Consider the following 71,579-nt stretch of genomic DNA (forward strand, 5'->3'; position numbering starts at 1 on the left):
ATTATAAAAATACTATTAAAGTGTTGTGAAAACTTAGAAACTTTATTAATCACTGGAATGTATATATAGAGTACATAGGGAATCTAGGTTAAGTACAATGCCCTGATGGGCCTAATGGGCCGGTATAAGAGTCCATATATGATATGTGTTATAACACTCCCCCTTGGACGAGTGAACCGGGTCAGCTACTCAATCGGGATCTCGATAATGCGCTGGGGAATGTTGCCTCATTAAAACCTTACCAGGAAAAACCCAGTGGGACAAAACCATGGTGAAGGAAAAAGAGTACAACACGCATTACTCCCCCTGATTGTAGCATCACTGCAGATCTCTAAGTCTATACATTCCTATCTGTTTGACGAGCTTCCGGTGTGTTGAAGTAGGCAATGATTTGGTGAAGAGGTCAGCTGAATTCTCACTGGATCGGACCTGCTGAACGCTGAGAGTGCCGTCCTTCTGCCAGTCTGAGGTTGAGAAGAACTTCGGTAGAATGTGCTTCGTCCGATCTCCTTTGATATATCCTTCCTTGAGCTGAGCTATGCATGCCGCGTTGTCTTCATACATCACCGTGGGCTGTGTGTCTTCGTCCATACCACAATCTCTGCGGATGTGCTGAGTTATGGAGCGCAGCCAGACGCATTCCCTACTAGCCTCATGAATGGCTAGGATTTCAGCATGGTTTGATGAAGTGGCAGTGAGTGTCTGCTTCATTGATCTCCAAGAGATGGCTGTTCCTCCATGCGTAAAAACGTAGCCAGTTTGAGACTTGGCAGTGTGCGGATCTGATAGATATCCTGCATCGGCGAAGCCGACTAACCCATCTTTATTTTGGTTAATATAGAAGAGTCCTAAGTCTTGAGTACTTCGAAGGTATCTTAGGAGATGTTTTATACCGTTCCAGTGCCTCTGAGTTGGAGATGAACTATATCGAGCGAGGAGGTTCACGGCGAAACATATGTCTGGTCTAGTGTGACTAGCCAGGTACATTAACGCTCCTACAGCACTGAGGTATGGCTTTTCAGGACCAAGGATTTCTTCATCATCCTTTTTGGGACCAAGAGGGTCATCACTTAAGCTTCTAACTACCATTGGGCTGGTCAATGGGTGAGCTTGGTCCATATTAAATCGCTTGAGTACCTTTTCGATATAAGCCGATTGATGCACAAGGATTCCTCCTTTGATGTACTCAAGTTGTAATCCCAAACAGTACTTTGTTTTGCCTAGGTCTTTCATTTCGAATTCTGCTTTTAAGCAGTCGACTGTTTGGGAGATCTCACCAGATGTTCCGAGGATGTTTAGATCATCCACGTATACTGCTATGATTACAAATCCTTTGTTTGAGTACTTCTTGATGAAGATGCATGGACTGATGGGGTCATTTTTGTAGCCTTCTTTGATGAGGTAATCGCTGAGGCGGTTGTACCACATACGCCCACTTTGTTTCAGTCCATACAAGGATTTGTTCAGCCTGATGCAGTATTGATCTCGAGATGCATTTTTGTCTTTTTGCCATCTGGGAGTCTCATATATATTTCGTTTTCCAGGGGCCCATAGAGATATGCGGTTACAACATCCATTAACCGCAGATCAAGATTTTCTCTTATGGCCAGACTTATGAGGAATCGGAATGTTGTTGCATCCACCACTGGAGAATAAGTCTCCTCATAATCGATTCCGGGTCTCTGTGAGAATCCTTGTGCTACAAGCCGTGCTTTGTATCGAACGACTTCACCGAGTTCGTTCCTTTTGCGCACAAAGACCCATTTGTGGCCCACTGGCTTGATGTGTGATGGGGTCCGGATGATCGGACCGAACACGTTTCTGAGTTTGAGACTCTTTAACTCCACGTTTATGGCTTCTTTCCATTTTAGCCAATCTGTTCGATGTGTACACTGTGTTATTGACGTGGGTTCTAGATCCTCTTGCGTGAACGCAACATCAAGTGCTACTTTGTATGCAAAGAGTGCATTTAAGTCGACTTCTTTTCGATTCCATTGTATTCCGGACATATTGTAATTGATGGAGATCTCATTGTTATCTTCTGAACCTGGAGATTCGGCGTCCCGAACTTCCATTGAGGGTTCATTAGATTGAGTCTCAGCCGCGGCTATGTCTGATATTGCAGGAATCCCGGTTTCGGTTATTGCACCTTTCTTTGATTTCCGGGGATTCTTATCTTTGGAACCGAGAGGTCTGCCCCGTTTGAGACGTGGTGCAGACTCTGTAGCAACTTGGGTCTGTCCCGTTGGGACAGCTATTCGTACTGGTGCATTACAAGCTGGGATGTACGATTTGGTTATTTTGGTCGGGTCAGCAAAGGAATCTGGCAATTGATTAGCTAGCTTTTGATAATGAATAATCTTTTGGATCTCTGAATCACATTCTAGAGTCCGAGGATCTTGCCAATTTAATGATGTTTGATTCCATGAAAGATCTTTGACCAGCTTGTTTGTCTCACCACCTAAAGAGGGATATACCGATTCATCGAATTGGCAATCCGCATATCTGGCCTTGAAGAGATCTCCAGTGGTTGGCTCGAGATATCTTATGATGGTGGGAGAGTCAAAACCAACATATATTCCCATCCTTCTTTGAGGTCCCATTTTGGTTCGATGTGGTGGAGCAATGGGTACATATACTGAACACCCAAATGTTTTGAGATGGGAGATGTCTGGCTCATGACCCGAGAGTAGTTGGGATGGGGAATATTTGTGTTCACTAGATGGCCGGATGCGTATGAGTTCAGCAGCATGTAATACTGCATGTCCCCATGCTGAGACCGGGAGCTTTGATCTCATGAGTAATGGTCGGGCTATCCATTGAATGCGTTTAATGAATGATTCAGCCAATCCATTTTGAGTATGGACATGTGCTACAGGATGTTCCACGGTTACCCCCATGGCCATACAGTAGTCATTAAACGCTTGTGAGGTAAATTCACCAGCATTGTCAAGGCGGATAGACTTTAGTGGGAAGTCAGGGAAATGGGCCCGCAATTTTATGATTTGGGCCAAGAACCTAGCGAAGGCTTGGTTCCGAGAGGACAAGAGACAAACATATGACCAACGGGTCGATGCGTCTATAAGGACCATGAAGTACCGGAATGGTCCGGAAGATGGATGTATAGGTCCACAGATATCGCCCTGGATTCTTTCTAGGAAATGAAGTGTTTGTTTAGAGATTTTAACTGGTGAAGGCCGAGTGATCAATTTGCCTTGAGAACAAGCTGTGCACATGAGGTGTTGAGGATAAGCTCGGTTTTCTTTGAGGGTATGCCCTTGAGAGTTTTGAATTAGTTTACGCATCATATTTGCACCGGGATGACCGAGCCGGTCGTGCCAAATAGTATAATCAGTAAACCGGGCTTTGAGAGTGGTATTAGCTTCAATCATACTGACTTTAGCATGGTAAAGTCCAGTAGAGAGCGCGGGTATGGTTTCGAGGATTTGTTTATGGCCGTCTACGGTTTTAGTGACTAGGAGGGATTCTTTGTTCCCTTGACCTTGGGTTTCTATGTGGAAACCATTCTGTCTTATATCCTTGAAGCTCAGAAGATTTCTCTTCGAACTAGGAGAATATAGAGCATCTGGTATTTCAAGTTGTGTGCCATTTGATAGCAACACATAGGCATGGCCATATCCTTCGATAAGGTTTGAGGGACCCGCGATGGTGCTAATATTTGCGGTTTGATAGGTTAGGTTTATGAAGTAACTTTTGTTTCTTAAGATAGTGTGGCTGGATCCACTATCTACGACTATGGTTTCCATTTGCTGGTGTGCTTCATTATGAATAGAAGATAGAATTCAGTATTGAGGAATTCAGAAAATGTGATAAATCATAAAGTAAAGCAGTGTCTGAGAATAAAGGCAAATGGAAAAAAAAAATGAAACAAATCCCAAAATGAAAAAAATAAAAGACAAAATCAAATTGTATCAGAGTTTCAGATGATTGAATTAATCGAGGAGATCAGCTGTTTCATAGTCCATGGGGTCGGTCTGCTCGTTTGTGGTGTTCTCATCATCAAGGAGGTCGTCACCTTCCAGGTTAGCAGCATCGACTGGCTGAGTCATGTTGGCTTCAGCAGGAGCTTTTCCGTACTTCTGGTATAGATCGCAGTGGATCTTGGGGGTGCGACATTGCTTTGTTGGGTGGTTGAACATCCCACATCTGGTACAAGCAGAGTGATCGGGGTTGGTGTAGCGGGTCCGCTTGGTGATGCCTCGACCACGACCAGGACCATAACTGAGGTTAGGTCGGTTGCCACGACCATGTCCGCGTCCACGTCTTCCACGTCCATGTCCTCGGCCATTACCACGTCCATTACCACGTCCACGGCGGTGATCTGAGGATCTATCGGGTTGAACATGGTAGGACTCTTGACGAGAAGCTGGGACAGGAGCCGATCCCGGGGGCCTCATAGCGCTGTTCCTCATAAGCAGCTGGTTATTCTTCTCAGCGAGGAGAAGACAGGACAACAAGTCTTCGTACAATGTGTGTTTCATTGCACGGTATTGTTGTTGGAGCACAACATTCTCTGTGCTGAATGTGGATAATGTTTTCTCGAGGAGATCATTATCTGTCACATCCTCGCCACAGAGTTTCCGGATGGCAACAATACGAAAGAGTTCGTTGTTGTAATCATCTACGGATTTGTAGTCCTGGAACCGAAGGTTCTTCCAGTCGAAATCTGCCTGAGGCAACTGGACCATTTTCTGATGGTCATATCGCTTTTTCAGCGCTTGCCACAATTCAAGTGGATTCTCAAGAGTGAGATATTGCTGCTTAAGGCTCGGGGCTAGATGATGGCGTATGTGACATATCGCCTGAGACTGTCCCTTACGGGATGCGGTGTTACCGTCGGTAATACACGCATCGAGTTCTTTCGATGCAAGGAACAGGCGCATGTCTAGGGCCCACTCGAGGTAGTTATCCCCGGAGACGTGAAGGGCCTCGAATTCACATTTCTGAATGTTTGACATCTGAAACATGAGATTGATTTTGTTAGGGATTGTTTTGAGAAAATTTTGAATGCTGATGATGAAACTTTCTATTTTGAGAATATTTCTATTTTAGGAAAGTTTCTAAATTTGGAAAGTTTCTAATTTGGGTAATTTTCTAAATGAGGAAAGTTTCTATGTCGGGAAAATTTCTATATGAGGAAAGTTTTTATATGAGGAAACTTTCTATTAGAGGGAACTTTCTTGGAAATAGTAAATTTTAAAGGGTATGGTTTTAGTTACCCCCAACATGATGTCGGTTTAATAGCTGTGATTTAATCGGTTAAAGCCGAATATAATTTCGGTTAATGAGAACCAGGTTTAGCCGGTTTTAGGCGGTTTAGGAGGAACCCTAGGGGAGCCGAATATGATTAGGGTTTTATCTAGGGTTTTAACGGTTTGGAAAACATATTTTGGATGTGATTTCGAGATCTATAGGATCTGTGGTCGATGGTTTTAATAATTTCACAAGGACAACAAAGAAATCACGTGAAAAGGACTAGGGTTTAAGCATTATGACTTACGATTTTGAAGATTACAAAATTGTGAATCAAGCTTAGGATTTAGGGTTTATTTTCTTAGTTTATTCAATCAAGTGTTTCAAGCAAGAGAATCAACAATCAAATAAGCTGCAACAAGCTTATTAAACATGAAGAAAATCGAATAGGTTTATGCCATAAACATGGCCAAAAACGGTTGTTAGGTTTTTGTAGATTAGGGTTTTATAAAACGAGTTTAAAACCTTTGAACATGCATAAACTTGTAATTTAAACAATCAATCAACAAGTTATCAATCAATCATCAGAGTATCAAACACTTTCAATCAATTAGAGATCGATTTTTTTTTTATAGGGTTTTGAAGTGTTTAAACAACAGGTTCTATGGCTCTCAGTTTTAGAAGATACCTTTTCCACCTTTGGATTTCTGACAGGCTAATGAAACTGGGAGCTAATAGACCTCAGTTAGCCGCTACAAATTCCAAGGATTGATCACCAAAACTGGAGAAGCTGCTGGTTGAAGAAGGAAAAACTCGGATCTGGTTTTTTTTTTTTTTTTCTCGGTTGATCGTCGTGTACTGTAAGTGTGCGTGAGGGCGCGTACGACGTTGGATCGACAAACGGTTTTCACCAGTAGATTCGTCTCGTCGAGGGCTTCGATTTGATATGTAGATCGTCTTCTGGTTCCTCACGGTTTGGAAGATATGCGTCTTTTAAGTTTCGACTTGCTTTTAGGGTTTTGGTGGTGGCCGGATTTATTAGGGTTTTTCGCTCAGAGAGTCTTATCGTGCTGATAACGTGTTGTGAAAACTTAGAAACTTTATTAATCACTGGAATGTATATATAGAGTACATAGGGAATCTAGGTTAAGTACAATGCCCTGATGGGCCTAATGGGCCGGTATAAGAGTCCATATATGATATGTGTTATAACATAAAGTTAATTATAGAACCAATTATCATCTAGTGATTTTATTACAAAATAAATGTAATTATAACCATTATTTGTAATTGCGTAATCAACGCATAAATTTATAATTATAAATATTAGTTAATATTTTTAGTTTTATATATATATATATATTGTATCCAATAAAAAATTTTGAATTAATATTTACTCCGCACAGGGGTGCGGGTAATCACCTAGTGTCACAATTATTTGATATAAATAATAGTTTTCCTTTAACTAAAAGTCTAGAACACACAAATTGGTCCTTTTTTTTATGTTCATACAAAATATAGTACATTTCTATTTCACTTTGCTCAAAAAAATTTGTGTAAGTTCAAATTTGTGAGGTTAGAGATGATAGCAAGTCAAGTCTTATAGGTAAATGAAAATTTTACTTATTAAAAATTCTTTTTTAATTTGTGCAATATTTCTTTTTTTTTTAACATTATTCTTCCAATTTGTTTACAGAGAACATATGCAGACTAAAATTGGTTTTTTCACATATAGAACTTGCAAAAGCGTATATGGTTTTCAAAATATCTTAGTCTTATGTTGAACCGGTTAGAGAGAACGTATTAATCCAATTTAGTATATTCAAATGTGTAATTTCATTCATATAAAAAATACTATTAAAGTTAATTATAAAAATACTATTAAACTTAATTATAGAACCAATTATTATCTAGTGATTTTATTACAAAATAAATGTAATTATAACCATTATTTTAATTGCATAATCAACGCATAAATTTACAATTATAAATATTAGTTAATATTTTTTAGTTTTATTTATATATATTGTATCAAATAAAAAATTTTGAATTAATATTTACTTCGCACAGGGGTGCGGGTAATCACCTAGTGTCACAATTATTTGATATAAATAATAGTTTTCCTTTTACTAAAAGTCTAGAACACACAAATTGGTCCTTTTTTTTATGTTCATACAAAATAGAATAAATTCCTATTTCACTTTGCCCAAAAAAAATTGTGTAAGTTCAAATTTGTGAGGTTAGAGATGATAGCAAGTCAAGTCTTATAGGTAAATGAAAATTTTACTTATTAAAAATTCTTTTTTAATTTGTGCAATATTTGTTTTTTAAAAAATGCTTTTGCAAGTTCTATATGTGAAAAAACCAATTTTAGTCTGCATATGTTGAACCAGTTAGATAGAACGTATTAATCCAATTTAGTATATTCAAATGTGTAATTTCATTCATATAAAAAATACTATTAAAGTTAATTATAAAAATACTATTAAACTTAATTATAGAACCAATTATTAGCTAGTGATTTTATTACAAAATAATGTAATTATAACCCATTATTTTTAATTGCATAATCAACGCATAAATTTACAATTATAAATATTAATTAATATTTGTTAGTTTTATTATATATATTGTATCAAATAAAAAATTTTGAATTAATATTTACCCCACACAGGGGTGCGGGTAATCACCTAGTGTCACAATTATTATATAAATAATAGTTTTCCTTTTACTAAAAGTCTAGAACACACAAATTGGTCCTTTTTTTTATGTTCATACAAAATAGAGTAAACTCCTATTTCACTTTGCCCAAAAAAATTTGTGTAAGTTCAAATTTGTGAGGTTAGAGATGATAGCAAGTCAAGTCTTATAGGTAAATGAAAATTTTACTTATTAAAAATTCTTTTTTAATATGTGCAATATTTCTTTTTTTTTAAAATGCTTTTGCAAGTTTTATATGTGAAAAAACCAATTTTAGTCTGCATATGTTGAACCAGTTAGATAGAACGTATTAATCCAATTTAGTATATTCAAATGTGTAGTTTCATTCATATAAAAAATACTATTAAAGTTAATTATAAAAATACTATTAAACTTAATTATAGAACCAATTATTAGCTAGTGATTTTATTACAAAATAAATGTAATTATAACCATTATTTTTAATTGCATAATCAACGCATAAATTTACAATTATAAATATTAGTTAATATTTTTTAGTTTTATTTATATATATTGTATCAAATAAAATTTTGAATTAATAATTACCCCGCACAGGGGTGCGGGTAATCACCTAGTGTCACAATTATTATATAAATAATAGTTTTCCTTTTACTAAAAGTCTAGAACACACAAATTGGTTCTTTTTTTTTATGTTCATACAAAATAGAGTAAATTCCTATTTCACTTTGCCCAAAAAAATTTGTGTAAGTTCAAATTTGTGAGGTTAGAGATGATAGCAAGTCAAGTCTTATAGGTAAATGAAAATTTTACTTATTAAAAATTCTTTTTTAATTGTGCAATATTTCTTTTATTTTTCTTAACATTATTCTTCCAATTTGTTTAGAGAGATCAACATATGCAGACTAAAATTGGTTTTTTCACATATAGAACTTGCCAAAGCGTATATGGTTTGCAAGATTTTTATTAAAAGCAAAAGAGATTGTTTCTATGGGATATGTTTGAAGTGGAATCATCAATTGTATGTTGGAATCATATGAGAAATGATGTTCTATATATACTCTAATTCTGAGTGTTTAATTTTATTCTTATATGATTCTTTCTTATTTGATTTTTTTTTATTATTATTATGTGATCATATGAATTGTTTGTCTCTGATAATATGAATTTTCATCTACCGATAATTCAGAAATTTTATGTTTAAATATTATTTCTCCATTTTCTTCAGGAGTATGAGTGGAAATGTAAATTGTTATTTTTGCTTCTACTATAAAATATTTTATATATTATGTGTAATGTAACCATTACCTTAAATCTAAATTACAAAACAGTCTACAGTACAAGTATATTTAATCATTATGAATTGCTGTTTTTAATGATATATGAATTTTAATCTACCATTAATTTATACCATCTATATATCTTATTTAATTTTCTCTTATCATATCAAATATATCAAATATGTATTTAGGAAAATATAAATTGGCCACTTTGATATACAATGGCGAAGAAATATAACGCAAGTAAGGAGGAAATTGATAATTTTTTTTAGATAATGACAAGAGTTACAGTTTTTAAAATCAGCTTTGAGGATTTTTTGTTTACATTTAATATTCCTTTAATGCGTATGCAATGTTTCTAAGTATAACAAAAATCATATGATCTTAAGATCTTCGCCAATGATCTTTAAATTATACACGTGTATTAGAAATCCATTAACTTATCATGCTCATCTAAGCAGGATATATAATCTTAAGATCAGTTGTAAAGTACCAGTTTTAATACACGTGTTTTACTATAGACATACACAATTATTACAGTTATAACAATTATTTCTAATCAAAAAAATATTTCTAATCACAAATCCAGTTATGTAAAAAATAATTCAAGTAAATTGGAGGGTTTTTTGGTATACAAAAACTCTTCAATTGGAAAAATAGATTTTTGAAAAAGTTAAAAAAATGTATAAAGTTCTATACTTGATCTTGATATAAATCAAAGCCCTTTATCAACTCCATCGAATTTTGCTCGTATTACATATATATCAACAATCCATCATCTAATGTGCATATATAATTTAATGTAACTGAAATTAAATGCAGAAAATACTGTAAATGGTAAAGTCTATGAATTCTAGATATAGTGAAACTACATTGTATTCTACTACAAACTAATCAAATACAAAGTAATACAAAATCACATAATACACAATTCACGCATCGTGTGGACAATCATCTAGACATCTATTATATAAAAACTCAGTTGAGCCTCACAAGCTTGACACATCAGTACTCATTTTTATGACACATCAGCTCACTTATTTATTATTAAAAAAACTAAATTAAAACTAATTATTTTTATAGTCATTTTCCCTATAATTTGATTATTTATTATGATGGCTTTTTGACTTCAGCTTTTGATGTCTCCTATTCTTAATGACGCTTCAAACATTGTTAATATGAAGATTTTTTTCTTCTAAATGTTTCAACGCATATATGTAGGAGAAAAAAAGAAGAAAAGAAGTAAAGATTATCTCTACTTTACAGCTTTAAATTGAAACTTATGCAGGTTTCTATGTAGAAGCCTACGACAATAAACGTTGTCCACAGATCCACAGTTTTAGATCTATTTCTTGGTTACGGTCAGAGACATTGATGGTAACACTCAATTGTGTTCGTTTAAAGGAGAAGAAGAACTCTCCTTTTTTTTACTTTACTGTTTGAATGTTAATTTGCTACATACATTTCTCAATTATGGTGACAATGAACTTATGAAAGATGATTAGCTACTATGAGAATTACTGATAATTTTTTTTACCTTGCTTATTTGGGTTCTCAAAAGAGAAATTTGCAACTAATTTAATTTTTTGTTACTAAACATTTTTTGACTTTATGATCATTAAAAAAGAAAAAAATTCTTACTATGACTTTTCATATTCGGTTATTAGGGAATCTATAGGGGTTCGCTTAATGGAGGGAAGATGATCAATTATATTGGCAAATGCTTAGCGTTATATTTCCAAGTTGATGATGCAGTGATCTTCCTAACATGCATGGAAATCAAAGTAAACAAGCGCTGGAAACAAGCAAGGAAAAAATGAAACATTTGTTTAGGTAAGTTAACGATAATTAACACGCACTGAATTTAGTAAACTTGAGTAAGCTTTACAAAAAAGTAAAAATTCGCTAATGGTTTGTTCTTCTAGGTTGAATTTAATTCACATAACAGAAAAAGAAGAAGTCTCTACCATAAGATGGGTGGTATAATGATCATGTAAACTACTCTGATTTGAAGAACTATTTGATGCCGCAAATTTCTTTGTGTTTGAATAATCATGAGAATTATCTTACTACTTTTGATACCAGTAAAAAAAATTATAGATTACATATCTAGATTTGATGGATTCTCATATCTAGATTTGTTTATGATGTTCTTAAAAAAAAACTGATGTAGTCTTAAAAGAAGAAATTAACGGTTTTTAGTAGAAGAAAGTTTAATAAGCTTTTTGAAGACAAAAGAAAAAACCAGTATAAAAACCAACCAAAATAAAAACACCTTAAAAAAATATGTAAAAAACTAACAAAAAAACAATAAATTTATTAAAAAAAAGAGCCAGTAAAAAAGTTAACCAAAACCAGAACACCTTAAGAAAATAAGTAAAACTAATTTTTTCTACATGAATATCTAAAAACAACCAAAATCTAAATTTAATTAAGTTTTAAGCATTAAATAAATAATAATTAAAAAAGCAACCCACGCATTTGCGTGGGTAATTTTCTAATATATGTTGGGCCATTTGGCACTATCATTTTTCTTTAAAACAAAATTATTTCATTTAAACTACACAACTAAATTACATTAAATTTTTAAAAAAAAAAACCTACATTGAAGTCATTCAACTCATGCAAAAACAATTGAAGTCATTCAACTCATGCAAAAAACCATGTAACATCTGTGACATTTTTCTCTAGAAAAAAAAAGAAAAACACACACACAAATTAAAACCATATTTAAATTAATCAACCACATGTAATATATATATATATATATATATATATTGATCTTTTTTTCTTAACTATATATCATATATGAATAATTGGCTATTTAACTAAACTAATGATGTCAAATAAAACGTATGAAATTAAAACCACATGTAAATAACTAAATCACATATATAAAGGAATGTTGCATTGTCTCTCAATTATTTCACTGAACTTTAAAAACAAATCATATATAAAACTACATTTTCCATCTTAATGACCAAAATTAAAAATACCATAACTCATAAACAAACCCCTTGACAAAAGCAACGCAATTGTGGAAATAAGGTAATATATATCATTTAGCTTAATTGGTTATGAATTAATAATAGGCTTAAATATAATTTTATTTGTGGTTACGAAATTAGTTGATTTATCTTGAATGTTTTTGCATTAGTATGATTAGTTGTTCTTTCCACAACAGTTACAAAATCAGTTCTTAGATATTTCTTCTGAATTAATATGATTAATCGTCTTCAATTCCAGAAATTTAATTGTCTTCACTTTTGAGTTCTTCCCATGTAACGACAAAATTATATAGTCATTGAGAGTTTTTTTTGAATAATATTAATATTAATTGTCCAATTAAACCCTACATTAATTTCAGTGATTCTAACATATGTAACATTAGATTGACACTAAATTTGGTGCATTAAGCACACTAATAAATAAAATTAATAAAAAATTATCCTAATTAAACTTTTAAAGCTAAATATACCACTGTATATATATATATATGTATTGCAAGTTCATCATTTCTTTCACTACTCTCAAACCACATGCCATTTTAAAACAACAATGCATGGACAAGAGCTAAACTATTTACATTTTTTTTGTCTTTGCATTTTTATTATATTGTGTGTATATTTATATTAGTTTGTAATTTTGTAAGATCTTTGCACAATAGGATTTAGAGGCAATATCTTATATAAGAAATTAGAGGTAAAATTTCTTATTGTATTTCTCTGCATACTAACATATATTTTTTCTTCCAGATACTTGCAAGAATCTTAAGTCTATGTTCGTTTTATAGATCAATTTGCATAAACTAGATGTGTTTGAGAATGTTGAACCGAGAAGGTTGAACCAAGGTATAAGATATAATGAAAAAAATTAACAACTAACACATTATTTTTGACCAAACTAAACACAAATTTTTAAAATGATTTTTATTATTTCCTGTTGATATGTGAATATCGATAAGGGACAAAACAGTAATTTAGATCGGAAGCTCGGTTTTATTAGATTGAATCAAGTGAAATACAACTGAGTTCGGTTATTTCGATAGGCAATAACGAACTAGGACTTGATGCGACTAAGAAGCTGTCGTAACTAGTTCTCAGTCTTTAAGTCTTCTTGGGAATAGCTTATGTTCTCTGATGTCGATTCGTCTCCCTTTATATATATCTCATAAGTCGGTCTTCAAGCACGCCTTAGACGATATGGGACCGAGAGGAGTTTCCTTTTCTCTCGGTTCCTTTCCTTTTTTCTCCGAAGTTTCCTTTTTCCTTCAGGAAACTTTCCTGTTTCGGCCGAGCTCAAGGAAACCTTCTATTCCTTTGAGAGGTTTCCCACCGACCTCGGCCTAATGGGCTATCTTCGGCCCATCTTCGCTCGGCCCATCTTCTCTCGGTACATCCCTTCGTAAACCGGGCTTATGGTTCGCCGATCTCAGTTTGTACCGGAGAAAACCGGGGTGCAGTTTTCACCTCCAACAGTTAGCCCCCCCCTCAGTTCGGTGAAAGGAGGTGACTTTCAGTTGAACTCAATTCTTCGGTTATTGGATCACAAACTGAGCTCGGTAACTGTCGTCGTTTCGCATTTCCGGACGTTCCGCGCCTATCTTCAATGAGGCGCGTGAATTACGGGATTTTTCGCGAAAATCGAGGAACCCACGATTCCCACTGTGTATAAAGGGTAACTCTTCTTCTCGCATTCATTATTCCCGCCTCAAGCATATATAAGGTACGCCGCTCTCCCTTCTCTCTAGATTTTATTTCTCTCTCTAGTTTTTGTTCTTCGTTTTCTCTCGTTTCTTCAACTCTCGCCGCCGCGAACTCTTGATTTTTCCGATCAACCTTCAAACTTTCCGGTTGATCTTCAAATTGTTCCTTATTTCCTTCAAATCTTCTTTCCCAAACCCTAAAATGTCTTCCAGCTCTTCGATTAATTCTTCCTCGAATAAAATTCTTCCGGAAGACCACCGTGAGTCCTCGGAGCCGAGCTCCTCTTCTTCAAACCCTCAGCAGTCAAGTTCATCACGGGAAGAAAGCAATCTTCCCCAATTAGTTCGTAAGAACTCTAGATCTGCAGAAGCTAGCAGCAGCCGTGCTAGAGTTAGAATTGAAGCTACCGAAGATCTGACTGCAGACACTCGCGAAACGGAAGCTCGGGCTGGACCGAACGTTGATGCTAACACCCCCGAGATCAAGGAGATCGAGGAAGAATTTCAGGGGGAGAACGTTGTTGATACTGAAGTCGACAACATTGAGGCGGTTATTCATGCTTCGCCACCACTTCCGAGGCGGAAAGTAGTTCGTCCCAACAACGTGCCCTCTTGTTCCCTTTCTCCTGGTGCCGTTCGAGCCGTGCTCGAGGCAAACGGGCTTGCGGACAAGATTATTTTCATCATTCCGGAGGCTAGAGATCGGCCGTGGGATGCTCCCGAGGGCTTCCTTTGCGTCTATCTGACGTACTTCACTCAGTGCGGGCTTTCTTTCCCCATTCCCTCTCGCCTACTGGGATACTACAATCGGCGCGGCGTAGCTCTCACACAGGTGATGCCAGCCTCAATAACGAACTACGTTGGGTTCGTTTCCTTATGCGACGAGCTTGGCGAAGTACCATCGAGTCGAATTTTCGAAGACCTCTTCTCGGTCAATATCCATAAGTCCAAGGAGTGGTTCTTCGCCGCCAATGCCAAGCCGAAGAAGAATTTAGTTATGGGACCTAAGCCCAGTAAATTCAACGATTGGGAGTCCCAGTACTTCTATATCGAAATGAACGATCTCACCGTCAGCAATTCTGACATCGCAATTCAGTCGAATTGGAAGATTCCGATTGGTAGATTAGATGATTTCACACTTAGATAACTTTCGACTTTTACTGCTTGCTAACTCGACTTCGTCTTATTTTCGTAGGTCGTCATCTTCCGAGTCTCCTTCTCAACTCCGGACTCACCTCTGAGTTTGAAGTAGCATTCAGCGAAGCCGGTAAACGTCGTTGGCCGGAGGTTTGGGAAGAAATCCTACAACGCCGAGCTAAGAAAGCGGGTATGTTCATCGAATTCTATCTTTATTCACTTTATCTGGAATTGCTCCGAACTCCTCCTTAAACTTATTTTCATTTCAGGCTCCGTTCGAGAACCAAAACAACGCAAGCCGAGAGCTCGAGCTAGCAAGCCTCGAACCGCTCCCAAACGCCAATCACTGAAGTCGCGAACTCAACGCTCCCGAGCTGCCAGGATGCTTTCCATTGACGAAATCCCAACTCTCTTTGATGAAGAAGAAACGGAGGTGGCTGAGCCGACCCCAGTCCTTGCTGCTGAACAGAACGAAGTGCAGCCAGAAGAGTTGCCACCTGCTGCGGGCTCACCTGATCAGGTTGATCAGAGGAAGACGAAGAAGAAGAAGTCTTCGAAGAAGAGTAAGAAAGCAGAGGACTCTTCTCGGGTGCAAGATACTCCCGCCGAGCTCGATCCACCGGCAGCTGTGGCGTCGGGCCTCGCGCTCTCGCAAGATCGAGCTGAAGCTTCACACTCCCGAAAAAGGCAAACCAGAGATCATGTCGAGGGCTCTCAAGAGCACGGGCCGGCTAAGAGAGTCCGAGTTTGTTTTGACTACGACGAGGAGACTCCTTTTGAGGAGAACGTAGATGCCTGCGCCGAGCTCTATCATAAGATCTCCTCGGAGGTACCTAGCCTTCCCTCGGTCCCCGAGCTCCGGTTTCCCAACATGTACAAGGGAATCGCTCACTCGACCGCTGTGGTAATTTTACTTACCCCTTATAGACTTAGATATTATTCCAAGTATGAGTTCTAATTCCTGTTTCCTCTGTGCAGCTCGCCAGTCAGACCAATAACTTGGTCGCTGCATATGAAGTAGCCCTGTTCGACGAGCAAGTAAGGGTCTCCGAGCTCGAAGAAAGGATAGCCAAAGCAGAGGAGCGTCTCGCCACTGAGCTCCAAATCAACGAAACTCTGCACTCTCAATTTGACTTGCTGAAAAAGGAGAGTGCAGAGCTGAAGGCGGTGAAAGACGAGCTCACCGAGGCCCAGAATTTACTCTCCAAAGAGTTCGAGAAGGACAAAGGGCGACTACAAGGTATGGTGGTGCACTGGAAGAATCGAGCTAGGAGCGTTCACGCAACGGCTTGCGAACGCCTTGAGAAGGTCATTCGGAGTTTGGATGATGCTGACAGGGCTCGGAAGCCGTACTTGGTCTACAACCAGCTCACCGGGGTCCTCGGTTTCATCAAGCAGTTGCGGAGGAAGGGTCTGTACGAGGTCCCGCCAGAAATAGTTGCGGATATTGAAGCAAGGCATGCCAAGGCGCTGGAGGACTTCAAGGCGATCGATGCTTGCGCGCTCACTGAGGAGGACAAGAAGATGTCTCCGTTCGTAGAGGAAGATGACATCCCGGTCGTAAATGTGACTCAGAGCGCACAAGATCCTGCGAGGGGCGAGCAGTTCGGCTCAAACGAGGACATACTCAACGCTGCTGCCTCGAAGACCATCTAATCTCTTCCTATTTTTCTTTTACTCTTCGAACTTAACTGCCCTTGCATGGGTTTCTTTTTGTAATTCTAATTCCGAGCCCTTGGTGGGTTCTGACTCTATTTGCCTCTCGGGGCTTTTTATTTTATGCGTTCGTTTTTCCTTGTCATTAAAAGTTAGAAAAATCTTTCAAGTAGTAGATCGGCATCTAACCTTCGATTTAACTTTATGTCGTCGTTAAGATTTGCGATTAATGCTTAAGTATTAGATCGGTATATAGTAGATATTCGAACGTAATTATTATCTTTTGATAGCGAATTGCGATAATTCGGCTTACGTTTTGCGAGTGTTGTGAACTCGGCTTACGGTGCGAATCTGAGGAGTTCGGCTTATTGTGCGAGCGTATGAGCTCGGCCTGGGGAACCCAAGTGAATCGTTTCGTACTGGAAGAGTGAATTAGATTCGAACTCCTGTAAACGCACGAAACGAATTCAAGGTTTTTCTAAGTCGAACCTAAGTATGCGAGATGTGCTCGGCTTATTGTTCTTGGTGACTTAGAAACTTAACTGCGGGACTGGGCCCGGCTTTTGATATGTGGCTTAACCACGACATCATGTGGGTGCTCGCGAGACGGATCTCGGCTTTTAAGTTTACATTCATGTGGAATGCTATCGAACAACTGGCCAGGAAGTCGATGTAAAGACAAGGAGTTCGGTCCCTTGTGATTTCGGACTAACACTTAGTCATATCTTGACTTAATAAAATTTTATTGATGTTATAGCTGGACTCGGTAACGAGCTGCCTACGTACCCTTTAAAGGGATCAAGCCATTCGTAGTTCTAAGTACAAAAGGGGTTTTTGCTCCGACTAAGTAGTTCGGAGGCTTTTTTTTTTTTTTTTTTTTTTTGTTTTGGCGCTTCGAAGCGGACTAGTAGTAGTATCGTTTGAGATGCATCGAGTTCCAAGATCGCGGGATCGGAGTTCCGTCTAATTTCATGAGTTGATAAACGCCGGGCTTAACGACCTTCATAATCTGATATGGTCCTTCCCAGTTCGCGCCAAGTTTTCCTGCGTTCTTCTCTTCGGTGTTTTGATAGACTTTACGAAGTACGAGGTCGCCGTCTTCGAAGTGACGGCCCTTAACTTTTTTATTGTAGTAACGAGCTGCAAGTTGTTGGTAATTCTGTATCCGGAGTAGTGCTCGTTCGCGATGTTCTTCGATTAAGTCAAGTGCGTCGATCATTATATTGTCATTCGCCTCGGGTTGCTGGGTAAGCATAGTTCGGCGAATGCTTGGGACGTTAAGTTCGGCTGGACACATAGCTTCTGCGCCATACGCAAGGAAGAAAGGTGACTGACCGGTTGAACGTCGCGGTGTCGTTCGGTGAGACCACAGGACGCCGTCGAGTTCGTCTGCCCACGTTCCCTTAGCGATATCGAGTCGTTTCTTCAGTCCGTCAATGATGGTCTTGTTCGTGGCTTCGGCTTGTCCGTTGCCTTTCGGATAACGCGGGGTTGAGAAACTTAGTCGGATTTTCCACTTGGCGCAAAAATCTTGGAAAATTATCGAAGTGAACTGGGTTCCATTGTCCGTAACGATCTCGTACGGAACTCCGTGTCGACAGATGATGAACTTCCAGACGAACTTCTTGACGTCGATTCCATGGATCTCGGGGTATGCTTCGGCTTCAACCCATTTGGTGAAGTAATCTGTGACGACGAGGACGTACTGCTTCTGGGTCGTAGATCGGCGAAAAGGACCGATGATGTCCATTGCCCAGCGCATGAAAGGATATGGTGCAGTCGAGGTCATCAGGAGCTCGGTAGGAAGATTTATCATCGGACCATGACGTTGGCACTTCTCGCAACGTGCCGTGTACTTCTCGCAATCAGAGAGCATAGTAGGCAAGTAGTAGCCGGCTTTCTTGATCTTAAATGCCAAGGACCGAGCTCCGGAATGATTTCCTCCTTCTCCTTCGTGAATCTTTTGCATTACTTCCGCGATGTCGTTGCCGTGAACACAAGTCAAAAGTACACCAGAAGCGTCCCATCTGAGAAGAGTACCTTTAATGACCACATACCGGGCTGCGCGAGCCTTAAGGCGCCGAGCTGCCCATTTATCTGCGGGAACCGTTCCATCTCCTATGTATCCCACGATTTCTAAGGACCAATCCTCGGGTTCGTCGTCTCCTTTGGCTTCAATATTGATGGGGACGTGCTGGCCTTCGGACTCGTCCTTGGATTCGGGCTCGTTATCGTTAAGCTCGTCTGTATCGTTTTCGCGATTGGGGATGACCTCTTTAGGTTTCGTCTTTCGGGTGAGGGGTGGAGCACGGTTTGGCTGGGCTTCATAGTCACGCCGTCTTGTAACGATATTGCAGTTCAGATCGTGCTTGATACTTGGTCGCTCGATTGCTGCAATCGGGATAGTTCGCCGAAGATCAGGATCGGAATTAGTCGCGAGTGCGGCTAAGGCGTCGGCGGTTGCATTCTCGTCTCGAGGTATCTTTGTAAGCTCGAAGGTGGAGAACTCTGAAGCAATATCCTTAAGAATTTTGAGATATGCGTCCATGCGGTTGTTCTTGGCCTCGTATTCGCCGTGAAACTGGTTGGCTACGAGTTGAGAATCGCAATAGGCATGTACGTGCTCGGCGCCGATACCTTTAGCGAGTCGTAGTCCGGCAATCAATGCTTCGTACTCGGCTTCGTTGTTGGATGCTGGGAAGCCGAGCCGAAATGACTGCTCGATTACTTCTCCTTCGGGTGATTTGAGACGTATTCCAACTCCGGATCCTTTATGGGATGATGAACCATCGGCGTGAAGAATCCAGGGTTGTACGACCGGATTATCTTCGACGAGCTCCGGTGGGAGTTCGACCAAGAAATCTGCTAGGACCTGAGACTTCGTTGCCGTTCTGTTCCGGTATTCGATGTCATATTCACTAAGTTCGATAGCCCACTTAGCGAGTCGTCCAGACTGACTTGGGCTGTGAAGGAAAGTGCGAAGAAGGTGATCGGTCAAGACCACGATTGCGTGAGACTGGAAGTACGGGCGTAGTTTCCGTGCAGAAATAACCACGGCGAAGGCGAACTTCTCCAAAGTCGGATAACGATACTCCGATCCGTCGAGGGACTTGCTCGTGTAGAAAATTGGTTTTTGTTCGCCGCGATCTTCTCGAACAAGAACGCTGCTAACTGCGAACTCCGAAATCGCGATGTAAAGATAAAGCGTCTCACCGGTGTCTGGTTTGGACAGAACTGGCGGAATGGACAGATATTCCTTTAGCTCGGCGAAGGCTTCTTCACACTTCTCGTTCCATTCGAGGTGCTTGTTACCGCGGAGAAGTTGGTAAAAGGGCAAGCACTTGTCCGTTGATCTAGATATGAATCTGTTAAGTGCTGCAATACGTCCGGTAAGTCGCTGAACTTCGCGTTTGGTTGTCGGCAAGGGGAGCTCGAGAATAGCGGCGATCTGCTTCGGATTAGCTTCAATGCCTCGTCGTGTGACGATATATCCGAGGAATTCTCCAGATGTTACGCCGAACGTACACTGAGTTCGGCGATCTGTGCCGCCATCTGACTGAAACGTTCCTCGCTCCTTTTGTTGATGGCTTCGAACTGAGCAGTGAACATTTGGAGTAACAGGTCGGTTACGGCTGCGGGAGTTTGCTCGGCAGCAGTTCCGGTGTTTTCTCCAGGAGTTCCTCCCGTTTGTCCTGTTTGGGCGTTGATGTTATTTTCCCTGAGAGGGTTTTCTTCTTCGTGAACGTCGGATTGGTCTGCCATCGCTGATTCAATCTTTCCGAAGTCCGATCAAAAATCTGAGATGTCTATTTAAAGCCCCCTTCCTGGCGCGCCAATTGTTGATATGTGAATATCGACAAGGGACAAAACAGTAATTTAGATCGGAAGCTCGGTTTTATTAGATTGAATCAAGTGAAATACAACTGAGTTCGGTTATTTCGATAGGCAATAACGAACTAGGACTTGATGCGACTAAGAAACTGTCGTAACTAGTTCTCAGTCTTTAAGTCTTCTTGGGAATAGCTTATGTTCTCTGATGTCGATTCGTCTCCCTTTATATATATCTCATAAGTCGGTCTTCAAGCACGCCTTAGACGATATGGGACCGAGAGGAGTTTCCTTTTCTCTCGGTTCCTTTCCTTTTTTCTCCGAAGTTTCCTTTTTCCTTCAGGAAACTTTCCTGTTTCGGCCGAGCTCAAGGAAACCTTCTATTCCTTTGAGAGGTTTCCCACCGACCTCGGCCTAATGGGCTATCTTCGGCCCATCTTCGCTCGGCCCATCTTCTCTCGGTACATCCCTTCGTAAACCGGGCTTATGGTTTGCCGATCTCAGTTTGTACCGGAGAAAACCGGGGTGCGGTTTTCACCTCCAACATTTCCCCTATAAATACTTGCAAGAATCTCAAGTTTATGTTCGTTGTGTGGATGAAAATAAATGTGTTAAGACGGTTTAAGCAAAGTGTAAGGTATAAAAAAACTAACAATTTAATGATTTTTTTTCTTAAATAATAAACCAATAAAAGTAGTATACAATTAACCTGTGTTTTGTTTTTTAATCAAAAAACGGATTATTGCTTGGCTAGGCTGAAGGAAAATAAGGCAAAATAAAGAGGAGATGATGATGAAATTAAAAGCTGTACCAAAGAAAAACTATTATTTAGGATGTTAATATATTTTTATCGCACAATTCCAAGTTTGTGATTTCTTTCATTCATTTTATTGATTTTTTAGTCATGCCAAACTCTCCTTTTGTTGTTTCTAACATTCTATAATTCAAATTTGTAGTTGCAATATTTCAATCCAGAGTCCATTATATATGATGTTAATATTTCTTTTGACCTTACAATTCCAAGTTTGTTATTCTTTTCTTTCATTTCTTGAATTTTTTAGTCATTTCTTGTTATCTTCTTTTTATTTCGTAATACTGTTTCAATTTCCTTCTTATTCATTAAAATTGTAATTGTTGAATTTTTCAATTGTAATCATTTTAATTAAAAAATTTAAAATATATATCTTTTGAGAATTTATTATTCAACAAATGTCAATCCAAAGTTACAAAATAGGTCACACAAATTACAAGCTAATAATATATATGTTACATATTGAATCGCATATGTAGATACATATTATTAGTAAAATCTATAAACAAACTTTTTGTTGACAATTTTTTCTTTTTAATTTTCTAAAAAACACACTTCTTTATTAGTCAATTTCTATATGAAATAAGTTTTTGACGCACTATACATAATCTGTGATTTTTTTATGCACAATTCCGCTCTCTACTCTATATAACAAAAATATATTATTTTATTATAATCATAAATAATCGCAATCAACTTATCACGTGGACAATCATCTAGTTATCTATAAACTAAAAGATGAAATTGCTGGATAATGGAAGAAAAATAAAGAAAATTAGTATAGAAAGACTTTTTTTATAAAGTTAAAATAAAATAAATGAGCTTAAAAAATATGGTCTTTAATTTGCCTGTTTGGTCGACTCAGGGCAAGGATAATGGGGGAAAATTATGGGTCGAATTCGGTAAGTCAATGGTCAATCTGGTTTTTGAAATTTTGTTTTACTGTGGTCAACGTACTATTCCCTAAAAAGGGTACAATTTGAACCACTTTATCATTTTCGTCAATTTAACTAGTTTGTGTCTATTTGCAATAATATCACTATTTTTGTATAAATTTATAGGAAACTAGGGATGAAATTCCAGAAATCATAGGATATCTAAAACATGGATAAAGATCTACAAGAGGTCTTAAAGTTTTTCGAATGTGAAAAGATGATGTGGGAGATAGCAAAGTTCATCATAACAACAACATATTGTTCCCTCTTCAATAATTTCAGGTTATACCGGATATTGTGTCCAAAATAACCGAATCGTTAGGGTATACATCATAATGTGACCGAAAAACACATTGATATATTAGTTTGATTAGGTTTGGTTAAACCAAGTTGTTAGAATTTATATGAAACTTAAGTAAATGGTTTTGATATAGACTCAAGTCTGTGGAAGCCTCTTCAGTCCAGTGATTGACCAAATATTTTTAAATATTTCTACATCAAATAATACAAATTAAATGAGGCAATTTTTCAGGAAATTAACGGTTTGTGAGTTAACGTACATAGATAAATGATTATGAAATGTGGAGATACCGTTGTATTGTACCATTTGGCTACAGATCGAAAAAAGTATGTTTCATGAAACAGTTTGTATTTCTTTCTTTTAATCGAAATAAGAGAGTGTGTTTATAATTGACAAAATTTGAAATGTTAAATATTTTGTCGACATTTTTTCCTTAGTAAAAGATATGAAGAGATCTGTTTATACATAATAAATCTATGATTAATAAAAAAATTAGCACTTAGAACTAGAAGCATTGTTTTTTGGAGAAACGGTACGTAGAAAAGAACTGCTCCTTGTGAGTTCTCTGAGTGGCTTATCTGTAAATCTGATAAAGTTGTAAACAAAACCTCCGGCCATAACTCCGAGTATAGGACCAACAATGTAAACCCATATGTTTTTATATACTCCCATCACAATCGCAGGTCCTAGACTTCTTGCTGGATTCATCGATGCTCCGGAAATCGGTCTATCATCATTTACAAATCAAACTAATATTTTTTTTAATAATTGTTTATGTTAGTAGAAATATGAAAAAAATGTTTTCAAGAAAAGAATTTTTACCCGGCCACAAAGACGTTCAACATTATAGTCATTCCTACCGCAATTCCAGCTAATTCTCCGATCTGTCAAAGATATTGAAAATATTTATAGCAAGCAATAAAAATATATATCCATCAGCACGAAAATCCAACTGTTTTTCTTCTTTTAGTTGAATCATGTCATAGATATTTTTCTGGCCATTTCAGTTCTAGAGAATGGTGATATAGAAAACACTAACCGCACGATTATCGGTGGCAACGCCGGAGATAACAAACATAAGAAGGAATGAAATAATGATCTCTGCGACAAGCGCTCGTGCAGCGGAATCAATTGGAGTTGTTCCGAAGTAAGCTTCTGGTGTGACTTTGAACATTAGTCTCAGTGTCAAACTCGCTAGTAAGGATCCCACAAGTTGTGCACCTATATATAATGGTACCTGCCCAAACATATGATACGATTCACTTTCATTATTCAAATATCAAATCCAATTAGCATAATATAGGTTTCAAAAATATGTTTAGCATCTGTTTTTACATTTAAAGTGTATATGTTTTATAAATTAACTTGTAATTTTTATAGCTTTATATATTATCTTTAAGAAAATATTTTGTTAATCACAAGCTTAAATGAAAAAAAAAAAAAATTAAGAGTAAACGCAAAATGCTGAAACGGCTGTTTGACCAATTTAAAACTAATTGAAAAAAATTGGTCTATGTCTCTTATATGTTACTTATATCTCTTAACTATTCAGTCCCATTTCTAACCAAATTTCAGGCTAGGACAGGCAATAAACACATTTTGCACCATCCTACTTGGAATTTTTCTCAACTATGAATTTACAATGACCAGAATATCTATCTGGTATGCTTACATTTGCAATTTTGTTATCATTTTGCTATCTTTTTTTGCAATAGCTAGGTGGAAAGTTTTGTAATCCTTTATGAGAGAATGAAATGCTTAAAAAGAAAAAATCACATATAATATATGTAAACCCAGAACTTAGTGTTCGAAACAATCTAGATATTATTCAAAGATGAAATACAGAATAGAGATTACCTGATACCAGGGAAATCGCCGGAAAATGGCGAAAGTGAAGGTGACGGCAGGATTGAAATGTGCACCAGAGATGTGACCCGTAGAATAAATCATGACCATAACAATGAGACCCCAAGTTATACAAACTCCTGGAAACGTCACTCTTCCACCGTACAACACATTCACTACCACCACTCCACATCCGGAGAATATTACGAAATACGTCCCAACCATCTCTGCTATCAACTGTAACCAATTTTAATAGCCATAAACTAATTTGTTCAAAATACTTATCACCATTTCAACTATGTAATAAAATTTTATATTAAAAAAAAATTGTTTTCTACCTTTTGGGTAAGGCAAACAATGCTGGGAGAAGTGCATATAACTGTCTCGATTCCTCCTTGGCAATCTTTTCCTTTGCCTTTCTCAATTCTTGATATTTCTTCTTCTTCGATTTCTTCACCATGCGACGTCATTTTTATTTTTTTTGATAGATTTCAGTGAGATAGTTTATGAATAATAATTGAAAACGTGGAGTGGAGAGATTTTTATTTAGAGAATCAAAAATGTTGTTATTGGAGAATTTAGAGATTAAAGAGTTTGTATACATTTGAAAGTTGAAACATTCATAAAAGGATTGGATTAAATCTACTGAGTTGGAATAAGAGAATGTGATTGGATGTAATAGATGAAAAATAGGATCAGACTCGGGCTAGTACGTAGAACAGGCAAGATTGCTAATTAAGGAGTTGCAATTTGTAGGAGTTAAATTATCTGTCTTCATTACGTCGACTTGTTAAAACCAAATTTAAAACAAAAGTAGAACAGAAAAAAAAATAAGTACAGTATATATATACGTTGACCATAGAAAAACTCTGTAGAAAAACATCAAATGTGGATCAAGGTATTTTGATTGAAGTCGGATTTAAGTTGTTTTGGATCATAATTATTTAAATAAAGATAAATCTGATTCTTTTGATTTTTTATTTCTGTTAAAATTATTTTTATTCGATTTTATTATACATTTTCGGTTATACTTTGAGTTCTTCTTATGAAAAAAGGCAACACTTTTTTTCAAATATATATATATATATATATATATATCATAAGCAAATTAACAACCTAAAATGTTTTATAAAGTCAACCTTAACAAGTTATTAGTCTTGATCTTAACGAAAAAAGTTATTAGTATTGATCTCTATATGTATATTTCAAAGATTGAATGTTAACAAAGAAGAAAGTTTAAATTCTAGAAACTGATATACTGAATATAGTCATGATACGAACAAATTAAACCTAAAAACCTATATGCATATGCAAATGGGGTTTTTTTAGTTTTTTAAGTTGCCTAATGTAAATTGGTCCCTAGGCTAGTTGTAACAGTGAGCTTGTTTTAGGCCCACTGATTTGATTTGGCTGTTAGAAATTGGGATTTGAGAAAACTTTAGAGTTATTAATTCCAAGGTGTGCACGTTTTCGATTGCCACACTGTAGGTTGACGAACACGTTTTATGTTCTGTATTATTTTCCTCTGATTTATCGAGAAATTGACTTCTTCGATAACTAAGCAATGACTCATATAATACCAGAGTGTTTTATAATTATTTTGTTTCTCTAAACAAAGTTAATTGATCAAAATACCTCCACATATATGTTATCGAATTCTTATAGAGAACATCATTTTATTAAATTATTACATGTTGAAAAGATCATCAGAGTACGTAATACGATTAGATCTATAATCAATATAGGTAGACATCTCCTATGTTAATATTTCAAACTAGAATTTTTTTTGGGTTCACCCAAAAGGGTGAATCATTTTATTTACCCTCTCTTATTTTAACAAACTAGGTTTGTATTCGCACATACGCGTAGATTTTGTTTCGCATAATATTTTTAAAATTGTTTGTGTTGAGATATACACGTATTTAATTATAAAAATATGGTAATTTGCTGAATTATTTGGTATTATATTTTAAAACAAAAATCTCTATAAAAAAAAAGTTCTCATGTTTATGACATGCATAATTGCCAATTCTGCAAGAATCACCTCATGCTTCATGTTTCACAATGAAATGCAGCTATAATAATATCATAGTTGACTCATAAAAACCGCAAAATCTTTGAATAAAGAAAACAATACATCTTTACATTTAGAACGAGCTTTGAAAAAAAGTATTTATGATATTGATAAGCCGGAAAAAAATATCAAATTAATACAAAAAATATTAAAAATCTTAAACAAATACCAAAGAGTTAGAAATATTATTTATTTATTTTTATTAGAAATGTGGAAAACCTTAATATCAATGTAACTATTAATTATGAACATTATGTTAAAAAGAAAAGAAAAAAAATGTTATGTTAAACCCTGAACTATCATTAAACCTTTAGATGATGTTTCTCGCAACCTCTTCAAACTGACTTCACATATTTATAGAGCAAGCCCCAATATCATAAAATCAAATTTAATTTGTTTTTTTCCTTCAAATGAGATTATATTTTTTTAGCAGAACACCAAGACTAAAAAATTGAAAACAACGTCTTTTAAATCTAAATTTATATATTTTTTTAGATGAAAAAATTGAAAAGAAGAAAAAGATGAAAAGATATGATTGAAAATGTAGATGTTTCTTAAAAAAGGACTGATGAAATTTTTCAGATGGAATTTACACTTAATAAATTAAAAATTAAAATAAATGTCATTGAATTTATTTTTAAAATAGACACTTGTTAGTCTCTAGAATGCTCATGTGGCGAGCTGTGGGAGAGGGCTCACCTCTTTTCATATATATGAATAGAATGTGCCATCTAATATTATTTTAAATTAAAATAAAAAATTAAAATTAAAAGATTAAAACACTTACTCAAATCTTTTATTAAAAATATGTATTTATATATATATATATTAATAAATAATATATATATATATTTATTTTTATATATTTGTAGGGTTAACATATTAGAATTTAGAGTTTAGGGATTAAAGTTTAAGGTTTATTATTTTATTTTTTAGGTTTACAGATTAGGGTTTAAAATTTTAAAAATAGAACAAATAATTATGTAAAAATATATGTTTATTAAAAATAAATTATAAAAAAATGTTTGATATTATGCTTTGATTCACTATTTCTAATTTAGGATTTAGTTTTCCTCCATTAGAAAATAAAATTTAAAACGTTCTAATAAATTACCGTCATTAATTTTATTACTTGGCTGAATCTTATTAGTTAAAATAAAAGGGGGTAAATAAAAAAATTCATCCTTAAGGGTGAAACCAAGAATCGTTCTTCAAACTATCAAAGATACATGTGATAATTAATATGCAACTATAATTTTTTAAACCAACTAAATCTTAGAGAATTCTATTGGTTTCAATTTTTTTTTTTCATAAATAAATTCTTTACTCTATAGTATGTTCAGTAAACATATCATATAGCTTCAAATATTATAACATTATTTTAAAAATATTTTTAGAAACTCTTATCTTTAATGTTTTTGTTCGTTTGTTATAATGTTTTGTTAAATGTTATTCCGCAAATTACCAAAACAAAATTATTATATGCCCCTAGTCAAAAAAATAACCAAATTATTATATGTTGCTGAGGTGACAATCTCATAAAGCTTCTCAGGAATTTTTTTAATCACATCATATGCTATTAACATTAACTTGGTTAGAAATTACTTTATATCAATTATATATGTAATACTCAAACATTTAATTTGTAAAGATATTCTTTCTCTTTCTATTTCTTATCAACATATTTATAAAAATTTAATACATAATATTACTTATGTTACTAAACATTATATTTCTGATCTCATCTTTCTTTGATCTTAATTTTGTTAAAATAAAAAAAATTTAAATATTTTCATACATATTATAATTCAATTTTTTTTATATTAAAACCAAAGTATCTTAGCTGATGTTGGACCGGTTAGATAGGACATATTAATATAATTTAGTATATTTAATGTGAAATTTCATTCATATAAAAATACTATTAAAATTAATTATAAAATCAATAATTATCTAGTATTTATGCAATTGTATTACAAAATAAATGTAACTTTAATCATTGTTTACAATTGCATATAATTAGGAGAAATTTTTGTTATATAGAAACATAATATGGATAACTAACATAACACACACATTATTAACACAAAAAACAATAAAATAAAGTAACTATCAAACTAAGAAAAGAAAATTATCAAACAAATTATTTGTTTTTAAAATAGCATATAAAATATATAAAAACACGAACATAAATTAAAATTATGCGAAGCGCGGACTTAATCCTAGTATAATTAACCAGTCAGTATTGGATATTTTTCAAAGATTAACATGTTTGGGTTCTTCTCTTTTTGTCTTAGAACAAATTATACGAAACACAAATGTAGCTGACATGTATATGGCTAAGAGGATATACATGAACGCACTTGAGGATAAGAAGAACATTTTGGTCATTACTGAAGATATTGACTTTTTAGGTGTGATTGAGGATTTACACCATGAAAATATAAGTATAATGTTAGCGGTACATAATGACAAAATTAGTGCACTCCGTATGATAACAAAGACAAAGACAGAAGCAAATTGGCTTTGGGCGACTATGATATATGGTGGTATATGTATCTTTAATAAAAATATAATAATTATTTATATTGTGTAGTTGTAAATTGTAAGAATATATATGTCCTAACAGAATTCTGATTTTTCCCCTGTGAATCAGGAAAACAATAAGCCAGCAACACATCTATCTTATCTGAGGATAATTTCTGAGAGTTGCTTTAAAAATAAATCATGCTTCATTTTCTTCTTATCATGTTGACAATATGGACTTATGAATTCTTTATCGTTGATTCAAGGTGTATGTACATAATCCTGAAAAAAGTTTTAATTATGATTATCCAAGAAAACTGGATTCAGATAAATGTTTCATAATCACTTATCAAAATCTGATATTATGAGCTTTGTTCTTTGTTTTTAAGTATCAAACAATATATACAAGTTTGTGTTTCACAGGATGAATAATTACCTTGAAAGGCTTGAGGAGTCCCATACACAGTGGTAGAGCCACTTTGATTAAGTTGGGGTCATATGCCCCCAATAAATTTTAAAAATTCGTATAATTTATTAAAGCTAACCATTGATGCCCCCAATCATAAAATTATATATGCTCTCGTTTATTTATTTATGCCCCCAATAAAAAATAATTCTGGCTCTGCACTGCCCATACAATCAGAAACCTTGTGCAATCTCCATGAGATATCGATATTCAACAACTGAACCAACCACAATTGGAACAAAACACAATCGCATGGATCTGATGTAAAATGCAAGAAAATTATTTACGTATATAATGATCCCTTAGATGCTTAAATGCTAGTGAGTTTAGTATGCGAGAAAGATCAAAGACAAGACAATCCTCTAACTGATTTCATAACATTGGGATTCGTTATGAACACATGAGTTACGATTATGGCAAACACTAATGTTGCTGTTATTTGAATCCTTCCTCAAACTTCACAAAAACACATGTAAATAACAATTAACAGGGAACCTTAATCATCTCACCAAAGTCTGATTTTTTCGCAATTTTCTACTCACCTTGATCAGTTCAGCTCTTCTCTGAGGATCAATACCACCACTCTAAATGTCCATCTGTATCGGAACTTCAAATCCTGCAAATGCGACATCACGCCTCCTGGAAAGAAGAGGAAAATATTGATAACACAAATTGGATTGAGACAAAACGGATTATGGAATTGGGTTATACAAAGTTTGGAACTGTACAAACAGAATTCAAATTTCTAATACAAATATATGGTTAAAATTGTTGGGATATCAATCTAAGTCTCACATCGGAAGTTTAGACCGAGATGCTCTAGTATATAAGCCATGTCTAAAAGTGATTAGTATGAGGTGTTTTGGGAAGTAACCCAAAAACAAATCTGTGTGGGTATTATCATTTGGACCCAAAGCGGACAATATTATACTGACAAGGAGTTGGATATGGGCTTGAAAAACCCAACAATTGTTCAGTGTGGGAGAGAACCCTTAAAGTGACCTTGCGTGGGGTGCTGGTGTCTTGTATTGAAAATCTTCCTAATAGTTGTGCAAGGATTAGGAGAAGAGTTATGTTAGTGCGTACGGCGGTACAAGATGGTTTGAGGGAGGGATTGTTGGGATATCAATCCAAGTCCCTCATCAGAAGTTTAGACCAATATGGTTTAGTATATAAGCCATGTCTAAAAGTAATTAGTATGAGACATTTTGAGAAAGAATCCAAAAACAAATCAAACTTTATCATTTGATTCCAAAACGGATAATATCATACTAATAAAGAGTTTAACATGGGTTTGAAAAATCTCAAATCAGAAACTAGGTAATCTATTAAGCAATTCTAGTATTACACAGTAAAAGAGTTTGGATCATTCCCATCATGAAATCAATCGAGATAATATTAGAACATTTTAATAAAAAGAAAGGGATTATATTAGAACCTAATTCAATAAATTACGCAAGGAAAACAAAAATCTAAAGCCCAAATAAGAAAAGGAATATTGCGATCTAGAGAACTGGAAGTTACAAAACTTTATTAGTCCGAATCGAGTCTCGCGTTGTATTAATCAAATACGCATGCACGTGGACGTTTACTACCTTTAACTCTTTAAAAATATAATAATCAATATGTACCTGCCATTCTCTTAATGACATGTATTTGATTCGATGTGTAGGATAGGACTTGGGTAAGTACATGTTTCATTTCTCTAATATACAGATAAGTTTCTGTATTATTAGAAGACTGTGCAGATTTTTTTTTGTATGATAAAATAGTGTGCAAATGTTTCTATTTATTTTGTTGGAAACTATATATGGATCAGTTTGTTCTATTATAAATAATTGTGAGTGTCAGTGTTATATGTTTTCAAGATTTGGTCGAAACATTATTTAAAAAAAAAAATGTATGGTATCGAATTTCTAGATTCATGGTATTTGCAATTTCTTGTAAAAATTGCAAATCAAGCTTCATTCATGCTCAAAAGAGCCTAAAAGATAGAAATTAGGAAAATGAAATAGCTCATTGGCGATCTGTATTGTCAAATGAAATTAAAAGAGAGGAAAACTTAAACAAAAAACACCATGATCAAGTCAGATTTCAATTTATCTCATAAATTATATATGAAGGATGAGAAATATACTTGCACAACCATTACCATTCGGAAGATATCAAACAAATATTCAAAATATTCTCATCCAAGTTAGCACGATTAACTTTGGAGATCATAGGTGAAGATATAATGACTATTTAGGAGAATATGACGTCATGGTATCATATGATATCAATCAAAATGAAGTTTAACTTATCGATACACACAATGCAGCACTTTTCTCTAGTCAACATGATGCCAAATCCTTCGGCTATCTTCCTAACAAAATAATGCACGTGCCAACTGTTGCGATGACATAGCTTGTCGTATTACATACATTCATTGCCAAAGCGTATTCCAGAACTCATATACAAATGATTGCTACGAAAAATTATTAGAAAATAAATTGGTAGGAATATTAATTTACAAATCATTATCCCGTAAATAATGAAACCACATTATCAAAAATAAAAAAGATTATGAAACCATAAAGTTTATGGATGAACTGATCTGGCGTAACTAAGAAAAACATATAAAATTACATGTCCCAGATTATGGAGACATATAAACATATTGAAAACTTTATCAACCAGTAGAACAAGAGAATCTCCAAAGGAATTTCCACTAAGCAAATTAAATTATGGAACAAGAGAATCTCTAAAGGGATATCCACTAAGCAAATTAAATTATGAAGGCTTATATTAACTTGGATTCCAACAAAATTAGTAATTTATATTTAAATTATTGTAAGTTTACAGCAAGTTTGGTTTATTTTCGAATACACGAACTCAACAAGCTATCACACCTTTTTTTTTAATCCGATTCATATTAGAATCTGATTAAAAAAAAAGACACAATTAAATTGAAACTTATACATCCCTCATATTATTAAAGTATTAAACACTAAGAATACGAATAACAAAATTTGTATTCAAAAGTAATATACAAAATTTGAATTAGGAAAATAAGATATATTTGAAAAGAATATATTTTAGCATAAATTTATGAGCTACATATTAATCACTAAACATCATATGGAAATTATGTAGTCTAAAACTGATTTCTTTTCGATCTTAACAAACTTGGCTACCGAAAATAAAGTTGCTAGAATATTATATATTCAAATGCTGGATTTATGTTTGTAAGGCGTTGTTTAAAAGATTTGTGGATTGTGGACATTACCGAAAATACTGTGGATTAATTATTGCAATAACTGCTTTTGTCTTATTCACTTAATAGAAGTTACTCAAATACATAACTAATTCAAGTACACAATTACAAGTACAGCACTTAAAGTGGGATTGTCAATGTTGCTAATCATGTGGTTGTTTAATACTATTAAAATGTAATATTCTTCACCTTCACTTTTTTAACAAAAAAAAAAACAATGCTACAGAATGAAATTGTTTATAAAATTATCGAGCACGTATCCCTAATTTTTCACAAACGGACACGCGCTGACCTTGGGATGATGATCGAGATCTTTAAGTACGTTAGCCAATCAGTTAATTGAAGTTGTAGTCTATTGAAAAATTGGAAATAAATGTAAAACCATGTGTGTTGTTTGTCTTCCTTGATCAGTTCAAGTGATACTTTAGAGAAAGTTGGCAATAAATGTTTCTATTGTGATTTACAGTATATGTTTAGAAATTAGAACTATAATACAGTGTAACCAAATAATGGTAACAAATAACATTAAGCTATGAAATAAGATAAAATTCGTATATTGAAAAGTCGCAAAATGAAATGATGAATACATGCAATTGATTAAATTTGCGAAACGATGGAATATACAGTCTAAAATTACTAATATATACGTATAAGAAATTCTTATCCAGTTTAACCTTATTTCAAGAGAGGCTAATGGTTTAGCTGACTCGCTGGCCAAACATGTCATTAGAGGGTTGGTTGTTCAAGTTTAATTTCTATTAATGAAGAAGTGGCATGCACCCAAAAAAAAAATATAGTTGGATATACTAAATAATATTTTCTAATGAATTTTAAAACATTTTAGTTACTATCTGATAGAATATTAAAATTATATTTCAGAAACTGTGACATATTTAAAAACTATCCGAAAAAGTGACATATTTTCACCATAAAAAAGTATTTATACCTTTTTCTGTAATTATTTTTTTCACAGTTAATGTGAAACATTTAGAAAGAAAACAACAATTAAGATATTTAGACCAAAGAAAATGGAACAGAAATGAGCCGAGCAAATGGTACGAAGTTAATTAGTTTTGTAATATTTTGAGTGATCGAAACATCTTTCCATCAATAATTATTATAGAAAAATGTTTATCGTTTGTATAAATATCAATGCTGTGTTAATTAAATAAAAAATCGTTCAAATGGACCAAACGTAATCAATAGTATATATATATATATATATATATATATTTTAACCGTGGATGTATATATGTATATTTTTTAACCGTGGATGTATTGCTAGTGACGAACGTTCCTGTGAATGGCAATGATACGTCTCAGAGGGTCAACGAAGTGTTGACTGAAGGATGAGCTGGGATATGAAAAGCATAAACAAGAGCTAGTCTTTGTTTCGCTTAGAGTGTTTGCTGTTAGATTGTTTTCTCGATTATAAATATTTGTACATTGTCTTTCATCTTTCTCATGCTTGATATTGTTGTTGTTGGTAAGTGGCTATGAGACTTAGTGACTTACACCTCCGCATCCGATCGCCATGAGACCATGAGAGACTGTTGAGCATCTTCGTTGTACGTACTTCGTTCATAGATTCAATAAAGAGTGATTTTCAAGAAGATCGGAGTTGCGAACTCTATCAGGCAATCATATTCATATGAGATCTAATAAACAGTAAAAGAGCAGATGGTATGAAATTATAGTTTCATGAAGATCAAGATGAAATTTCACAAAATTCTGACCTTTAGGTTGAGTACGACTGTCCAAATCGCTGAATGATTATATCTTTAAGGTTTTTTGTTCAAATCCTAATTCTATTTTCAGTTTTTCATCAGCTTTTTATTAGATTAGTATGTGAGCTTAAAAATTAAATGTTAAGCTAGCGGATACGTGAAAAATTACATAGTTAATGGTCTTCCGGGTACTTACACCGTGGATAACATTGATATATATGTTCGCAAGGCGCACATTTACTACTAACGCATTCGATAGTAACACTTTCGATAGGGCTTGCCATTTGAACTGATGACAAAACTTGCTTGACGCAGGTATGTTTTATACGTACTCTTATTATATGACATGTTCTCATCATGTAAGATATCTTTAATATCTGAGAATTAAACGTTTCTATAAGAAAAAAATTTAGCGTAGAAGCAATTCTTAATCCGGTCGAGGAAAGGAACATAAGCTAGAATTCAATAGCTTAAAAATAGGTGAAATTTAATAGATAAAAAAGGAGACAAAACACTGAAAACATAAAGATTCTCTCTCAAGATGAAACTCAGAAGGATCCAAAATTTTGCACAATGACATTAGATATTTCTTGGAGAATTACAAAATTAGAAAGATACATACATATATAGTATATAATTACTATACCTATCTACTATAAAGATTCCATCCTCGTGTGGACCAACGTGTGACAGATATATGATGACTCGGTGACTTCAATGTCTTGGGTCTTATACATATTAAAAGGAATCCAGAATTTCTTGATTTGCACATAAGTTAACGTTACTTATTGTACATTGAAATCGTATTCAAATGTGACGGCAACATAATTAATGCGGAACAATATAACAATTAATTAGCAATTTTTTTCTTCTCTAGTTTGAGTTCCTATCTCGTTGTGATGATGAGAGGATTACATCAATGGCTTCTTTAACCTGAGAAATGTCCGGAGCTTTTCCTCCTTGTGCCGGCCAAAACTCATCGGCCGCAAGTACCTATAAAAACGATTATGTGTATCAATACATACGTGATAGAAAAAGACCTAATTGTATATGACATAGCTTATGTTACAATTAATAATGGAATGTTTGTTGATTAAGAATAATCTACCTTAACTTGTAGTTGAAGAAATTTGACATAGCCTATTGCTTTCTCAAGCATCGTCACCAAATCAACCTTCATAAAAAAAAAAAAATCAACCTTCATAGAACCACCATAAAGATCAAAATTATTAGTATGTATAATGCATCTTTATTTTTTATTCTCTAGATTTGAAATTTAAATGTTTTGGTATAAAAATACCTTGGTGCCATTGGGTACAAGTTCTTGCAATACTTTGAGGCGTTCGCTTATCCTTTCTCTTCGGTTCTAGACAAAGTAACATATTTTTGTATTGGTTAATACTACTTCGCAACAAAAACAAAAAAACTTGTTATGAAGAAAAAAGAAAGCAAACCTTGGCTGCTAGGCTTTGTGGATCTTTAGGTGAAGTTGTTGCCTTCTTGGCCTTCCCATTCATACCGTTACTCGGCTTCTTGGAAGGTTGAGTGTTCTCTCCCTGTGGATCATTAGATGCATGGTAATCATTCAACATCTTCAAGTGATCTAAATCATGTATGAGAAAGATAATTCGTAAAATATACATTTGGAATTATTATTTCTTACCGTGCAAGGACGTTTATTTCCAGCTGATTTAGGGTTCGCACACTCGTGCCTTGAACCAGTGTTTACAATGGTTGAATCAGAATATAACCAATCTCCTTTTCCATGGTTTGTTGCCGGTTTAGGCAATCCGAAAATACCCGTTGTTTCCAAGCAATTTGGAGTTTTCATGACTCTAGGGCTAATACTATCGAACTGACTATGACTCCAGCCTGTGTAGTCGTAGCTCATGTTCCCGTCCAAGACAGATGCTGGAGGGATAAAGCTTCGGTGATGATCGAAACTAAGGAATGAAGAAGTGTTGAAATCCATCAAAGAGTTATGATCTTCATTGGTTTCGCTTGAAGGGTAAAACAGAAATCCTTGATTCTGTTGATGGTCAGAGTTCATGGTGCTACTGCTTGAAGCTGAACCTCCTCCTTCGCCGCCTGCATAAGCTACCTCCGTCTGATCCAATCTGTAATTCTCTGGCGAGGAGAGATCTTCTGAAGAATTTGGTTTAGAAATGTAAGGCTCATTGAGATGGTCATGAACGAGCGCCATTGACACTAGCTAAGTATATGGTGTTGGTTAAGGTTTCAGGGTTAATTTGCTTCTTCTTTTTTTGTGTGTTAGATTTTGCTTTGGGAGGTTATATGGAGATTTGAGAAATTGAAACGTGATATGGTTTTAAGGTTCGTAGATTGGTAAGCAAAGAAAGGCAATAATGTTTGTGTAGTTATGTTATCATAAAGGTTTATATAAGCGGTTATTTCTAATATTTTAAAAGAAGTTGATGGCATTTAATATCTGTTTATTTCTACTTAACCTATAATGATTAAAAGAAGAGGCTGGCATGAGATCAAAATAGATATTTCTCGAGTTTATTAATCTTATCAGGCGAAGCTTCGAAGTCATTATAAATGTAGATTACTATCCACATGCAAGTACAATTTTTAATACTAATTAATAGCGATATGAAAATCGCTTATTACTTTTAAGATTAACTTAATTACGTGGGATGATTTGACATTCTAGTAAAACCACCTTATTAAACTCGATCGAGTAAATGGAAATGACAAACGACTTAGTGAAACCTAACGAAAACTAGAGTCTTCGTGGTTTTAACCAAAATTTGAGTCTAATGTATTTTTCTGCTTCACAAGGACCTTTTTTCATTATATAATCAGGACGTCGGGCTTTTAACAACTAACTAAATCATTCATGGTGAGTGTAGCGGCCAAATAGCACACTTACGGATTTTGTAATGTGTCTAAAACTTGACACCATTTCAACCGGCCAAACAGAAGTGATTAGATCATTTCACGCTTGAGAAAAATCGATCTTTGACTTTGACCAACAAGGCAAGTTCTCAGCAAGACTAGCCCACTAGCTTTATAAAGACTTTATAGATTGCAATTTGATACTCGAGTTTAATTTAGGGTTTCTAGCTATTGGATAGCTGCATCTTGTTGTGTGATACATAGATATATGCTCTGTTGTTATTTATCAAGTAAGTGTTAATCTATGATGATGTATGCAATGTAAGCAATTAATGAATGTGGTTCCAAGTGTATTAATTACAATAATACTATTAGTTATGATCTCTCATCGGGATTGTTAGCTGGCAGTGGTGAAATTAATGGACTGGGAGACTTTACAAACCATAAATAAATTACACAGAGATGGAAAAATTAAAGAAAATTGGAGATTGAATGAACAAAGAAGCAAAAGCATCGCCGGATCTTCCGCTAATCTTCACGTCGTTTTTATTTCCATTTTAATACTCATTTACTCACACTCAAGGTGCTTTGTTTTCTCAAAAGAAGCAAAAACGATTATTTGATACCTTTTTTGTTTTCTAAATGATTTTTTTTTAATAACTAAGAGGTTATGAGCTTAGGCCCGTGCATCCTCTCAGATCCGGTACTAGAGCATGTTATATGGTCTTGTCTATATGATTTTCTTGTTTATCAAGTCCGAACAAAACCAAAAAAAATCATATAGAAAAAGAAAGTGTGTTCTGGTTTGGTTGAGATTTGCATGCTCTTTATTTGTGTATAAAGATGATAAAAGTATTAGTTGTTAGTTGAAAAATCTAGTAGAAAAAATTTTCTTGGTGTTGAAGTCTTGTTTCATATAATTTCAATTTATTTATATTTGTGAATTCGTCACCACCAAATATTAACCATAGGGAACCTAGGTAAACTATAATTTTGAAAGCGTTTTGTGTCTCAGGATATGGAACCCTTGTGATATGGCCACCTTGATCGGTCTAGAGACCGATTGCTGTTACATTTGGTCTCTCGTCTTTTGTTGGCTTGATTGGTGATTGTTATCGGCAGGGCCGGCCCTGAGTTAAAGCAGGTGAACCTCTTGCCTTATGATGAGGACATGCAACCTGAACCGGATCTAACCGAGCCTCAACTCCAAGATATCGAAGTTCCAACAATGCATGAAGGACCAATAACAAGGGCAAGAGCTAGAATACTTCAACACAAGTATAATCAAAGCCTACAAGCCGCAGCTAAAGAGATACCAAGAGAAGATCAAGAGCAATGCCAAGAAGAGACGGTTTACAAGGGCCATTGTCTACAAGCTGGGGCCGAGACATTTCAAGAGTTCTCATCAACCCACAACAGCCCAAAGAACCAGGACGTCTGGCCTCTTTTACCAAGTCAAGCCCAAGTTCAAGTGCTTAGCATCGCAAGAATGAATCAAGACGCTTAAAGAGGGATGTTCAAGTTCGGTCAAAGACAAGACACGCTAATCATGGTCACAAATAAGGTAAGTCTTTCATTTCATTTGACTAACGAATTTCCTTGTCTTTGTTGTGTTGCAGCCGAGAGAATATAGTCTAGACTTTAGCTTAGTAGTTTGAATTTTCCTTTATAGTTTTCCTTGTTTATTTCCCTTTGATGTTGCACCTTTCCTTTTCAAGTCCTGTCGCATTGAGTCTTTTTTTTTCTCTTGAGTCTAAGCCGCTTGGACGTTATATAAGTCCCTTTACGACCGTGTAACTTTTCAACTTTGATCATCAATAAAATCGAACTTTTCTTTCAAGCTTTTCTCAGCAAAGAAAACTTGTTAAACCACTTTGTTCTAGTCGAGACCAGTCCCTCCTAGACCAAAGATTACTCGTGTTTTATCATAAGCCTTTCACAGCTTGTATGGTACACCTCATTCCATTGTTACTTAACCGATCCTCCATACGATTCCTTGGTTAGAGAAGCTCGACCATTGAATCAACCCTTGGCCGTTAAACCAAGCTTTGTGTTTCGAGATCATACAAGCCTTGAGACAGCCCTGAGCTTGTATCATTTTTGGTATCAGAGCTGAAGTTCCTTTCAGCCCAAGTTTTATCTTTCCGATTCTGTCTATTTCAGTTTTGTTCTTCCTTGTTTTGTTTTTAATTCATTGCATCATTATATAAAAAAAAAGGGTCATATAGTCTGTCATTGTCTTTCAAAAATCCCAAAAGAAAACATAAGATCATAGCATTACATCTAGTTTAACGTAATATTCATCATTGTATCTCATCTTTACAAACCTTTACGCTCGCTCATCCTTGTCTTCTTCATTAGATCGTTTAAGGAAAAGTCAAAAAAAAGAAGGAAATCCTCATTAGTCCCGTAATTGCATCCTTTCCATTTTTAGTTTCAATCATTTTTCTTGATTAGTTTGACTGGAAAATTTACTTAAAGAAGACCGAGCAAATTTCCTTATTTGCTTTTGTCCCAACTAATCTCTTCTGTTTCATTTTTGCGAGAAAACTCAATCAACAACCATGGGAGAAGAGAGTAGTAATGCTCAAGATGCTCTTCACCAGCTAATAGCATCCATGAAAGATGAGATCAAAGCCCTAAGACAAGACTTTGGCGACCGACTCAGCCGTGTGGAACAAGCAAGAGTGACCTTGCAACCCACTCGCAACCTTGGAGGTTTGAACACCGACTTCACCACTAATCAGCACACCCGAAACAACTTGAGACCTACTGGAGTTCGCATCAACGAAGCTAATCACACGCAACTCACCGATGACGATTCTTCTCAAGATGATGAACCAGCCCAACGGCGACCTAGAAACAGGAGGCGTGTGCCGCAAGACGACTATGGAGAACAAGAGGAAGATGAGTTCTACTCATCTACAAGACAATCCCAGCATCATGTCAAGCTGACCGCACCAAGCTTCGCAGGAAAAGTTGATCCCGAAGCCTACCTTGATTGGGAAAAGAGGATGGATCACATCTTTGATTACTATAACCACCCCGGTCCAAAGAGGGTAGCATTGGCGGTAGCACAACTCACAGACAATGCCCTTATCTGGTGGGACAGGGTGATATCAGACCGCAAAAGAAATCGTCTTAGAGCCATCGACTCATGGATCGACATGAAAGATATGTTAAGACAAAGGGGAAGAGGACACATATCAAGAGAATGCCCGAACCAGCGAGTGATGCTTGTAACCGAATCCGGAGACTATGAATCTCAAGACGAGGCAGAGACTGAGCCTCTAGAGGAGTATGGTGACATTGAATACCCTGATACTGGCGAGCTCCTTGCACAAGACGTACCTTGAGTGCAATGGTGGAACCCTCCGAGACTATTCAGCGTGAGAACATTTTTCATACCCGTTGCACCATCAAAGGCAAGGTATGTAATCTCATCATTGATGGTGGGTCTTGCACCAATGTTGCTAGTGCTCACATGGTCGATAAGTTAGGCCTTGAGAGAACTAAACACCCTCGGCCTTATAAGCTAAGGTGGCTCGATGACAAGGTAGAACTTAAGATCAGTGATCAAGTGTCTATACTTTTTAGTATTGGTCGATATCAGGATCAAGTAATTTGTGATGTTGTTCCCATGCAAGCTGGACATTTGTTATTAGGTAGACCATGGCAATTTGATAGAGAAACTAAGCATGATGGTAGAACTAATATGTATACCTTTGTGCATAACAATAGGAAAGTTAGCTTAGCACCTCTCACGCCATCACAAGTGCATGACTTGCAAATGCAAATGCTCAAAGAAAAAGAAAATCATTCTAAGCCCAATTTTCTTATTCAACCTAGTCATGTAAGAAAAATTGCCTCCAAACACACAATGCTACTAATGATCTTTAAGGAGCTTTTGAGCGCAGGTTTTGGAGAACTCGATCTACCACCCGAAGTTTTTACTTTGCTTGACAGGTTTAAGGACGTATTCCCTGATGAGATGCCCGAAGGACTGCCACCAATAAGAGGCATAGAGCATCAAATTGATTTCATACTAGGAGCTGCATTATCAAACAAGCTGGCTTACCGTATGAGTCCTGAAGAGTCTAAAGAATTGGAGAAACAAGTCAAAGAGCTGTTAGACAAGGGGTATGTAAGGGAGAGCCTCAGCCCGTGTGCTGTACCAGTTCTGTTGGTGCCAAAGAATGACGGGTCTTGGCGCATGTGTGTCGACTGTCGAGCCATCAACAACATTACCATCAAATATAGACACCCGATTCCAAGACTAGACGACATGCTTGATGAGCTTAGTGGAGCTACCCTATTCTCCAAAATCGATCTCAGGAGTGGGTATCATCAGGTGCGAATGAAAGAAGGAGATGAGTGGAAAACTGCCTTTAAGACCAAGCAAGGTCTTTATGAATGGATGGTGATGCCATTCGGACTCACCAATGCACCAAGTACCTTTATGCGACTAATGAACCAAGTTCTTAGAGCATACATCAGTAAGTTTGTTGTGGTTTACTTTGATGATATCTTAGTATACAGCAAATGTCTTTCTGATCATGTGTCACATCTTGAGCTTGTATTAAAGACTCTTAGACAAGAGGGCCTTTATGCAAACTTAAAGAAGTGCACATTCTGCACTGATAAGCTAGTTTTTCTAGGTTTTGTTGTGAGCTCACAGGGTTTACAGGTCGATGGAGAGAAGGTTAAAGCAATCAAGGAATGGCCGACCCCAACAAACATAAGCCAAGTGAGGAGCTTTCACGGCTTGGCCAGCTTTTATCGACGCTTTGTCAGGGACTTTAGCAGTATAGCCGCACCTCTCACAGCTGTAGTCAAGAAAAGTGTGGGATTTACTTGGGAAAGAGAGCAACAAGCCGCATTTGACACACTCAAGGAGAAGCTCACTGAGGCACCAGTTCTAGTCTTACCTGATTTCAACCAGACATTTGAAGTGGAGTGTGATGCATCAGGGATTGGTGTGGGAGCTGTCTTAACCCAAGGAGGAAAACCTGTAGCCTTTTTCAGTGAAAAGCTAGGAGGATCAACGCTTAACTACCCTACATATGACAAAGAGTTATATGCCTTGGTGCGAGCTTTAGAGACTTGGCAACACTATCTCATGTCAAGGGAGTTTGTGGTGCACACCGACCATGAGACCCTCAAGCATCTTAGGGGACAGATCCACCTAAAGAAGAGACACGCGAGGTGGATGGAGTTCATTGAGACTTTCCCCTACATCATCAAATACAAGAAGGGAAAAGACAACATTGTAGCCGATGCCTTATCAAGACGACATGCGCTTATTGCCACGATGGAAGCTAAAGTTATGGGGTTTGAATTCATAAAAGACCTCTACAAAGAAGATCCCGAGTTTGGAGACAGCTTCAAGGAGTGTAATAATGGAGCCCATGGAAAATTTTATCTCTTCGAAGGCTTTATGTTCAGAGATAAAAGGCTTTGCATACCGAAATGCTCACTTAGAGACCTAATCATCCGAGAAGCACATGGAGGAGGTCTAATGGGTCACTTTGGGGTAGATAAGACACTAGCTGTAGTAAAAGAACACTTCTACTGACCACACCTCAAGAAAACCGTAGAAGCTCATTGTGCAAGATGTGTGGTGTGCAAGAAAGCTAATTCAAGAGTCCATCCCCACGGCTTGTACATACCCCTACCTATTCCGACAGCACCTTGGGTCGATTTATCAATGGATTTTGTGCTTGGGCTTCCAAAGATCAACCACAAGGATTCAATTTTTGTAGTGGTGGACAGATTTTCCAAGATGGCACACTTTATACCTTGTGCTAAGGTGAATGATGCAACCAAGACTGCTGATCTATTCTTTAAAGAGGTGGTACGCCTACATGGAGTGCCAAGGACTATAGTATCAGACCGAGACAGCAAATTTCTAAGCCATTTCTGGAGGACTTTGTGGAAGAAGCTAGGGACAAAGCTCTTATTCTCAACGACATGCCACCCTCAAACTGATGGGCAAACCGAGGTGGTAAATAGGACCCTATCTACCCTACTCCGAGTCACCATTGGAAAGAATTTGAAGAATTGGCTGGAGTGTATTCCTTTTATCGAGTTTGCCTACAATAGAGCTCAGCACTCGGCAACAAAGATGTCCCCATTTGAAATCGTCTATGGTTTCAACCCTACTACACCATTGGAGCTCACACCATTGCCCCCAGCTGAAGCCGTGAGTCTAGAAGGGGAACAGAAAGCTGAATTTGTCAAGAAGCTACACCTAAAGGCCAAAGAGAACCTAGAGAAAAGAACCGAGCAATATGAGAAGCATGCGAACAAAGGCCGCAAGGAGATGGTATTTGAACCTGGAGAATGGGTTTGGCTACACATGCGGCATGAAAGATTTCCAACTCAAAGGAGTTCTAAGCGTGCACCGAGAGGAGATGGCCCGTTCAAGATCCTAGAGAAGATCAACAACAATGCCTACAAGCTTGAGTTACCAGGTGAGTTCAATGTGTCTTCTACTTTCAATGTGCTGATTTATCTCCTTATCTTGCAGATGAACCAGTTTTGAGGTCAAAACCTCATCAAGGGGGAGGGAATGATGAGGACATGCAACCTGAACCGGATCTAACCGAGCCTCAACTCCAAGATATCAAAGTTCCAACAATGCATGAAGGACCAATAACAAGGGCAAGAGCTAGAATACTTCAACACAAGTATAATCAAAGCCTACAAGCCGCAGCTAAAGAGATACCAAGAGAAGATCAAGAGCAATGCCAAGAAGAGACGGTTTACAAGGGCCATTGTCCACAAGCTGGGGCCGAGACATTTCAAGAGTTCTCATCAACCCACAACAGCCCAAAGAACCAGGACGTCTGGCCTCTTTTACCAAGTCAAGCCCAAGTTCAAGTGCTTAGCATCGCAAGAATGAATCAAGACGCTTAAAGAGGGATGTTCAAGTTCGGTCAAAGACAAGACACGCTAACCATGGTAACAAATAAGGTAAGTCTTTCATTTCATTTGACTAACGAATTTCCTTGTCTTTGTTGTGTTGCAGCCGAGAGAATATAGTCTAGACTTTAGCTTAGTAGTTTGAATTTTCCTTTATAGTTTTCCTTGTTTATTTCCCTTTGATGTTGCACCTTTCCTTTTCAAGTTCTGTCGCATTGAGTCTTTTTTTTCTCTTGAGTCTAAGCCACTTGGACATTATATAAGTCCCTTTACGGCCGTGTAACTTTTCAACTTTGATCATCAATAAAATCAAACTTTTCTTTTAAGCTTTTCTCAGCAAAGAAAACTTGTTAAACCACTTTGTTCTAGTCGAGACCAGTCCCTCCTAGACCAAAGATTACTCGTGTTTTATCATAAGCCTTTCACAGCTTGTGTGGTACACCTCATTCCATTGTTACTTAACCGATCCTCCATACGATTCCTTGGTTAGAGAAGCTCGACCATTGAATCAACCCTTGGCCGTTAAACCAAGCTTTGTGTTCCGAGATCATACAAGCCTTGAGACAGCCCTGAACTTGTATCACTTTAGAACGCCTGGATTTATATAGAAGTTAAGAGCATCCAATAACAGGAATTATCTTATAGTGCAGTGGTTTGCGCTCAAATACATAATCTAATGGTGGCGGGTTCGGAGACTTGGGGGCGCCCGGCCCTGGTGATCGGTGTGGGGACAGGTTATTACTGCAGCATATGACTCGTCTTCTTCGTCCTTTGATCACCTGTCACGTATTCCCTTGAATGGTGTTCTCGATTGGTATAGGAACCGATCATCCTAACAAAAAATTTAAAATACCATCTCTTTGCCCTTTTGTTTTCCTGATCAGGGTGGTTGATTGTTTTTTACACCAAGCCTGTCTTTGCTCACAAACGATAATTTTCTTGACTTTCTTTCCAAACCACCTTTGTGTTAAGTCTCCATACTCTGCCAGCTTCAAAATATCTAAAAACGAACAAAATTATGTAATGCAAATGCATAATTTGTTTTCTAAAGACTCTAAATGCAAGATTAAGTTCAAATTTGACTGAAATGCATGAAAACTACTTCTAAATAATTAGAAGAGATCAAAACTAACGAAAACAAACGTTAAGGACACTTAATATATCACATTCATTCAGCTTGTAATTAATTTAATATACCAAGTGCTCTCGAGTTGTGCAGCTTTAACTTATATATGAAACATCGATTGGTTTCCTTCAATTTCAAATGCTTACTCTTAGTTTCGACTTTCGATCCATTCGTTTAATCTTATTACTTATTATACTCGAAATAGAATGAAACAAAGAAATTCGATACTTGTGTTTCTCAAGCAAACTACGTCAAGAAAAGAGATGCCACTAAGTCCAATTTATTATTTATGTTGAGATACTCACATAATATTCCATATTAAATTGTTTCAACTTATTATTATAAACTAGGTGACTAGGCCGTAACGTGAGCTTTCATGTTTTTAATTGTTCACTTTATTGTTATATCGTTGTTGATTATCAATGAACAATATATTATTATAAAAAATGACATTGTAAAATAAACAGGCAAGTACCTGTAGTCCAAAAAAACACAAACAAGCAAATAAATAAAAATTATTGTAATTCCATTGCAAACAAAACTTGTTTAACCTCAGCTTTCGAAATATGCCTTGTTAGATAGATGATTGACTAGGACATGTATGCTAGAAGTTTGTGTTAGTACTGTTGTGTCACCATCTATACTAAAATCTACATAAATTTTAATATATACTTAAACTTAGTATGATTTCCTAGTTCACACATCTATTGCTACTAGCGAAAGGTAAGAAATGAACCACACATCAATAGCTAGTAGAAATGTTGAAATATGACTTCCCAGTTCTATCAGTACTAACCTCTTGAACTCTTCAAATACATTTACAAGTTTTCTTACCAAAAGACAACTTATTTTGGATCAAAAGATCTTTGAAAGCAATAAGTTTGCCTCTAGTGATGAAGCCCAATAGAAACTGGCTTCAGAAGTCATTCTTTTTCTAGCCCAATATAGTTTTGTTTTTGTTAAATATTATTTTAGTCAGCAATTTCAATATACTTAACATCCTAAACTAAACCCTTTGCTCACTAGAACAGCAATATCGCGAGTTTAGTGCTGTTTACGCAAAAATGATCCAAAAGTCAGTTGAAATTGCATAAACGATTGTCTAAGATTCCAATACGATTTATGCTAGTCAAAAATAAAGAAACTTGATAGTCTTGATTAATATTTAACAATTAAGCAAAAATTGTCTAAATTTAAACTCTGGACACTAAACCTTAATATTAAATCTATAAATACTGTATTTATTTACTTCTGAAAGAATCAGCGTACTCCTCTAATTTGAGATTTACTTCTGAAACTCTAGCGTAGCAATCGCAAAATCATTACATAGATACTCCAGAATAGATACAATAATAATGAGCTGTTCGGTTGGTTAAACAAAGCTGGAATAGCTCAGTTGGTTAGAGCGTGTGGCTGTTAACCACAAGGTCGGAGGTTCAACCCCTCCTTCTAGCGGTTAAAGTCTTTAGATGTTTTTTTTACCAATTTTTTTTTTTTGTCAACTTTTACCAATTAATTGTTGTCTCCACATCATACGGGCCGTCGGGAACCCAAACTATGATCTATTTATAATTTTCTAATACAATGGATTCTCTGTACATATCTTTATTTTAGGAATGTGATAATGTTACTTGTAAATAAAAACGTTAGCAGAGTCGTGCCTGAGCACAGGCTAGTGAAGCATGTACTTCAGGGCCAATGAGAATAAATAAAATTTCGGGGCCAAAATTTTTAAAACTGAGTTAGCACAGAAGATATTGAGTGTGTGTTTTCTTCTTCTAATATGCGGGTTCGAATCTACAAGGCGTCAATTCTTTCTTTCTTTTTTAAAAAAGTCGGTCTTATGGTTGTCCCACATCGACAAAACTAAATAATTTAGAAAAGAAACTGCACTATAAATAAGAATTCACTTTGTTACTAAAAATGCAAGAATAGTCATATTTTATATAAAATGTATAAATATTCAACTGATTTTTTTTGTTATAACATTTTTTTGAAAAACGATTAAGGGGGCCAAATTATTTTTTTGCTTGGGGCCTGAGAATTCTTAGGCATGACTCTGAACGTTAGTGTTCGATATTGAACCAACAATGCTAAGTCTAATCATCGTTAGAAACATTAAAATTGTGGGGCAATTATGTTTATATTGGTTAACTAGTTGTTATCACGAATTAAATTCTATATATATGTGAACATATTTGAAGGTCACTTATTTTGTGGTTCTCAGCATCACAATGATATTTGTCAATGATATTTGTCAATGAACAATCAAAGCATAGTCACCATAAGGCTCGGATTAATGATACTGGAGGTCATAAGCCTTTAAATTGATAGAGACAAAACAATAAATATAGTAATTTAAAATAAATATATTTAGTAGTTTAATTTTATTTTACTAAATATACTAGTGATACTCATTACGCTTTTTCCATAACTTGTACTTAGAGCTATCATCATAAAATAAAAAAATCTTTATGTTTCATGATATAAGATGTTTTGTTAGACCAGCTCCAACGCAGACTCTTTGCAGGTTTAAGCATTGGATTCAATCAGCATTCAAAATCGAATTCGTGATAAACAAATACATAACCGATTACAAGTTGATTTACTTAAGCATATATGGCACAAATTTGGGAATCCACAAGATTACAATTAAAAGTTTTATAATTTTAATATCTTGTTTTTTATGTTGTAAATTTCATGTAATGAATAATGATTTGGATTTATAATATATTAAATGTTTTAAAATTGTTATAAAAATAAAAATTTTGAAAAAATATTATTTTATTCATAAGAATCCTTTAATGGAGCTCAGGGTTGGAAGCACTAAATTTGGAAAAGTTCTTCACATTTGAGACTCTTCAAAAAATTAGTAAAATAAGTAGAAGAACCCCATCCTGAATTCAGAGTTGGAGGTAGTCTTAGTTAGTGTTCTGAAAAAGCAGTTTACATGGCCGTTTTGGCGGTACTTAGGCGTAGTGATTACTTTATAAATATTGGTATCAATAATCATTATTATTAAGTGACTCCTTAAAAAAAATTTGACAGTACTAAAAGCACTAGATGGGCCGAGACGGTTCTAATCAGTTAATATTTATTTTTTTGTTTGGTATAGTTTTTAAACTTTTAACTACATATAGTTAGATTTATAAATACATGGTTGAAACAGTTTATATATTGTTTTTTACGAATAGAATGAATCTGTTTGTCTAAAATATTTGATTTTTCAAAAGAACATTTTTTGTCTAATTTAAATATATGAGAATTTTTTTAAAAAGTTTAAGTTTTTTATTTATAAGATATCTTTTGATATTTGTGTGTAATTTAAACTTTGGATCCAATTTAAGATTCACTATATTTACACTTTAATTTATTAATTACGAGCTACCCATGGTATTCATATGCTGCAGTATATATAAAATATATTTAATATATTGATTTATCTTGTAAATATTTAAACAGTTTAAAAATTGCTTAGATCCCGAATAGACGTTTTAGGCGTCAGACGTTATATCACCGCTTACTTAGTATTTAATGATTTTTTGAAGACAAAAAAATTATAAAAATATCATTTTTTTTTTAAAGTTTCCATGTATTGAAAAACACCAATCATTCAAAAAAAGACAACATAATACATTGGTCAAAATATTTAATAAATTTAAAGTTACATAAAAATGTGAGAATATCTTATATTTTGAATGAATCAGAATCTTCTAATAAACAGCTAAAAGATGTTTTGATACTTCTAAGTTCTAACCTAGCCTATTTTTTTTTTTTTTAAAAAAACCCTTCTAGCCTATTTCTTGCTTTTTTCGTCATTTTTTTTACAATTTTGTCTTCCTTTCCTTCTTGTTTCTTATTCTATTATTTCTTATCTTTTTTTTGGGTGAACTGCGATGTTCATTAATCAATCAATGGGGTACAAAAAGGTCTCCAAGAGCGTTTTTCGCAAGAGTGTCAGCCTCGACATTATCTGTATGAGGGACATAATTGAACGAAATAAGAGAAAATGATAACACCAGGTGGCGTATATCGTTTACAATGACATGAATTTTCGTATGCATTTCCTGCGAGTTGATGAGGTTCATAAGGATCTGAGAGTCTGATAAGACCTCAATTTCCTCAAATCCTTCATCAATGGCGGTTATCAATGCTTGCCTGAGCGCCCATGCTTCTGCAGCAAGTGCAGAGGATACAAAATGGCATGACGCGGAGAGCTGCAATAGTCGCTCATCCTCTTTAGTTCAAAAAATGAAGTCAATACCACAGTTCGCTGATTCAGCATGCCAGGCTGCGTCCACATTGCAGGTGACCTTGAGTAGAGGAGGAGGACTCGGCCTCATAGGAAGAGGTGCTTGAGGTTTGCGAAGTAAGCATTGTGCTTCTTGCTATGCCCTTGCTTCTCCTAGCGCGTTGGTGATTACTTCTCTCGCTGAGTAAGTCGTATTCCAAAAAATTTCGATGATTTCTGGCTGTCCAAAGATTCCAGCAGATCCAATCTGGGAGGGAGGTAGCAGAGTTTCCAGTCAGAGGGATACTTACTAGCGATGGGATGAGGGAGAGGAAGTTGAGACACAATACCATGTTCAAGTGTGAATGGTTCCTTAAGAGGTGTGATATACCATACTTCTCTTGCGAATTGGCAATCTCTTAGAACATGCATGATCGTTTTGGGTTCCTGCAGATCTTACAACCAAAATTGACTTGAATACCTCGACGAACAAGTTCTACTCCGACGGGAAGGGCCTCCACTGCCGCTCTCCAAAGAAACTGCTTAATTTTTGGCATATTGCTTAGGTTCCAGATAATTTTTTGCCAATTAAACTTCTGTTGTCAGTCTGGTATGGATTCAAAAACTGAAATGCCATAACCGAGCGAACAGAATACTTCCATTTTTCTGTGGTAGCCATACTAACCTATCTGAAGGGCGTGAGGAGATCATCGGTAGCAGACGAATATGGTGTTCATATACCGGAAGAATCTCGCATACCCTTTTCTTGTTCCACGTATGATGCTCATGATCTAGGAGGTCTGTTACCCAAAGGTTAGCGAACACGAGAGGTGGGGGTCCAAATGGTCTAAGTGGAGACTCCAAGCTGAGCCAAGGATCGTTCCACACGTTAATGGATCCATTTCCAATTAACCACCCTAATCCTTTTCAAAGAACTTCGCTCCCGGCCATGATGCTTCTTCAGCCATGAGACACATTCGAGGTTGGGGAACACTCCATGAATGATCTATTGGAGCAATACTTGCCCAAGAGGACTCGAGAGGCCAGTACATGGGGGGTGTGAGATGAGTCTCGCCCCCAATTTTGCAAGCAAGGAGTCGTTGAACATTTCGATATCTCAAAATCTCAATCCTTCTGCATTTTTCAGTGCAGTGAGCTTCTTCTATGATACCCAGGACATTTTCCTAATGTTTGCTTTATCATCCCACCAAAACCTTGTGAGCACCGATTGGATTTGTTTACAGAGTGATCTTGGGAGTTTGAAGCAAGACATAGTGTGTGCTGGCATGGAGGCAAGTACAGATTTGAGAAGGATCTGTTTCTAGGCAGCAGAGAGAAATCGCGAGGCCCAGCTGTGGGATCTTTGTCTGATACAGTCCACTAGTCCTGCAAATATGTTCTTTTTTCACCGTCTAAAGTTCTCCAGAAGTTCCATATAGTTTCCAGTCCCGCCCTCATTATGAATATTGAGGATGTATCTAGCAGCTATTCTTCGGAATCTCGGAGTCTTTGCTGAGAAGAAGATAGAGGACTTGCTAAAATTTATGCATTGTCCAGAAACAGCTTCGTAACACTTGAGAATCAAGGCTAGTGTATTACAGCTGATAGAGATCCAGTGCTAATAGTTTTGAGTGTGGCGCTCTAGGGCTTCCCATGGCGATAGTGACTGCGATTCAATCCAATCTCCTTCGGGCCTTTTGAATCTCGCCGTCTCGCATAGCTCCTCCCCGCTGTCACCCCCGTTCTCCGTGCTCTATATAATAAGTGTTGACTTAAGCCTGAAGTTAACATTCTAGAATTTAGTATTTTCTATTAGGATTAGGAATATGTTTAGAAGTTATCTAAACATACTTAGGAGTTATCTAAGAAAAGAAAATTCATAATTCTATTAGGAAAATGTTTTATCCACTATATAAGAAGATGCAAGGATGTTGCATAACTTATGAGTTTGAGGATTTGAGTGCTTTAGTTTTTGAGAGAGTTTTCTTATAATCCTTGAGTACTTAAAATAACTTTAAACTTCGACTACAAGAATTGGTATCAGAGCAAAATAAAAGGTCCAAACTAGGGTTCTTCCAAAACGTAATCAACGAAGATCCTACGGTATCCAATCATGGGCGATATTATTGCAGCTACGGAGAAACCAAAAGAAAGTGTGTCCTCTTCGATCCAATGCCCCATGCTAAATTCGACAAATTACACAGTATGGGCCATAAGAATGAGGGTTGTCTGAAAGTGCACAAGGTATGGGAAGCAATTGAAACAGGAACGACAGACTAAGAGAAGGACAACCTCGCTACAGGTCTCCTGTTTCAATCGATACCTGAGTTAGTGGTTCTCCAACTTGGAGAACTAGAATCAGCAAAGAAAGTGTGGGAAGCAGTAAAAACAAGATACATGGGAGCAAAACGGGTAAAGGAGGCGAGATTACAAACATTAATGGCCGAATTTGATCGGTTTAAGATGAAAGACACTGAAGGCATTGATGACTTTGCCGGGAAGTTATCAGAAATTTCTTCAAAATCAGCTGTCCTAGGAGTAAAGATCGAAGAGACAAAACTGGTTAAGAAATTCCTCAAGAGCCTTCCTCAGAAGAAGTACATACACATAGTGGCATCCCTTGAGCAGGTCTTAGATCTCAAAACAACGAGTTTCGAAGACATCATAGGACGCCTTAAAGCTTATGAAGAGCGAATCTTCGAAGAGGAAGAAGAAGCTCAGGAAGACCAAACCAAGTAAATGTATATCGAAACACAAAATCGGGAATACAACAGAGAGAATATGAACAGAGGACATGGAGGACGCTACTCAAGAGGAAGAGGTCGTGGAAGGTACAATGGAGGAAGAGGAACTACCCACTTATCCAAAATCACTTGTTACCGTTGCGATAAAACAGGTCATTATGCCTCAATTTGCCCGGATCGACTGCTTAAACTACAAGAGACACAGGAAAACGAGAAAGATGAGACACAAGATGCCAATGAGCTCTTTATGCACGAGGTCGTATACTTGAACGAAAAGAACTGTATTCCAAGCGAATACGAAACCAGCACAGGGGAAGAGAACATGTGGTATCTCGACAATGGAGCCAGCAATCACATGACAGATGATTGGAGATACTTTAAGAAAATTGACCACTCTGTTACCGGAAAAATATGTTTTGGCGATGATTCTCGAATCGATATCAAAGGGAAAGGATCGATAGAGCTCATCGATAGGAATGGTGATTCAAGGATAATAACAAACGTTTACTTTATCCCAGACTTAAAGAGTAACATTATCAGCCTTGGACAAGCTACAGAATCAGGTTGCGACATCAGGATGAAAGGAGACTATCTTACTATGCATGATGCCAGAGGAAGACTTCTTGTCAAAGCTAACAGATCGAGAAAACGCTTGTACAAAGTCTGAATGGGAATTACAGATACAACTTGTCTGCAATTAACCACAATGACTGAATCAAGTAAATGGCATGCTCGTTTTGGTCACATCAATCTTGAAATGGTGAAGAATATGATACAGAAAGAGCTTGTAGAAGGGATTCCGCAGGTAAAAATCGAAAAGGAGATGGGCAGTTCGTGTTTATTTGGAAAACAAGCAAGGCAGGCGTTTCCAAACTCAACCACATACTGAGCAACCAAGAAACTTGAACTTGTACATGGAGACCTTTGTGGTCCAATAACACCAAGTACAATGGCTGTAAACAAATACATCTTTGTCCTCATTGATGACTACTCCAGATACATGTGGACTGTTCTGTTAAAAGAAAAGAGCGACGCCTTCATTAAATTCAAAAGATTTCAAAGCATGGTGGAGCAAGAAACGGAGACGAAGATATAGACTTTCAGAACAGATAGAGGAGGAGAGTTCGTTTCACAAGAGTTCAAAGATTTTTTGTGAAGAAACAGGAATAAAACGTCACCTTACCGCACCATACACCCCTCAGCAAAACGGTGTAATGGAACGACGCAACAGAACACTATTGGAGATGACGAGAAGCATTATGAAACACATGCGTGTACCAAACTACCTGTGGAGAGAGGCAATAAGGCATTCCACATACCTTCTTAATCGAGTCGCTACAAGGGCGATCAAAGATAAAACACCATATGAGATCTTTAGAGAGAAAAGACCAAACATCGATCACCTTCGCGTCTTCGGATGTATTGGATATGCTAAAATAGAAACTCCACACTTGAAGAAATTAGATGACAGGACACGCATGCTTGTACATCTTGGTACCGAACCTGGTTCAAAGGCCTATCGCATGTTAGATCCAAGCAAATCAAAGATAGTTGTAAGCTGTGACGTGATATTCGATGAAACAAAAAGCTGGAATTGGAATACAAACAGCTCAGATCGCTTGAGAGATGGAAGCTTCAAGGTAATCATCAGAGAATTTGGAAATCGTGGGATTCTCAGAACAAACGAGAACAGTTCCAAAACAGAGTAACAAACAGAGGTTTCGAAAACATTGATAATGAAGATGACGATGAACCCAAAATTTACGAGGAGCAGGAAGCAGAGGTTTCAAACGATCACATTCAGTTTCCACCAGTTTTACGAAGATCTGAGAGGATAACCAGAAAACCTTAACACCTTGAAGACTTTGTCTTACTCGCAGAAGAAGAAGGGGAAAAGTTATTACTGTGTTTGAACGATGAACCAAGAAATTTCTTGGAAGCAAAGGAATCAAAGGAGTGGATACTCGCGTGCAAAGATGAAATTCGATCAATCAAGAAAAATCAAACATGGAGTCTTATGGATCTGCCGAATGGACCGAAACCAATTGGTTTGAAATGGGTATTCAAAATCAAACAAAATTCTGATGGGAGTATCAAAAAGTACAAAGCTTGTCTCGTAGCAAAGGGCTATGTACAAAGATATGGGATTGATTTTGAAGAGGTTTTTGCTCCAGTAGCTCGTCTTGAAACCGTAAGACTTCTCATCAGTCTCACAACATCAAATGAATGGGAGATACCTCATCTTGATGTTAAAACAGCATTCTTGCATGGAGAGTTGAAGGAGACTATTTTTGTAACTCAACCAGAAGGGTTTGAAGAAAAAGGAAAGGAAGACAAAGTTTATAAACTTAATAAGGCCTTATACGGTTTAAGGCAAGCTCCGAGAGCATGGAACAACAAGTTGAATCAGATTCTACAAGAGCTTCAATTTGAAAAGTGTTCAAAGGAGCCATCAGTTTATCGAAAAAGAGTTAAGGAACATCTGCTAATTGTTGCTGTTTATGTGGATGATCTATTCGTTACAAGAACAAATAGAAACGTTCTTGACAAGTTTAAACAAGAGATGGCCTCCAACTTCGATATGAGCGACCTTGGGAAACTTATATACTATCTAGGAATAGAAGTATGTCAAGACAAAGGGAGGATAACACTATGTCAACACCGATATGCCTTAAAGATTTTAGAGGATGCTGGAATGGCAACCTGTAATTTAGCTCACACGCCAATGGAAGCAGGATTGCAACTATCAAAGTCCGAAGCAGAGAAAGAGATTGATGCTACTACTTACCGAAAGAATGTAGGGTGTCTCCGGTATTTACTCCACACAATACCAGACTTGTCTTATGTTGTAGGAGTATTGAGTCGTTACATGCAGAGTCCGAGAGAACCACATGGAGCAGCTATGAAGCATTGTTTAAGATACTTGCGAGGTACCATTAACTGCGGTTTAGTCTTTAAGCGATCAGGCCAAAGGTTACCAAGGTTAATATGATACAGCGATAGCAGCCACAATGTCGATCTAGATGATGGAAAGAGCACCGGAGGGCATATTTTCTACTTTGGCGAAAGCTTAATTTCTTGGTGCTCACAAAAACAAGATATAGTGACATTATCATCATGTGAAGCCGAGTTCATGGCTGGTACTGAAGCGGCAAAATAAGGGATTTGGCTTCAAGATCTACTAGATGAAATCACCGGAGCTGCGTATGAAAGAGTAGTCATACAAATTGACAACCAATCTGCAATTGCCCTCACCAAAAACCCAGTTTTCCATGGAAGGAGCAAACATACATAGAAGATATCATTTTATAAGAGAGTGTGTGAAGAATGGTCAAGTAGAAGTGGAGCATGTTCCAGGAAGTGAACAAAGAGCTGACATCTTAACAAAAGCCCTTAAAAGAATCAAGTTTAAAGAAATGAGGGAGCTCATTGGAGTTCAAAACTTGGAGATAGGTGGTGTCAAGCTTAAAAGAGAGAATGTTGACTTCAGCTTGAAGTTAACATTCTAGAAGTTAATATTTTCTATTAGGATTAGGAATATGTTTAGGAGTTATCTAAGAAAAAGAAATTCATAATTCAAATAGGAAAAGGTTTTATCCACTATATAAGGAGATGCAAGGATGTTGCATAACTTATGAGTTTGAGGATTTGAGTGCTTTAGTTTTTGAGAGAGTTTTCTAAAGCTTAATAAGAGAGTCATTCTTATAATCCTTGAGTACTTAAAATTACTTTAAACTTCGACTACAAGAATTCAAGAAATTGGATTGGACTGAATATTCGGTGTGGGAGAGAAATCCTTAACGTGACCTTGCGATTAAGAAGTACAAGATGGTACTAAGTATCGCTGTAAGTTGGAGATCAAGAGTTAGAGGATCTTTGGCTTGAGGGACAGATTGTTGGGAATCAATCCAAAGACCCACATCGGAAGTTTAGACCAATATGGTCTAGTATATAAGTAATGTCCAACTCCAATTAGTATGAGACCTTTTGGGAAGTAGTCCAAAATTAAATCTGTGCGGGCGTTACCAGTTGGACCCAAAACGGACAATATTATACTAATTGGGGGAATTAGATTTGGGCTTAGAAAAGCTCAATAAATAGTATTAGAGCCTAGGTCAGGAAAAAGTGGACCTGGAGAAATTGGATTGGACTCAATGTTCGGTGTGGGAGAGAAACCTTCAGGGTGACCTTGCGATTAAGAAGTACAAGATGGTACTAAGTATCGCTGTAAGTTGGAGATCAAGAGTTAGAGGGTCTTTGGCTTGAGGGGAAAATTGTTGGGAATCAATCCAAAATCCTACATCAGAAGTTTAAACCAATATGGTCTACTATATAAGTAATGTCCAACTCCAATTAGTATGAGGCCTTTTAGGAAGTAACCCAAAATCAAATCCGTGTAGGCTTTGCTAGTTGGACCCAAAACAGACAATATCATATTAATTGAAGGAATTGGATATGGGTTTAGAACAACACAATAATAAATTTGGACTATTTAGCTGTCATTAAAAGATATTTCAAATTATGCATGTGCAAACATATACTTTGCAGGAAACTAGGAATGGTATCACATAATTTTATTGGACGCGGGCCAAGCGCATGCCAAAAGATCATGATCGTATTTGTGACTTACTCTCCTATTTTTGTGTTACCATCTGATTCGTCATCAGTTAATAAATTTTCTGTTTCATATTCTTTCATCTTACAAAAACTTATTTGCATACTCAATGAGTGTATTTATTTGCTATAAACGTAACTAGATTTTGACCCGTGCTGTGCACGGGATTATGTTGTAATCAGTTTAGATATCTAGTTTTAACGTATGTGGACATACTATATTTATAAACTAATGATTTGTACTACATTCTATATAATTTAGAGTTAGATTAATAGTTGTGTATAGAGGAATGTTGTATTGTAGTTGTCTTTAGCATTTTTTTGTTACTTTGTTATATTATTTTTTTGGTTATTTGTTAGTTATTAAATAGTAAAATATGATTCGGTAATTCATATTAGATATTGATGTGTTTAGACAAAAAAATCACGAATGTGGTGTAAAATGGCATAAGCATTTGAATTCAGTGTCGATATTAAAAAGGTTAAAATCATGGAAATAATAATAGAATTAAATTAATTATGAATTAAGAATAATATATGAAATAGAAATACATTAAACTTCATAATCCGAATATGAAAAACATGAGTTCATTCCTCTTATTATTACTAATGCAAATGAAAATGTAGAATCGTAGATAAATAATAATAGCAAAACTCTACTAATCCATCACATCAGAATTTCCAGATGTGTTTTCCGCAGTCCTTCTCTTGTTCCAAAGGCTGTATAAACAAAAGAAAAAATAGTAAAGTTACGATATGAGCAAAAATAATATGAAAATATAGATATCCAAATTATTTACTATATTACTCGAGTCTGAAACGGAAGACTTCATCGATCGGTGGTGCAACAATGAAACGGGATAGTCTTCCTCCATCGTAATCATAGATAGTCATTCCATCTAAGCAAATATTATATGTTAGGAATATTATTAAAAAGTAATAAAACAATCTAATATGAACTATTATTTAAACGTACTCATATTTCTGTGAACAACCCAATCCGTCAAAACACATATGGCGTATTGTCCTTTCATAAATTTGCAATCACACTTTTCTTTGATGTCATATGCCAAAACACCACGGGGAACGCAATCAAGCGTGTAATCCCTTAAGAAAGGAATGAATATAAGTTGTATTCATGAAGAAAAAAACAATAAACTTTATACTGTCTATGACAGACTTACTCAAGATCTCTTATACGGAAATAAATGGTTGGGACCATTGTTCCATCTGGATGAACAGCAGTGACAATGTTTCCAATTGGTTTATCAAGAACACCTAATAAATCTGTTGGGACATATATCAGATTTATAAATTTGTATACATGAAAGTAGTTAATAAACAAAAAAAGTATAAATAAATGAAGCATATGTATTTTTTGTATGTTATATAATCAAATATGTACCAATTGGGTAGTAGTGTGTGTATGGCTTATTGTAAACATGACTGAAATCTGTCAACTTAATGAATGGATCTTCTGTCAAAGGTCGAATGGTCGAGGCCTTTGTCTGATTGTTTAGGATTATTTGAAAAGCATGTCGAGTCATTCTTTCTTCCCAGTTGGAATTAATCACACCAAACTTAGAAACTTCAACCCAAGCACCTTCTAAGAAAACACGTTCAATGTATGAAAGTTGAAGGTTGTCAACCGATGCAGCAATTTTAGATCCCTGAATTTTTCATAAAAGTTTGTGTAAGAAAATATGAATATTAAAATACTAAAATTAAATATATAGTGCTTTTATAAAAACTTACATCTTCATCTATCAAAATGAAACTCATTCCTGGGAGACCATTTCCATCAAAGGATTCCCAACGTTTGTAAATCTTCACTTTGATGGTTTGTTTGTACTCTTCACAGGCAGTGACATCCATAACCATTTGATAGTCAGCCATTATAAGTAGTATGAAACCTTTAGGTTTAGGTTTCTTTGAATGTGTGATGTAAAAAGTTTAACTGAGAAGGCAATATATTATATAGGGAATCGATTTGACATTGTGAATTTGCGAGGGCTCGAATAAAGACGTTTCCTAACAAAAAGGAAATGAATAAATCACGATATATAGAACATATCTACAATATATTAACCGAATCTTAAAAATTGATTTTAGTATTTTAATAAGGCAGTATAGATAATTACGTAAAATCTATAGTAGTTATAATCTACAATATAATAACCGAATCTTTAAAATTGCTTTTAGTATTCTGATAAGGCAGTATTGATAATTACGTTAAAACAATAGTATTTATAAAAGATTTGTAAATGAAGACGTATTTGATAAGAAAAGGTAGTTTAGATTGTAATATTCTTAAATGAAGATACGCAATACTTCCTAATATAAATTATGTCTCAATTGCTGTTATATTTATATACACAAAATATATAATTTGTTATATTTCTATATATTAATATCTAAACCATGTTATTTTTGTATGGTTAGTGTTTTAGCAAAATCATATCATTATTATACAGTGTAAATAAACAGTTAATTCAAAAACAAATGTTAATAACGGTTTATCAATATTAATATTTTCCATGATATGATATAGGAAACATTAAAAATTAAAAAAAAAAGACACAAATAATCTAAATTGAAATCATTTCATATCTTAACCATAAATCTAAAGTAGTAAACATTAAATAGGATATCAAATTAGCTGATACATATGTATAAGACAAAAACTAAGTTAATAAAGTATATACTACCGTTTTATTTAATAGACATCCAGATAATTATCAATTGAGATGCAATAGAGATCAATTATAGTTAGAGTACTGATAATAACGAAAGTAACATAACATAGTATAAGTTCGAATAAAGCCAACATAAAACTTAAGTCTTAACATTGCTGAAAGTAGGAGGACATCACTCCTTTTGATTAACGAAATAAAAAGAAAAAACATAAAGACGAACTGATTTCAGACTGCTCCCACACTAAGCATCCCTTGCCTCTGAAGATGAAGCATTGTGGGCCGATGCCCTTAGCTTATCCCAAATCCTGAACAAAATTATAAGTTACAGAAATAAATAAATATGTATATGTATAATATTATATGAAAGAAAGACTAAAATTAGTATAACATTTTATTACTTACTCCTGAGTATGAAAACTTCATCAAGTGGTGGATAAACTATGAAACGGGAAAGCTTTCCTCCTTCATAAGCATGTATGGTCAGTTCATCTACAATTATAAAGTATATAAATATCAGGAATGAAGACAAATGATTATAATATATGGAATTACAAAAAAAATTAAAGATATAATGGTGACTTACTGAAGTTTTTCTTAACAACCCAGTCAGTCAATACACATATCGCATATGGTCCTTTCATTAAGTCACAGTTACACTTTTCCTTGATTTCATAGGCCAAATCATCTTGAGCGACACAGTTAAGTTTGTAGTCCCTTCAAATAAACAACAAAAATTAGTTAAATACATATACTAATCATTAGAATTTGTTAACTTACTAAAATCCTTACTCAAGATCTCGGATACAAATATTAAGGGTTGGAACAGCTTTTCCATCAGACTGAACAACATCAACAACATCTCCAATCTCCTTATCCAAAACACCAAGCAAATCTGTATGTAAAACCAAACAAATTCACTGCATGTCTACATAACATAATATAAATTACGTATAAAGAATCCATGAACAACAATAAGAAATTAATGAATTTATTAGTAAATTTAAAATAGAAAGGTATACTTACCAATATGATAATAGTGAGTATACGGCTTATTGTAAACCGATGCGAAATCAACAAACTTAATGAAAGGATCCTCAGTCAAAGGTCTGATAGTTGAAACCTTTGTCCTCTGAGTGAGTATGATCTGGTACGCATGTCTGGTGGTTCTTGCATTCCAATTAGAGTTAACTAATCGAAACTGAGAAAGTTTAACCCATCGACCTTCTTGTAAAACTTCTCCAAAGTAAGACAACACAGCGTTGCAAATGAAAGCAGTCACTCGGAAGCCCTGAAAGAGTATTATTAATATTCAAACAGATATATGAGAAATGTCCAGACAGAAAAAATACTAAAAAAAACAAAAAAAATTCGATGCTTACATCTTCATCAACGAAGATGAAATCCATTCCAGGGCGGCCTTGTGAATCAGTTGATTCCCATCGTTTGAAATCCTTAACTTGGATAGTTTGTTTGAACTCTTCCCATGGAGTTAAGTCATTCACCATCTGGTAGTCAGCCATCTTAGTTGTATTACAGATCTTTTGGTAGGGAATGTTTCAATTTATGGTAAAGGATGAAGTAAAAGACGACAGAAGATGGTAATATATAGAGAATATTGAGTAGGTTAAATCGTGATGGTTGGAATAAATGTATCCATAACAAATAGTTAAATGGTTTGCTTCTTTTGGTTTGATATAGGGATATGTTCAACGAATCTAATTGAATCGGTGTCAGATTTGAGAAGAACAATTTTTTGATATTTGAAAGGAAATAAAGGAAGTTACTGATGAAAAGCTGCAAGTGGAATACTATCAAATCAATTGAATATACCTGCTTTCTGATCAGAGACTATAATAAGTATTTGGACTATAAATCAAACGATGCATGCTTTCGAAGAATCTAGTGTATTAGTATAATTTTTGAAAAATGGAGACTTTCTAATTTTTGAAAAAAAAAAAGAAACTAAATCTTACTTAAAAGCTGTATAAGATATCGATCAAATCAAATTGAGTATTTTTATTTTGCATGCAGAGAATAGATAAATAATTTCCTTTTATATTTTCATATGTAAATGTAAATTTAAGATATCTATACAAAATTTGGTACAATAATCATTTAGATATTAAAGATCGATATCAATAATGGAGACTTTCTAATTTTTGTAAATAAAAAAAATCAAATCTTACTTAAAAGCTGCATAAGATATCGATCAAATCAAATTGACTATTTTTACTTTGCATGCAGAGAATAGAGTAATAAATTCTGCAATATACCAGCCAACAAACAATGTTTAATTACGTAAATTCCATTAATATTAAACTTATAAATATAACAAAATAATGAAAGTATGATGGTAAATCAAAACATTAAAATTAGAAAACATAAACTATATGTTGTGAATACCGATTAACAAAAGAATAAAAATATCTGATACGTTATAGCTTTAGAATGCAGTAATATCAAAGAAGATTTGAATAGCATAATAGTAAAGAAGTTTTAATCATCTTATATTTTAAGTTCAATGATAGAAAGAGTTCATAATAAAAAAACATCTCATAGTCTTGAGTGATTTCTAAACATATATAAATCACACATAACTTATAAATAGAAAAATAATCGAGACAACTAAAGATAGATTATTGGATCAGTTTCTATTCTTCACGGAAGATGTACTTGCTTCATCATCGTTCGCACCCAAATCAATAACATCGGTAGGTTTTTGTTGGTTGTTCCAAAACCTGTTAATAATAAAACTATATTAAGCAAACATTCTAATAAAAAATGATACTACTTTGAAACTCTGAATAATGGCTTATCTTCTAACGAAATTTTTGGCTTGTGGAATTTTAAGATAAAATTCGATCTTTGAAATCCCTCCTCTAGACCTAAGATAGTACCCACCTATGACGATAATATATATGTTATAACATCTATCTATAAATAAACAAACAAATGTTTAATAATAATCACTACTTAGAAATAACATAAACTAACCTTCTCCATGTTTCACAGACCAGTCGGTCAACAGACAATCAAATGGTAATTGTTTTTCAGTGAAAATTTTGTCATTAAAATCAAGTGCAAGTGATCCTAATGCAACACACGACAATAATAACCCCCGATATAGTAATTACAAATTTTAGTTAATCAAACAATGATAATTAGAATAAGGAAAAAGCATAAAACTTAAAATGGAGTCTTACTTATCATCCTTGATAGTGAAAGAGATGCTGGCGGTTTTCTTATCTTGTCTTTCAGGGTAAGAATCATCAGTAACTGTGACCAGTGGCTCAATATTGACAACAAAACCCATAATATCTACAGAAAAAAAATTACAAACTTATATGCAACATTAGTATATTATTTTGTATTTGAACAATTTATTTATTCAAGATATTTAGAAAAGGAAATAGTTATACCGATGGGAATGCCAGGCTCAGTTTTGCCACCAAGAACATCAGAAAATTTGAGAAAACCATGAGGAGTGTCAACTTCGATAGGATCAATGAGATCAACTTCAGTGTTTTTTAAAAATCTAATACAACTTCCAATTGGAGAATTTGGTTCCTCCGACGTTTCACCAAATACCACAAATTCAGAAAAACAAATCCATTGACCTTCTTCAATTAACATGTCGAAACTCTTGATCAAATCGGGAATATAGAGAAAAGCTTGAATAGTTTCAGCCTGGATAATTTAGGATATTTAGAAACTATTAAACAATGTTTGAATTGTAATTGAAATCTTGGTACAATAATACAGAATTAGGAACAAATACCTCTTCATCCATCAACATAAACTGCAAGGAATGACGTTGGCTAGGATGCTTGACATGCCATTTCTTCAAGACTTTAACTCTTATAGTCCAGTTCGTTTGACCGGGATGCAGATCTGAAATCAGATGATATACCTCCATGGAATGAAATTTCCCGAGTTTAAACAATTAGAAGCGTTAAGAAGATGAAAAATGAGAGAGATATATGTGAGAGAAATAGTAACTGATGGTTTAAATGAAAGTAGGTTTGTGTGAGATTTTGTAAATCTAGAAATTGATAGTTAAGTTTTATGTTTTTTTCATTTATATGAGAGAAGATGATAAACGATATGGTCGAATATATAAAATATATATATATATACTTTAGATATCAAAGTTCTACAATATTCTATAATATCGAAACTAACAATTACACAGCCAGTCAAACCGTATTGATTACCAAAAATACAAACAGCTTTCTTGCATTGTGTTTTCAAATCAACACGAAAAGAAAAGAGAATATTCGATATTTTTTGTCCTTTACAATCGTTATACTCTACCCTGTACAGCTATATAATAGATTTCAGTTTTATAATCTTCATAATGTATGGTATAAATCTACAATAAATGAAATGTATATTCGCATGTATACATAATATGGAAAAGGTGAAGGTTTATAAGACATTTGGCTAATTTTTAAGAAGCGGTTAATTTGACCTAAAACATTATAATAATAGATTATTACCGAAGCCATGATATTTTATTAAATAAGTGGAATGATTGAAATACATAATAGTATTGGCATATTAACGACGAACACGTAAACATTGAAAGATTTAGGTCGAAATTAAATTACTAATGAAATATAGCCATCAAAATAAGTAGATTCAGAATAATAAAAGTATTGATAGAAGTCGCTTCATAGAGAACTCATCCGATGGAGATTTGACAATCGGAGACCAAGATTGTAATCTGTATAAACATGGTAAAACATTTGTAGATGTTGATAATATTTAATTGTACATCACAGATAGACAAATGTTATACAAATAAAGACGAACATAAATTAATAGGAATAAAATATACCTTGGTATGAAAACATTTCAATTATAACTGCATCTTACACCATAATACTCGTTCTGCTGACTATATATTGTAATAAAAAGAAAAAGAAGTCAATATGTTAGAGAAATATCATATATGCAAACCATGAAGTACCAACCTTCAACAATTTTGATCGGTATTACTTGAGTAGAAACAATGAACTGAATGATATAGTTCGAAGTAATCCTGATATCATTAAAGTTGTTTGGAATAACAACAAAGTCACTAATTTCAACCCAATAGCCTTCCTTGAGTACATCAATAAACAAATGATTGTAGTTTTGGGATTACTCTTCCATGGATTGTATGATCCTAAGAATTAAAGATAAATATAATATTAGAAATGAAGGCGTGATTGTAGACCAAAGGAATCAAATGTATATAGCAAACTCACCTCTTCATCACGTAGAATCATATCTAAGGTATTCCCTTTATGTATTGTGAATTGGTTCCACATACATACTATTTTAACTCTAATAGACCAATCTGTAGTACTTTGATCCAAATCAGACAACCTATCAATGAAAGCCATATTTGATTTAAAAAAAAAAGTTTCAGGATTTAGGAAGTGAATTAAACTTCGAATATTATACCTAACGTATATATAGGACTAAGATAACATCAAATATTTGTTTTCTAGTTTTTTTATTTTATATAACATAATAAAAGGCAACAGCGAATATATAGTAACTATAATTATATTGTTAAGATTCGTGGAAGATTCTAATTCATGTAGGTTAATACGATTGTGATTAAATACTATGAAGTCAGATAATTGTATTTAGAAGAATTAAGTTCATATATTGATGCAAAGTAAATGGTGACAATATTTTTGTTCCTTGTATTGTTTCATAAGGTCATATATTGATGCAAAGTAAATGTTAGTGTTTTAGTTAATGTAAAAGATTCAGTGATGAGTTACCTTAACATTTGTAGGTCATGATTCATAAGACACGTAAACATTTTAAATAAATGCCTCCAGTTTGTTAAACAAATACCAACAATTTAAATCTTTAATCCTTTTCAAATAACTGACAAAGATCACTACTCCTTAGAAAAATTGACATCGTGCTAAGCTGCATCTGAATATCATCTGAAGGTACCAACTAAAATATAAAATTCTGAAATATATAAACACATGCAAATGTTAGTTATAACAGTTGGACACGTTAGAGAAATCTATATATGAATATACTATTTGTACTAACCTTCCTACTGTTTTGGATATATTTTCTTAAAAACCTCTTTGAAGACGACGTTCATGGTTTGCTTCTGAGGTTTTCCTTCATTGTCTATAATAAGTACCTTCAATCCAGACTTCGACTTTACCCTAGACAGACCACATACAACTGACCATGTGAAAAACACGGTTTAGGTAAATACAAACCAACACTTAAAAGTGTTTGACCTTGACTTTTATTGATTGTCATGGCGAATGCTACTGTCAGAGGAAACTGTCTGCATCGCATTCTGAAAGGAAATCTACCTTCTGGTGGGGAAACATTCAATCTCGGAATAAAAACCTTCTGACCATGAGTCTCACCTGTTAGTATAATAGCCTCTATCACATGATCAGCTAGCTGAGTAATTTGTAGTCTTGTTCCATTGCATAGACCACCCTTAGGATCGATGTTTCTCAATAACATAACAGGTGCCCCAACTTTAAGCGTCAATGAATGGTTAGGCAAGCCAGAAACCTTTATATTATTCAAAAAATCTGGAGTATGTACCCTACTATCCTGGTTGGATGTATCAGATGGGTCTATTGAATCAGAGCTTAAATATGTCTTCTCCTCACCTACAAATAATAGGATAATAAGATAACGTTATACAAACATTAATATAGATACTATATTGTTTTAGTAACATCGCTGCTTTAATACTTACTTCTGAGGATAGATAACATGTGATCGTTGATAACGGAAACATCGCATTTGTGGGACACAAAATAGCTCGATCTTGATAGAAATTAGGGTCGTTTTGGTCTTCAAATCCAAGACCGTATACAGCTTCAATAATAGAATTAACAGGATCATCGCATTGTTTAATTAGGAGCTCCTCTGGTATATCAATAGACACTTCACCTGTATTTGGTAGATTAATCTTTCCATCACCTACTTTAAGTATCCATTCAGAAAAACTCTTAATTTCCTGAGCAACGCCTTCATCAAGATCTGCCAACAGTCACATATTCTTAATTTCCTGAGCAACTTTGCAGCTCTCCCATAGATAAGAGGAATTTATCGAAGCAGCAACAATATCTTCACGACCTCCACCACTTATAACAGGCAGTATTTGTCTAAAATCCCCACCAAAAACAACAACTTTGCCCCCAAATGGTTTATCTTCATGGCGTCTTATAATATCACGCATACTTCTATCCAAACTTTCAAAGCAATATCGACTCATCATGGGAGCCTCATCCCATATTATCAGCGATGCCTCAGCGACTAATTCTGCTAAATCTGTACCTGGATGCATATTGCAAGTAGAGTCATCATCTGGATTAATTGGAATTCCAAAACGGGAGTGTGCAGTTTCTTCCACCAGGTAATAAAAGAGAAGCTATTCCACTACTTGCAACATTGAGAAAAATTTGTCCTTTAGACCGAATTGCAGCAGAAAGGATTTTCCATAGATGAGTCTTTCCTGTCCCTCCAAAACCGTAAACGAAAAACACACCTCCCTTGTCTTCAGTAACTGCTTCCATAATTTCTGAAAAAACTTTCCTTTGCTCATCAGTCAGACCAGGCAGCATTGAATCATGAATAGCAGCCATTTCAGCTTTGTCATAATTGCGTTCATCGAATAGCAACCTATTAATAGCGGGATTATGATTGGTACTATCTGGAATAGGCATGCCATCGTAGTTAGCAAGTGAGCTTCCATTACTTCGCAATATCGATTCTACATCATCCAAAGTCAAGTTTTTCAGTTGTTGATCATCAAGAGTTAAATCTGCAATAATATAATAAATATGTTACACGAAGTAGCTTATTACTGATCATTAACAATGAAATAAACGGTCTATCTAGATCTATGTTATCCATAAATACTTATTAGAAATGTGGAATTTACCTGGATTGTTTTCTACGGACCTCCTCCTGTAAACAATATCTTCAGAAAGAAGATGCCATGTCTCTTCCCAAACCCCACCGAGATTTATTAAGCAATCAGTAAGAAGCATAATCGCAAACAATCTTCTAAGAAAGAATCCGGTACCCCAATTGCTGGCTTCAGTTATACCATCTATATATTCTTTGTCATCATCTAAGAGTCCCATTGCATAGCAGGCTTCTTTGTAAGATGGATATAACACACCATCTACTGTCTTTAGATCATTAAACCCTTTAGGACACTTACGTATGTTCAATAGAACACGTAAATAGTATAACTGACCACATGACACAGGGACATAAGTTAATCTCCCAACAGCTATTCTATTTTTTTGTTGTCGTGGTTTCCACTCAATTTTCTTCCTATCATAAACAAACATAGTGGGAAACTCTGCGTAGGTTAGATCCTCTGCTTCAGGATATTTATTGCAAGCTTCAAAAAACGCAAGGAACATAGATGTTTGGATTGATCTACGATTAAGTACTGTCTCAACTGGATCATCATCATCATAAAGCACAGACTGCTCATTCTCAAGATGAAAATATAGTTTCTCCACAGGTGTAGTTCGGAAATGAATTAAGAAAGCCAGTAAACGCCAAGCAGCTTCACATGCAGAAACATACCTATAGTCGAATCGTTTAACTAATTTTAGTAACGACTTAATGTTTTGTAAAACCAAAGATTTATCAAATAATATATACATTCAAATATAAATTAAATTAAACAATATAGTACCTGTAGTCAAAAAATTCTTGTATTTCATCTCTAGCATCCTCTTCGTCTAAATTAACAGACGTTGTACCTTCTGTATTACCATTTTAATAGTGGCAAGTACACGATCTGGTCCTTTATTGATATACTTAAATAAGTACTTGATAGACCTGGCTTGAGTGCACCACTCCACATTAATATGAGCTCTGTAACGAAGAGATAGTTCCCGGTTATATGGAACAACGAAACTGTTGTCAATCTTCAATCCGTTTTTTTCAACAAACGCATCTGTTTTCCTTCGCATATAATGTGGATAACCATTGCTGTCAATAGAAGTTCTATCACAATACTTCTTTGGAAACATCTTTGAACACTTTCCATTAACCATACATGGTGAACTCTTGTTGATCGCTCCACATGGACCATGAATCATGTTTTTTTTTAACAACTTCGTATAGGTAAGGGTCAGTATCTTTATCGGGTATCTCTGCAGATATTACTTCGTCAATCGCTTCCGGGGTTGGGAATTTGTGTTTCTGAGCCATCCACAGCAATATATGTGCATGAGGGAGTCCTCTTTTCTGAAATTCAATAGTATACATTCCTGGTACATAAAGAGACAAAGTTGTTATTATTTAAGTATTTTAAAAATGATATTTTTATATCACTAAACATCACAAAAGAGTTATGAAAACGCACCGCAAACACTTTTTCCAAATATGTTCTTCTCTGTCAAATCAGACATCAAACTCTCTAGCTTCATTTTGAAAATTCTGCAACAAATATCTGGTCTGTCCTCTGGCTTCAGATTTCGTTTTTTTGTATACCTAACAATCTCTGGCCAACTTGGATTGCAAGTAAATGTTATAAACAAATCTGGAAAACCAAAATGTTTACAAATTGCCATTGCATCCAAGTAGTTGTTATTCATGTATCGTGGACCACCTGTAAAAGACGCAGGTATCAATATTCTTTTGCCATTGTTAGATAGATCAGAGTTGCCATCGTTAGCAACTTTCTCCAGATTGACATATTTATCAGATCGAAGTTTTTTCTGGTTTTTCCTGAGGTAACGTAGACGGATAAACTCAATCATAGTATAAACATCCACCAAATACTGCTGGTACAGACGTTTAGACCGAATAACTGCTTGAGATTCCAATAACCTATCTTGTATGTGAAAGGCATAGAACTCTCTCATGCTAATCGTTTTCCTTTTGCGTTCTTTTCCATCGTCAAATCCATCTTCAATACCAACCTGAAAACCATCTTCACCATAAGGAAACAACAGAGGGTATTGAAGTGTGAGATACCCAACATATAGCTCACTAATCCTCCTTAGCTTTCCTTCTATTGTTTCTAACACAATATCTCGTTTATCCATTCCTTCAGGGAAATCTCCTGGTATTAGAGCAGCAACTTCGGATGACGTAGGCATGTTATGAGTGCGTGCGTCCTTATTTCTATTTGCTACCAATACCAACTTGGCATTGTCTTCTGGCTGATCAACATGAAACATATCCTTGTAAGAACGGAAAGCTTTCACCATCGGATTAAAATGATCTAACATCATACGGGCCGTACAGTGCTTGCATTCAAATAATGGGCCGTACAGTGCTTGCATTCCCTGCATACAGCATAGTGTAAAAATATAATTCTTTCCTCTCCTTTTTTTGCCAATCCTCTCATTAAACCACATACGGGCCGTAAAGTGTTTGCATTCAAATAATGGATCACCATCATCATGATAACCTGAAAAAATAAATCACAATAGTGACTGCTAAAGATGATAGACTCTGGGAATAACAGGTATAGTCAAAAAATATATCCAAGACGGTGATGTTTTGAAGAAACTGATTACCATTATCCTGGATTGTAGGTCGCATATTTTGCTGTTGATCATCAGATATTTCAACATTTCCAGAGTCTAGGTCATCATCAGATTGATCGTTTTCACTGAAAGTTTCTTGGTCATCATGAATTTGTAGACTATCATGCTCCCAGTTAATAGTAGTATTTTGATTTTCCTGAGTTAATACTATAAATAATAATAAAATAAGAACAATTTATAAACACAGGCACTATTTATTTTTTAATCAAAAATCTATATAAAATAATAATAATGTATGATTTATTAATAAGTTTTAAAGATTTAATGAGTGATTACCTGAGGCCTGAGTGCAGGAATTCTTAGTTGTATCGATTTTTTGCTTCCTGTTTAATCTTGCAATTCTCTGTTGCTCGAAAACAGTGTTATGCATATTTTTGCCTTTAATCGATTCAGAAATTTTGAAGACAGAGTTATTCCTCCAAAGTTTAACTTAGAGAGGTCAAGGATATTTTTGTAACTAAAACGAAAATTAAATCCAAATACCAATATATAAACTTGTAATAAGGACAATATATATAACAAAAATCTAGGTAAGGATACATGACAACTCCAAATTTCGAAAGGCCTTTGTTTTGGTTGTTTTGGTTTTTAATAGTGCTGTTTATATAAAATGACGTTTAGATATATAGTGTTAAGAACAACATTATTTATAGATGTGATAACAAAGAATTCTTACTCGCAGATTTAGATTTGGATGCTAGCCGAGACAATGGTGGTCTACTTCGTGATAATTGAGAGGTACCAAATTCTGTAGAAATTGGTATACAACTTATATTTGAATCTCCTTGCGTAGTTACAAAACTTGCTTGCGTTGGTATCTGAGTAGTAGTCAGACATTTACGCGTTGGTATAGCTTTCGGACCCTGATTTTGATTTGTACAATCAGTGAGGCATAACACTGTAATTTGAACAGTGTCAACATCAGTATTAGAGTTATATAAGTAGCTAGAGGAATGATACAATGAACAGGTTCAAAATACAATTCAAGAAACCTGATCTATTTGAAATTGTAGAAGAGTCATTGACAATTAAGCCTTGTGTTATGTTCTCTTTATTCGAAGGGCGAGCGTAATCTGAAATTGTTAAACAATGTTAGCAAGAAAATATAAAGTTCAATACAAATACAATACTTATGATTACATAAGGAACTACAACTAACTGCGATTAAGTTGTTGTGTCATGGTAGACTGAGAACTCCTTTCCGTGTTGTTTGAGTTCGTGAGATCTCTAAGTATTGTATTAAATGCAACACGAACAACAGGCTGGTGAGTTGTTTTACTTGATTGCGCATTGTTATCATTGGTATTGATGGAATCTGTAATTTTGCATGTAACATACAATTGACAACAAATACAAATGCAACAA

The 71,579-nt window shown here is 35.2% G+C and overlaps 7 protein-coding genes and 1 non-coding gene across 8 annotated transcripts; 2 read left to right on the forward strand and 6 right to left on the reverse strand.

Annotated features, from left to right (window-relative positions):
* The first annotated feature begins 14,080 nt into the window (after nt 1-14,080).
* On the forward strand, nt 14,081-16,671 carry LOC112088434 (meiosis-specific protein ASY2-like). Its single transcript, XM_024158713.1, has 4 exons — nt 14,081-14,996; nt 15,074-15,205; nt 15,285-15,919; nt 15,994-16,671. The coding sequence occupies exons 1-4, from the start codon at nt 14,081-14,083 to the stop codon at nt 16,669-16,671; spliced, it is 2,361 nt and encodes a 786-aa protein (XP_024014481.1).
* A 904-nt stretch (nt 16,672-17,575) lies between these two features.
* LOC112088435 lies at nt 17,576-20,433 on the reverse strand. The gene is made up of 2 exons (XM_024158714.1): nt 20,197-20,433; nt 17,576-20,119 (listed from the first exon to the last, which is right to left on the reverse strand). Exons 1-2 carry the CDS (start codon nt 20,431-20,433, stop codon nt 17,576-17,578), a joined length of 2,781 nt encoding a protein of 926 aa, XP_024014482.1.
* A 2,605-nt stretch (nt 20,434-23,038) lies between these two features.
* On the reverse strand, nt 23,039-24,861 carry LOC18022573 (putative aquaporin NIP4-1). Its single transcript, XM_006405768.1, has 5 exons — nt 24,730-24,861; nt 24,404-24,628; nt 23,586-23,783; nt 23,369-23,430; nt 23,039-23,273 (listed from the first exon to the last, which is right to left on the reverse strand). Exons 1-5 carry the CDS (start codon nt 24,859-24,861, stop codon nt 23,039-23,041), a joined length of 852 nt encoding a protein of 283 aa, XP_006405831.1.
* Nucleotides 24,862-35,313: 10,452 nt separating this feature from the next.
* LOC18022574 (putative transcription factor bHLH086) lies at nt 35,314-36,643 on the reverse strand. Its single transcript, XM_006405769.1, has 5 exons — nt 36,104-36,643; nt 35,895-35,996; nt 35,741-35,806; nt 35,549-35,614; nt 35,314-35,433 (listed from the first exon to the last, which is right to left on the reverse strand). Exons 1-5 carry the CDS (start codon nt 36,641-36,643, stop codon nt 35,314-35,316), a joined length of 894 nt encoding a protein of 297 aa, XP_006405832.1.
* Nucleotides 36,644-46,733: 10,090 nt separating this feature from the next.
* TRNAN-GUU lies at nt 46,734-46,807 on the forward strand. Its single transcript has one exon. It is a non-coding gene; the product is annotated as a tRNA-Asn (tRNA).
* A 2,456-nt stretch (nt 46,808-49,263) lies between these two features.
* LOC18022575 lies at nt 49,264-49,936 on the reverse strand. Its single transcript, XM_024158716.1, has 2 exons — nt 49,666-49,936; nt 49,264-49,589 (listed from the first exon to the last, which is right to left on the reverse strand). The coding sequence occupies exons 1-2, from the start codon at nt 49,934-49,936 to the stop codon at nt 49,264-49,266; spliced, it is 597 nt and encodes a 198-aa protein (XP_024014484.1).
* Nucleotides 49,937-57,600: 7,664 nt separating this feature from the next.
* LOC112088436 lies at nt 57,601-58,837 on the reverse strand. The gene is made up of 6 exons (XM_024158717.1): nt 58,697-58,837; nt 58,347-58,611; nt 58,126-58,228; nt 57,918-58,048; nt 57,750-57,840; nt 57,601-57,661 (listed from the first exon to the last, which is right to left on the reverse strand). Exons 1-6 carry the CDS (start codon nt 58,835-58,837, stop codon nt 57,601-57,603), a joined length of 792 nt encoding a protein of 263 aa, XP_024014485.1.
* Nucleotides 58,838-62,836: 3,999 nt separating this feature from the next.
* On the reverse strand, nt 62,837-69,872 carry LOC112088437. Its single transcript, XM_024158718.1, has 12 exons — nt 69,023-69,872; nt 68,714-68,927; nt 68,485-68,619; nt 67,574-68,235; nt 67,073-67,453; nt 66,766-66,966; nt 66,400-66,669; nt 65,982-66,293; nt 63,416-63,528; nt 63,255-63,324; nt 63,057-63,152; nt 62,837-62,955 (listed from the first exon to the last, which is right to left on the reverse strand). The coding sequence occupies exons 1-12, from the start codon at nt 69,870-69,872 to the stop codon at nt 62,837-62,839; spliced, it is 3,423 nt and encodes a 1,140-aa protein (XP_024014486.1).
* Nucleotides 69,873-71,579: the final 1,707 nt, after the last annotated feature.

Source organism: Eutrema salsugineum, unplaced genomic scaffold, assembly GCF_000478725.1.
Source record: "Eutrema salsugineum unplaced genomic scaffold, Eutsalg1_0 scaffold_14, whole genome shotgun sequence".
Taxonomy (NCBI): domain Eukaryota; kingdom Viridiplantae; phylum Streptophyta; class Magnoliopsida; order Brassicales; family Brassicaceae; genus Eutrema; species Eutrema salsugineum.

Excerpts from the sequence above, each read along its gene's own strand:
- LOC112088437 (XM_024158718.1), bottom strand. The coding sequence starts at position 69,872 with ATGGTGAAAGCTTTCCGTTCTTACAAGGATATGTTTCATGTTGATCAG. Across the intron at positions 68,928-69,022 it reads ATTTGGAAAAAGTGTTTGCG|GAATGTATACTATTGAATTT; the intron begins GTGCGTTTTCAT and ends TTTATGTACCAG. Across the intron at positions 66,967-67,072 it reads AATTTTTCTCAATGTTGCAA|GTACAGATTTAGCAGAATTA; the intron begins GTAGTGGAATAG and ends ATATGCATCCAG.
- LOC18022573 (XM_006405768.1), bottom strand. The coding sequence starts at position 24,861 with ATGACGTCGCATGGTGAAGAAATCGAAGAAGAAGAAATATCAAGAATT. Across the intron at positions 24,629-24,729 it reads TTGTTTGCCTTACCCAAAAG|TTGATAGCAGAGATGGTTGG; the intron begins GTAGAAAACAAT and ends AATTGGTTACAG. Across the intron at positions 23,431-23,585 it reads TTGCCACCGATAATCGTGCG|ATCGGAGAATTAGCTGGAAT; the intron begins GTTAGTGTTTTC and ends TATCTTTGACAG.
- LOC112088434 (XM_024158713.1), top strand. The coding sequence starts at position 14,081 with ATGTCTTCCAGCTCTTCGATTAATTCTTCCTCGAATAAAATTCTTCCG. Across the intron at positions 14,997-15,073 it reads GAATTGGAAGATTCCGATTG|GTCGTCATCTTCCGAGTCTC; the intron begins GTAGATTAGATG and ends TTATTTTCGTAG. Across the intron at positions 15,920-15,993 it reads TCGCTCACTCGACCGCTGTG|CTCGCCAGTCAGACCAATAA; the intron begins GTAATTTTACTT and ends TCCTCTGTGCAG.
- LOC112088435 (XM_024158714.1), bottom strand. The coding sequence starts at position 20,433 with ATGGCAGACCAATCCGACGTTCACGAAGAAGAAAACCCTCTCAGGGAA. Across the intron at positions 20,120-20,196 it reads CACAGATCGCCGAACTCAGT|ATCGCCGCTATTCTCGAGCT; the intron begins GTACGTTCGGCG and ends AATCCGAAGCAG.
- LOC18022575 (XM_024158716.1), bottom strand. The coding sequence starts at position 49,936 with ATGGTATTGTGTCTCAACTTCCTCTCCCTCATCCCATCGCTAGTAAGT. Across the intron at positions 49,590-49,665 it reads GTCCTCCTCCTCTACTCAAG|AGGATGAGCGACTATTGCAG; the intron begins GTCACCTGCAAT and ends TTTGAACTAAAG.
- LOC18022574 (XM_006405769.1), bottom strand. The coding sequence starts at position 36,643 with ATGGCGCTCGTTCATGACCATCTCAATGAGCCTTACATTTCTAAACCA. Across the intron at positions 35,997-36,103 it reads GAAATAAACGTCCTTGCACG|GGAGAGAACACTCAACCTTC; the intron begins GTAAGAAATAAT and ends AATGATCCACAG. Across the intron at positions 35,434-35,548 it reads TTCTTCAACTACAAGTTAAG|GTACTTGCGGCCGATGAGTT; the intron begins GTAGATTATTCT and ends TCGTTTTTATAG.
- LOC112088436 (XM_024158717.1), bottom strand. The coding sequence starts at position 58,837 with ATGGCTGACTATCAAATGGTTATGGATGTCACTGCCTGTGAAGAGTAC. Across the intron at positions 58,612-58,696 it reads TCATTTTGATAGATGAAGAT|GGATCTAAAATTGCTGCATC; the intron begins GTAAGTTTTTAT and ends TGAAAAATTCAG. Across the intron at positions 58,229-58,346 it reads CACACACTACTACCCAATTG|ATTTATTAGGTGTTCTTGAT; the intron begins GTACATATTTGA and ends ATGTCCCAACAG.